Source organism: Rhinopithecus roxellana, chromosome 12 (genome assembly GCF_007565055.1).
Source record: "Rhinopithecus roxellana isolate Shanxi Qingling chromosome 12, ASM756505v1, whole genome shotgun sequence".
Lineage (NCBI taxonomy): Eukaryota > Metazoa > Chordata > Mammalia > Primates > Cercopithecidae > Rhinopithecus > Rhinopithecus roxellana.
In genome coordinates this window covers 3,181,219-3,248,631 of record NC_044560.1, presented here as the reverse complement: position 1 = coordinate 3,248,631, position 67,413 = coordinate 3,181,219, and the positions used below count along the sequence as shown (strand labels likewise).

Sequence of the window (67,413 nt, the reverse complement as noted above, 5' to 3'; positions counted from 1 at the left end):
CCACTCATGGAGGTTGTAGTCTAGTGAAGGAAATAGACAAAGAAGTAAGTCAACAGAAAATAAACTAAAAGAGAACTGTAAGGCAGAGAAACATACCATAGATAGGATGGTCAGGGTCTCCTTGAGGGGATGATGTTTAAGCTGAGATCAGAAGGATGAGGGAAGCAAAAAAAAAAAAAAAAAAAAAAGACACCAGCATAGAAAAAATGTATCCTAGAGGACACATATGTGTTTATCTCTTGCGGTGAGGACGGGGGGGGGGGGGGGGGGGGGGGGTGGTGCTCAGTGCGCTGCCCCCTGGCGAGATTCCTGCCTTGTTCTCAGAGCCCAGCAAAAAGCTATCACACCAATAAAAGCACCCATTAATCTTGAGACATCAAGTAGCAGCAAGGCCTTAGCTCCACCATCAACCTGAGTATGGGAGGGAAGGGTGGCAGGGCACCAAACCCGACTGTTAAAGCAACCTGTGATGTTAAAAAGTGGCCACCCAGGGGCTGAAAACCCCTAACTCTCCAATGGGAATTCATGTTACCATTCCTCAGTTGTTCCACAACAAGCAACCACTTCCCAGCAGCAGGGACATCTTTTGCTTCTCCACTGTGACAGCCATCCTCTGCTGCTGCTCCAGAGAATAGTGTCAGTCAAAGCATCTTGGTGCAGTGGTTCAAAGCTGGTCCATGCTGAGACAGCTCTGCAAAGGGGAAACGCCCTGATTGACAGCACCTGCCCATTCCCATGGTGTAAATACTCCCACTGTGGTCAATTTCACACCACCAACCTGAAGTCATCAAAGGCCAAGTTTGGAAGAGAGGCATACTGCTATAGCCCACTACAGCACACCGCAAGCAGCGGTGTGACCCCAGGCATGTCTCCTCCTCTGTGCAATGGGGGTTAAATGGGATAATGTAAGTAGTCATGGGGAAGGGCCTGATAAGAGTTGGGGTTGAAAAAGTAAGCGTTTCCTTCTCCCACTCAGGGAAAGCAGAGGAGTCCTGGGACAATGTTGGGAAATATCACTGTAGCATTAACGGACTGAATTATCTTGCTCAACCATCTGGGCCGATGTGGGATGGGGTGGGGACGGGGGTGGGGACAGGGGGTGGGAGAGGGGGCAGGACAAGGAATGTAGAGATCTATTCCCGCCCCCAGCCAGAGCTCAAAGCAGTCTTGCCTCCTGGGTGGGAGTAGAAAGATGGAAAAGGAGACACCACTTATGCTCCCAAGGACAGGACCGGGCTTGGCTGGTTCACCCCTGTATGCACAGCTCCCAGGCCTGTGCAGAGCAGGAAGCAGCAGACGTTCAATAAATGTTTCCCAGATGAATGAAGGAATGAATGAATCATGGAGCTCTCCCCAGATAGAGGGTGACTGCCTCCTCCCCTCTCTCAGTTTCCCCAGCGCGCCACCCCTGACAGGCAGCCTGAATCGTGGGCTGGGCTCTGGAATGGATTGCCAGGCAAGCTGCCCCCTGGGACCCTGGAAAGTCTCTCCGGGGCTGCGGACGGGCCTGCGGTGCTGTGTGAAAGCAGGTTAGAGACAGCCCCGTGATTCATGGCAGCAAATGCCTGGGAAATAAATACCACGCTGCCCTAGCCCTTCCCATCTTAGCCTCTAATATCCTTTCTGAGGGAAGAGACCTGATTATTCAGGGCCCGTGGTGACAGCTAACGAGTAAATCAGTGCCCTGGAGATTGCTCCCTGGGGGAAATTGGCTGTGGTTTCTGGTGATGGCCACTTCGCAGGGACTGTATGGCAGGAGGAGGAGGGGTCACACTGGTACAGGAGTAGGGGCAGGGGTGCGTATAGAGAGAGACTCCTTCCCCATCGTCCTGCTTCCCGTGAAGCTCACCTGATGGGGAGTGCCCCTCACTCCACCCCAGGGTAGCCATTACAGATAGGAATGTCCCTTGCTTCCACCCCAGCCCTGTGCTGTCAGGAGCCTTCCTGGGACAGTGCCAGCTCGCAGGTGAAACAGACAGAGGCACAATTCAAAGCGGGCATCGTATGGTCTTCCGGGCACAAGTCCTCCAGAGGCTGCCTCCCAGGCCCTAAATCCTGGACCCAAATCCACACCCGTAGGCTGGGGTGTATGGGAACCAAATTCACCAATAATAGTTTTCTGAGGTCATATCCCCATTCCCAGGTGAGCACCTAATTCTTTCGTTTGCCTGTTTGTCTTTAGACAGGGTCTCCCTCTGTCATCTACTGGAGTGCAGCAGCACGAACTCGGCTCACTGCCGCCTCAACTTCCTGGGCTCAAGTAATCCTCCCACCTCAGCCTCCCAAGTAGCTAGGACCACAGGCGTGTACCTCCATGCTCAGCTAATTTTTAAAAATTTTTTTGTAGAGATAGGGTTGAACTGTGTTGCCCAGGCTAGTCTCAAACTCCTGTGCTCAAGCGATCATCCCGCCTTGGTCTCCCAAAGTGCTAAGATTACAGGCATGAGCCACCATGCTTGGCCTCCTAATTCTTTTATGTGCCTGGCACATATTAGCCCCTCAATAAATAATTGCTGAATGAATAGATGAATAAATAAAGGCATGAAGAAATGGCTACAAACAGAACAGGCACAGACGTGCATTTTTCATCTGTTTCTCTGGCTCATTATGTTCCTAATCTTTCCAAGGATGCACCAGCACTTTTCATCACGGCAGCAATATAGTTCACTGGGTCACACTAATTTCTAGTCTCTTGCTTCAAGCAGTGCTTGGGCTTGGTTTTTTTTTACTTCCTCCAACTGTCAAGATGACACTACCCTGAAATCCTCTTCCTAGCTCCAGATGGTGGGCATCACATGGAAGCTGACCCCTGTGCCTGCTGACCTCCAAGACAGTAGAAAGTCTTTCTGCATCCCCAGCAGGCCCCACAGGACAGCCCTCATGGTCAGAATTCTAGAGGCTGGGGTGGGCAAGGGGACAATCTGGGGGCAGGGGGGCCTTCTTTGTTGCCTTAAAACCTCACAGAAGAGTGAAGCTCAGGGGACTGGTGCCTACAGGGCTTTGCACAGAAAGTAAACACGAACTTGGTAAGAGTTAAGGGCCCAGTTCTAAGCTCTCCCCAAGGTCAGCAGGATACAGCAGCACCAATCCTGCTGCCTGCCACTCTGGCAAGTCTTTCTCCTAATTATATCTGAATTATGCAAATCAATACCAATGTCGATATACGATTTCCTCTAACAAGTCGAGAACATGCAAGAAGTGAAGACCTGGGGAGATAGAAACCACCTAATTAGGAGCGAGTTTCTGTGGTTTTCTCTTGGCTGAGGGAATAAACGACTGCACGACAACCCCAGAGAAGACCAGGTCAAGGATGGAGCAGGAGAGAGGGTGGAAAGAACACAAAGATGGAGTGTGGGCAGGGGGCTGGGAGATTGGGGCCATGCTGAGAGCATGATGGGTGCAGCATCAGATGCAAAAATATGATCTTGGCAGCTTTCTTTCCACGAAGCAGTTAAAAATGCCCCAACACTGGAAGTTGGGGGCCCAGTAACGCTGAGTAGGCACAGACTGTTACCCAGGACATGTGCTTGGAGAGAGAGAAAGAGGAAGGAAGGAAGGAAGGAAGGAAGGAAGGAAGGAAGGAAGGAAGGAAGGAAGGAAGGAAGGAAGGAAGGAAGGGAGGGAGGGAGGGAGGGAGGGAGGGAGGGAGGCGAGGGGAGGGGGAAAGAGAGAGAGAAAGAAAGAAGAAAGGAAGAAAGAAAAAGAAAGAGAGAGAGAAAGAAGAAAGAAAGAAAAAGAAAGAAAAGAAAGAAAGAGGAAAGAAGGAATGGAGAGAAAGAAAGGAAGAAGGAAAGAAGAAAGAAGAAAGAAAGAAAGAGAAAAAGAGAAGAAAGAAAAAGAAAGAAAGAGGAAGGAAGGAATGGAGAGAGAAAGAAAGAGAAAAAGAAAGAAAGAAAGAAGAAAGGAAGGAAGAGAAAGAAAGAGGGAGGAAGGGGAAGGGAAGGGGAGAGGGAGGGGAGAGGAAGGGGAGGGAGGGAAGGAAGGAGGGAAGAAGGAAGGAAGAAAAGAAGGAAGGAAGGAAAGAAGGAAGGAAGGAAGGAAGGAAGGAAGGAAGGAAGGAAGGAAGGAAGGAAGGAAGGAAGGAAGGAAGGGAGGGAAAAGGAAATGTAGGCCGAGTGTAGTGGCTCACACTTGTAATCTCAGCACTTTGGGAGGCCGAGGTGGGAAGATCACCTTAGGTCAGGAGTTTAAGACCAGCCTGGGCAATATGGCGAAACCTTGTCAAAAATTTGCCGGGCATGGTGGTGCACGCCTGTAATCCCAGCTACTCAAGAGGCTGAGGCAGGAGAATCGCTTGAACCTGGGAAGCAGAGGTTGCAGTGAGCCAAGATCACTTCATTGCACTCCAGCCTGGGTGACAGAGGGAGACTCCATCTCAAAAAAAAAAAAAAAAAAAAAAAAACAAAGGAAGGGAGGGATGGAGGGAGGAAGAAGAAAAGAAGGAAGGAAGGAAGGAAGGAAGGAAGGAAGGAAGGAAGGAAGGAAGGAAGGAAGGAAAAGGAAGTTATAGTTCTCATATGCTGGGCGTTTGCTGTGTGCCTCTACTAAGCACTGCACCTCCACGATCTCATTTAATCCTCAACACTCTGAGTTAGGTATGATTAGGACCCCATTTTAGAGATGAAGACAGTGAGGTCAGGAGGCAAAACATTTGCTACTTACATAGGCTTTAAGTAGCAAAGCTGGGGCACCAACCACGATATCCAACTGTACCTCACTGCCCCATTAAGTGCAGTTGGGGGATTACAGACAGAGCACAGAGCCGGCAGGGAGTTGTCTACGGTGGAGGGGGAAGAGGGGATAAAGACCCCCGCTTTAAGCTCTGGGGGCCTTGGCAAAGGGATCCCCCATCTTGAAAGCCTCCAGTGCATGAAAGAAGCACCAGGGCCTGAGGTCCAGGAACAGGAAGTTCATCTGGGTGGGGGTTAGCTTAGCTCCCTTTGGATCACTTTGTTATGGCATCTCTTCCCCGGGATAGAACACACCTGACCAGCCCTTTATGTGTTAAATGAACAAATATTCTCCAAGCAGAGGGCCCTGAATGTGGCATTATAGCATAGTGGTTAAGAAGTTGTCCTCTGGAAACAGGCTGCCTCCATCCAAGTCCCAGCACCGTCACTGGTAGCCATTTGGCTTGTGACAAGTCACCCTCCATGCCTCAGTTTTTTCATCTCAAAAAATGGGACTAGGCTGGTTGTGGTGGCTCATGCTTGCAATCCCAACACTTTAGGGGGCTGAGGCAGGTGGATCACTTGAGGTCAGGAATTCAAGACCAGCCTGGCCAACACAGCAAAACCTTGTCTCTATTAAAAATACAAAAATTATAACCAGGCACGGTGGTGCATGCCTGTAATCCCAGCTACTCGGGAGGCTGAGGCAGGAGAATCTCTTGAACCCTGGAGGTGGAGGTTGCAGTAAGCCAAGATCTCACCATCGCTCTCCAGCCTAGGTGACAGAGTGAGACTCCACTTTTTCTTTCTTTTTGAGACAGAGTCTCACTCTGCTGCCCAGGCTGGAGTGCAGTGGAACTACCCCGGCTCACTGCAACCTCTGCCTCCTGAGTTCAAGTGATCCTCCAACCTCAGACTCCCGAGTAGCTGAGATTACAGGTGCATGTCACTAGGCCCAGCTAATTTTTGTATTTTTAGTAAGGATGAGGTTTCGCCATGTTGACTAGGCTGGTCTCGAACTCCTGACCTCAAGAGATCCACCCACCTTGGCTTTCCAAAGTGCTGGGATTACAGGCGTGAGTCACCATGCCTGGCCAAGACTCCATTTAAAAAAAGGGGGATAGGCCGGGCGCGGTGGCTTACGCCTGTAATCCCAGCACTTTGGGAGGCCGAGGCGGGCGGATCACAAGGTCAGGAGATTGAGACCACGGTGAAACCCCGTCTCTACTAAAAATACAAAAAATTAGCCGGGCACGGTGGCAGGTGCCTGTAGTCCCAGCTACTTGAGAGGCTGAGGCAGGAGAATGGCGTGAACCCAGGAGGCGGAGCTTGCAGTGAGCCGAGATCGCGTCACTGCACTCCAGCCTGGGTGACAGAGCGAGACTCCGTCTCAAAAAAATAAAATAAAATAAAATAAAAAATAAAAAAGGGGGAGGACTAATGTTAAGTCTCATGTACGGTTCATGAAAAAACTATTTTGATGGGACTAATGACAGTGTCTGGTACACAGTAGGTGCTCAATAAATGTTATCTATTTTCATTGTTCAGGGCAGAGCACTGGGTCTCAGAAGAACAAGTCACTATCATTGTCCTTAAGGGGCTCACAGCATACAGAGACTGGCAAATAGACAATCCCATGGTAAGTCAGCTATGAAGGTGAGCAAGGGGCCATGGGAGACAAGGAAACTTAACCTGGCCTGGATCAGTGCTTTGGGGAGGCGTAGGGTACTTACGGAAGGCTTCCTGGAAATGGTGACACAAGGGCTGAATCATGAATGATACATTGTGTTCACCGGGTGGGTAAGAAAAGCAATGGCTGTCCAGGCTGAGGGCTCAGCTTGTGCAAAGGCCTGGAGGCATTCAGGATGTCAGGAGCAGCCAGTGGCAGGCACCAAACCTGGAGAGGTAGGCAGGGCCTTGCCTTCCAAAGGCCTTGAGTGCCAGACTAAGAGGTTAGGATTTCATTCCAGAAGTGCCAGGGAGACCCTGAAGTGAGACAGGATAAGCGTCACCCTTTGGAATGGTTGCCCTGAAGCTGAGTGGAGGATGGCCCAGAGGCGTGGAGGGGGCGAGGCAGGAGGCAGAGTCCCAAAGCCCAAGCCCTTAGCTCCCAGCTCCCAGCCATACCCCGTCTGTGAGGGCAGTGGTGGGAGCCAGAGCTCGGCAGGACCAGAGAAGTTATTAATCGCTTCATGACCCTGCAGGCCATGGTCCATTTGCTGCTTTTCCCGGTCTGTTTTGAAAGTGTGAAATGAGCCCCAGTCTTCAAGGCGCCTATAATAACCATCCCGACTCTGACATTTAAATTACAGATGGCATTTTCAATTAAACAGGCACTCTCAGCAGGTTTAATTTAGCTATCAGTTCTGGTCTGTTCTTTAAGTGCTTAAAAAAAAGGCCAGTGGATTCTAGGTCTCCTTCCAGGAGGAGGGAGGAGGGAGGGTCTTTGAGATGTGACACCACCTCTCATCTTCTAGCTCCCATGGGGACTCACACAGCCTCCTGTAAACAGTCACACTCCACTGAATTCATCCTCATGCACACCCAGAAGCACTCACAAAACCACACTCAAATGCAAATCCAGCCTTCCAACCACAAATGCCAGCAGCTCTGGGGCCATGGTTGCCACAAGTGTTTGAAGGCTGTGCCTCTCCCATTTGATTAGAAAGACAGTAAGATGTCTGGAGCCAGATGAACTTGGACAGAAGTTCATGCTCTACTGCTAACTAGCTGTGTGACCTGCGCAGCCTATTCAGCCTTGCTGAGCCTCCGTTCTCTCTGCTGTAAAATAAGAATAAAGAGGAAGACAAGGTGGGCTAATGTATTAAAGTGTCCATCACCAGTGCTGGCTGATAGAAGTGCTAATAATCCTTGTGCCTCCCCTCTCTCCTTCCCTGAGGGCAGGGACTGGGTGGCCCCGGCCACATAAGGCGCTTTCATTCAGGATCCCCACTCCTCACTGCTCAGTTCTCTGGATCTCAGAGGCTGGCAGGGCGCTGTCCGCTGTGCTGAAGCGCCTCTCTCTCGGTCCGGGGTCCACACGGTTTCCCTTCCACCCTCTAGCCTGACTTGGCATGCTCTGAAAATTCTCCCCACCCTAAGGCAACTGCTGCAGGTGATCTGAATGGCACAGGACCATATCTTTCCCTAAAGTTCTGCTTCCCCACATCCCAAAGTGACTAAAACCCAGGGCTGGGGCGCAAAGTCACTCAAAGGAAAAGCATCACTGGTCCCCAACTGCCAGCCCCTGTGGACACAGGAAACCCCCCCCTTCAGCTAAGCAGAAGTGCAGCTGCTGGACTCTGGCAAGTTTTGTCTGCAGTGTCTGTTGTACCAGGTATATCCCTGCTCTTCTTTTGGGTTCTGGACAGGGTATGAATGGGCTGTCTTCTCTGGCCACAGTGTGCGCTGACTTCCAGTATTTGAGGGAGATGCTGGCTTTGGAGAAACCTCATGTGACTGCATAGTGTGTATTTGCATGGACTGCCTGTCCCTTCACCACCAGACCAACATTTTCTCAGGTGGAATCAGCACTGATGGGGGAGAAGGCAGGGATTATCACCTCGACGTTTTAGTCTGGCTCATCAAGGCCCAGCGAAAACTAGCAATCCACCCAGGGGGTCAGGTCAGGCCTAGAGCTCCCGTCTACCCTCAAAGCTAACTGGCTGGGTGAATGCTCTCCCAAAGACATTAGAAATTGAGGGATAGGGTCAGGCTGAAGCCCAGAATCTGGTGAAAACAGTATCTCCCAGTCTGTAAGTTTGCAGTGGCGAACGCCTATAGTCCCAGCTATTCAGGAGGCTGAGGCAGGAGAATCGCTTGAATCTGGGAGGCAGAAGTTGCAGTGAGCAGAGATAGCACCACTGCATTCCAGCCTGGGTGACAGAGGAAGACTCTGTATAAAAGAAAAAAAAAAAAAGGCAATTGCAATATCATGACATGACTTTGTATCTGGGGAATATAAAACAGATACACAGTGTTCTCACAGTAGGGGCTATAGAGATAACAAAGCTTGGCAAGATCATCTTGGCCATTGGGGATCTTTCCTATGTGAGGAGAGCAGGGGTAACACAGAGTGAGCAGTGCATCTGTGGGGTGAGCCAGTGAGCACTTCTCTTTCGGGGCACAGAGCCCCCCATTGCACCCTCCCCGGCCCCCCACTCCTCTCTCCCTGGCCAGACCTCCAGCCCCTCTAGAACCAGAACCTGGACCAGATGCAGCTGCCTCCCTCCCTGGAAACTCCCTTGGCCCCAGCTCATTAGTGCTGAAAAACCGGCCCAAATCCATGGGGAGGTTTTTCGGCTAAAATAGCTCCCTCTTGGGCTAGTCTTTTCTTCTCTTCTCCACATCATTAGTGAAATTGCAGCCTCTGCACCTCCCAGGATGTGTTGGGTGAGGAATGCCCCCCATTCCCTGGGGACTCCTGGCCAGGGAGAGGGCTGATGCCTGACACCTGGCCTGGAGATAGGGAGCAGAGGCAGTGGGAGGCCATGAGGGAGGCAAAGGAAGTCCAGGGAGGGCCCCTCACACCCTGCCCAGGAGGACGTGGCAGCCCCCTTAGTGGAAACAGAAGGAATCACTGTCAGCAGAGCCATGGCTGGCTGAGCAGTTGCCCTGTGGCAAGCACTATGATGAATTCTTCCATGTCAAGACCTGTGAGGGGTGGGGTTCTGTGTTAGGTTTTTGACCCAGCACCCTCTGCACTCTTCTGTCAGCCACATGGTTCTTACTGGGTGACTCCACCCCAAGCCTTGCCCACCAGGGCACCGGCCCTCTAGCCACAGCAGCTAGCTCAGAGGTGGGCCCATGAACCCATTGAACTTGATGCTGGAAGGACATAGGCCTGGGGAGCACCCGACCCCTTCTGGAGTGAGCCTCCCTGGGATGAAGCCACACAGAGCTGAGAGACAGAGAAAAGCCGAGTTCTGAATACACTGTTGGGGCCTCTGGATCCAGCTGTACCTGAAAGGACACTGCCAGAAATCCACACGGAGCTTCTCATTCATGTGAGCCAAAACCTTTGCTTTTGGATTAAAACACTTGGAATTGCATTTCTGCCCTTCGTATCTGACAGAGAAGTAAACACTACAAGGACTGTAGTTAACGCTGTTTTCTGAGTCAGGAAACAGAGGCCTAGAGAGATGAAGCTACTTGCCCCAGGTGATACAGCTATGGACATGAAGAACCAGTGCTCCAGAGAAGAAAGCTCCCAACTCCAACTTGCTCAACCTGGGGTTCCCTGGGAAGGCGGGGGACATTTTCAGCAGGACCCAGAGGACAGGGACAGAAAGGTAACAGGTTGCTATGGTTACCAGCTCACTGTGTGGCCTCAGACAAGCAACCTCACTTCTCTGAGCCTCAGGCTGGGAAAAAAACATCTCACCCCTGCAGAGTGCTGGGGGTCCCTGGGGCAGGAGGCATGGCTACCTCCTGCCCCTTGGACCCAGAGGACTGTAACTGGGTGGGGGGCTTCTTCAGTCCCAACTAACAGAAGCCCCAGGGGCTGTCAGACACACCCCACCAGCACACACACTCCACTTGGTTTTAAATGTCTCTCAAAGACCAAATTCAATTTGGTAGAACTCTGCCAGCTCTGCAGTGCAGAATTCATCAGATGAGGTGCCTGCTTTTCAGGGAATAATTCATTTTTCCTGTGTCGGAGAGGAAAGTAATTGATCCAAGGGGTTGATGCCTCCTCCCTCCTGCTCTCCCTCCCCGGGACGGTCTGATTCCAAATGCAGACCCGAGACTGTTAGGTCAAAGTCGAGGCAATAAATAGGAGCGGGGACTTCTGCCTGAATATATTGGATTATTCCACTTGGTGGTGACGAAAAATAAGATTTAATTCCCCGAGAAATGCCAACCAAGAAAATCATTTTCCCTGCCGGCTTCCCCCTTCCTTTTTTTTTTTCGTTTTCTTTTTTTCAAAGACATCTTTGTCTTTCTGCAGCTTTGAGGGCCTCTCTACACCCTACCCTACTGGAGACCTCCCCACACACTGCCCACAGCATCTGGGGGCCTGTTCTTCTGTCCCAGAACATATTCAGGACCCTTTGCTCCCATTCCTCTCAATCATGGGTCTCTGAGGACAGAGATTTCTATTCAAATCCAGATGCCACTACAGTGCTTAGCACATTGATAAATTATGACAATAAGCCCTGGGAAAAGGCCAGTAAGTACTGTAGCTCCCAGTGACAGCCCAGGAAGCTACAAGCTGGCTAGCGAAGTAATTCACCCTCCTACCATCACTTGGGTCAGGAATCCATGGACCACCTCCTCCAGGAACGCTTCTCTGATCAAGGTCTATGTTAGATGTCCCTCCTCTAAAATTCAGTAGGCTTCCCCTCACAGCCCTTTTACTATTATTAGACTATAGTTGCCAGACTTGTCCATTTTACTGAACAAACTTGTATGTAGCACCTTTTATGTGCACGCCTTGATCTAAGTGTCTTACCTATATTAATTCATTTGATTCTCATAACAATCCTATCAGGTAAGTAACAAAATCATCCCCATTTTACAGATGTGGAAACTGAGGCACTGACTAGTCACACACCCGGGGAGGGTCAGAACTGGGAACCCATATCCTTTTCTCTCTTTAGTCTGTGAGCTCTTGAGGACAAGAACCTCATTGGTTCACTGTTGTATCCTCAAAGCATAACAAGGTGCTGGCACACAGAAGGTGCCAGCTTAGGTTTAGAGTCAGAAGCATGGCCGGGCACAGGGACTCACGCCTGTAATCCCAACACTTTGGGAGGCCAAGGCAGGCGGATCACTTGAGGTCAGGAGTTCGAGACCAGCCTGACCAACATGGTGAAACCCCTTCTCTACTAAAAATACAAAAAACAGCCAGGTGTGGTCGTGCACGCCTGTAATCCCAGCTACTCGGAGTCTGAGGCAGGTGAATTGCCTGCATCTGGGAGGTGGAGGTTGCAGTGAGCCAAGATCATGTCACTGCACTCCAATCTGGGTGACAGAGCGAGACTTTGTCTCAAAAAAAAAAAAAAAAAAAAAGCGGCCAGGTGCGGTGGCTCAAGCCTGTAATCCCAGCACTTTGGGAGGCCGAGACGGGCGGATCACGAGGTCAGGAGATCGAGACCATCCTGGCTAACACGGTGAAACCCTGTCTCTACTAAAAAAAATACAAAAAACTAGCCGGGCGAGGTGGCGGTCGCCTGTAGTCCCAGCTACTCGGGAGGCTGAGGCAGGAGAATGGCGTAAACCCGGGAGGCGGAGCTTGCAGTGAGCTGAGATCCAGCCACTGCACTCCAACCTGGGAGACAGAGTGAGACTCCGTCTCAAAAAAAAAAAAAAAAAAAAAAAAAAGCTTAAGTGGTAAATCCTTTCACATATGAACCAAAGATCGATTCCTGAGGCTGAGCCTAAGTGTGTGATTTGTGGGACACAGAAGATTCCACCAGTTCCAACTGAACCCAGAAGCCCATCGCCTCCACCACGATTCCTGTCTGACAAACAGGACTAGAATCCCTCCGCAAGAATCACTTCACCCAGGAAAACCTGCAGGTGGTGGCAGGGGGGCAGGGAGAGGCAGCTGTGGAGGGGATTCCATCCATGCAAAGCCCTTGCTGTGTGACCTGGGGCGAGAATGCATGTCTCTGGGCCTCAGTTTCATCTCGACCTCTGAAATGGAAATAACAGCACATAAACGTGCTTGGATAAATAAATAAATAAAATAAAACCATACACAAGTGATGTTTTGAACACACCTATCACATGGTGAGTGCTCAGCATGTGTGAGACAGCATAGATTGTAAAACTGGACTTTGAGGATACTTTTGCCATGCTCGGAAAATAAAAAAAAAATAAAAAATAATTTTTGAAAAAACCTCATCAATCTGAGTAAATGAAGCAAACTCTTAGATCTGGATGGGAGGGTAGAGTTTTCTTCACAGCAGTAGTAAGATGGGTGAGTTGCCAAGAATTACCAAGAAGAATTTCGCAAATCACACACAATCCATTTACTTCTGGGAGTTATCAGGATGTGGGAGAGTCTGAAACAGAACTTACTGGACCAGAAATAGCATTGGATGAGCGTTTCATTCATCCGGCCAGCACGCACTGAATGCCTTCCATGTGCACGAAGCAACGTGCAGATGGGGAAAGGGCTCAAGCTTTGGGGGCCACTGTGACAGAAACCCTATCCCAGCGAAATCTGCAGCCTATAGCTTGGTGACCTCAACCAAGGGCCCCACTTCTCTGAGCCTAGGCTTCCTCTTCAATAAATTGTGATGACAAAAATAAAGCCTCCCTAGGAGGCTGCTGTAGGCAGTCAATGAGATAATGCAGCAGTAGATCAACGAATGTTGGTTTCCTCACCTTTCAGCAACGGCCCGCAGCAGTCAGGCTGTTCCATTCAGCTTTACCGTCTTGTTCCAAGAATCTAGCGTGTGCAGGGAACCAGAGGCACATTAGTGCCTGGGAGCATCAAACCAGGTTGGCAGGTGAGGATCGTAGGCTCCATTTGTGCGGTTGAGGACAAGGGGCAAAGCCAGGTGTTTCTATTTTATTTTATTTTATCTATTCTATTCTATTCTATTCTATTCTATTCTATTCTATTCTATCCTATTCTATTCTATTCTATTCTAGAAAATCTCACTGTCACCCAGGCTGGAGTGCAGTGGTGCGATCTCTGCTCACTGCAACCTCCATCTCCCAGGTTCAAGCGATTCTCACGCCTCAGCCTCCCAAGTAGCTGGGACTACAGGCGTGTGCCACCAGGCCCACCTAATTGTTTTGTATTTTTTGGTAGAGACGGGGTTTCACCATGTTGCCTAGGCTGGTCGGGAACTCCTGGCTTCAAGCCATCCACCCGCCTTGGCCTCCCAAAGTGCTAGGATTGCAGGCATGAGCCACCGTGCTCGGCCATGTTTCTGACTCTAAACCTAAGCTGTTAGCACTGGACAAATGGCCTCCCTGATTCCTAGGAGAGGAAGGGAGGAAAAAATGCAGAGTGGGGAGGAGGCCAGAGGCCCCTGAATGCAGCTTCATTCATCAAAGGTGACTGCAGAAAGGCAGGGGAAAGTCCCAGAGGGCCTAGGATGGACATGGTCAGGTGGTCAGGAACTTCCACAGAGCTCTCCTCCATGACTTAGAAACATCACCTCTGTGGGTGATTCCAAGCTCTTCACACCCTCCTCCTTGGCTTCAGCCCCCTCCTTCATCCAGGCAGTTCTCCCTAACATCTACCTGCAATATTTCCTGCTGCATGACCAGCAGACCCCAGTGGCCGCACTAGCGAATGGCCCCCAGCCCTGTTCCATCCTGTCTGCAGAGCTCCTAGCAAGCAGCTCCTGGCTTCGGGTGGTAATCCTACTGACGATTAATTGGCTGTTGTGGGAGAATGAATACCATCTCATCTTAATCTTCTTCATTATTCTCCTTGTTCAGCAGAGTCAACACAAGATTAGGTTTAATTTACAGTGGGGGCAAATAGCAAAGTCATTAAGCACCAGGAGCCCAGGAATGGATCTGCCTGGATGTTCTGTGTTCACTGCAGGCTTGGGACCTGAAGCAAGGCCCGGGGCTCTGCTGAGGTGGGGATGGACTTGGCGGGGGCTCTAGACTCTCAGACTCACTGGGGGCTAGATCCCAGGATACCACCGGCCCTCCCTAGTTGGGAGGGGCCCAGCTCTGGAGGGGATTCCAGCCATCCAAAGCCCTTGCTATGTGGCCTGGGGTGAGACCCAGGGGCCTCCCAGGCCTTGGAGGCCTAGCCTCCTAAATGTTTCTCATAGAGCCTCTGGGGTCAGAGCAGCTCCAAATCCCAGCCCCTGAGGACCCGGGCTCAGCCCCAAGCAATGGAAAGAGACCAGGATTTGGATTCAAATTCGACTTTTCCTCTGCAGAGAAATGGGCAGGACAGACCCAGCTTGGGGACAGCCTTGACAATGCTGACACCTAGTGGTACTTGGAGGAACTGGCCCTTCTCTCCCTCGTGTGCACAACTGAATACACTGTGTACACAAAAATCCAGATTTTTAAGGTAAAGAAATCAGAGGCCAGGCGCAGTGGTTCACGCCTGTAATCCCAACACTTTGGGAGGCCGAGGTGGGCGGATCACAAGGTCAAGAATTCGAGACCAGCCTGACCAACATGGTGAAACCCCATCTCTCCTAAAAATGCAAAAATTAGCTGGGCGTGGTGGCGGGCGCCTATAGTCCCAGCTACTCAGGAGGCTGAGGCAGGAGAATCATTTGAACCGGGGAGGCAGAGGCAATGAGCCGAGATCGCGCCACTGCACTCCAGCCTGGCAACAGAGCAAGACTCCGTCTCAAAAAAAGAAAAGAAAAAGAAATCAGAAAGGGGAAGAGGGACTTTTCCATTACAAAACTGTTAAACAGAAGTTTCCACTGAGAAATCTAAGAGGAAATTCATTTTACCGTCCCTGACCCCTTAACCAAAATGGCACCCAAACATCTAGCATCCCTCCTTCTGCCTGGGGTAATGGTACGCACAGACACTCCGGAGCCCAGTGTCCTCATCATCTCCAACCCTTTCTGCTCTTCCTCACCTGGAAGCCCCCAACTTCTGTCCTTGCTCTGTCCCCCAGCATGTGGCCCCTTCTGACTCTGTACCCTAGCAAAGTCGTTAAAACTTAAGCTGGTGAGGCGGGAGAATCGCTTGAACCTGGGAGGTTTCAGTGAACTGAGATTGCACCACTGCTCTCCAGCTTGGATGACAGAGCGAGACTCCATCTCAAAAAAAAAAAAAAAAAAAAAAAAAACACAACCCACAACTCCCCTTTCCCTCCTGCTGACTGAAAATGTTTGCTTGGCTCTGTGAAAATAATGTTAATCAAAAGTCTATATACACATATAAAATGTCAATTTAAAGAAAAAAAGACTCAAGCTGGAAAGCCAGCTTCAACTCCTTATTCATTGCATGACTGTGGCAAGCTACCGAGCATCCCTGAGTCTTAGCTCTTTTATCTATAACTTGGGAACATCTATATCTACCAGAGAGGGCCACTGTGCAGATTAAATGAGCCTGTGCACTTAGCACATGAACTGGCCCTCTAGGTCCTCAGCAAATGCCTGTCATTGCCATCATTGCTGCCATCAGCATCATCACCATCATCATCATCCTGATCATCCTGCTACTCTTGGGAAATTAGGTTTCATCAACAAGATTGTCAGCAGCTGATGTCTAAACCCCCATCCCTAGCTCCTGCTGAACAGAGCAAAGGTTTTTCCTTAACGGAAACGATATCATATCTGCTTCCTACAGCATTCATATCCTATAGGGCAGAGCACATAGTAGGTCCTCAGGAAACTCTCGGAGTCACCTACCTACATCTCCAAGCTCATGTCAGATCACCTCCTCACTTGCTCACTGCCCTAGCCATGCTGGCTGCCTTTCTGACCTGTGAATAAGCTCATTCCCACCTTGGAGCCTTTGGCTGCCTCTGCAATGCTTTCCCCAGAGCCCTATGGCTGGTTTCTCGTTATCACGTGATTCAAGTGTCATTTCCAGGCAGGTGCCGTGACTCATGCCTGCAATCCCAGCACTTTGGGAGGCAGAGGCGGGTGGATCACTTGAGGCCAGGAGTTAAAGACCAGCCTGACAGATCTTGTTTCTATTTAGGAAAAAAAAAATTAGCTGGGCATGGTGGTGTATGCCTATAATCCCAGTTACTCAGGAGGCCGAGACACAAGAATCGCTTGAATCCAGAAAGTGGAGGTTGCAGTAAGCTGAGATAGCACCACTGCACTCCAGGCTGGGTAACAGAGTAAGACTCTATCTCCAAAAAAAAATCACTTCCTCAGAGGAGTCCTCCCTGATCACCCCAACCAAAATAGCACTCCTTCCCTCCCTCTCTATACTGCAGAGGTCAAGTGTCTAAGTGGCTGAGTAGAATTCCAGTTCCAGCCTGGTGTAGTGGCTCATGCCTGTAATCTTAGTGCCGTGGGAGGCTGAGTCGGATGGATCACTTGAGGTTAGGAGTTTGAAACCAGTCTGGCCAACCTGGTGAAACTCCGTCTCTACTAAAAATACAAAAAAAAAAAAAAAAAGTTAGCGAGGCGTGGTGGCGGACAACTGTAATCCCAGCTACTCGGAAGGCTGAGGCAGGAGAATCACTTGAACCAAGGAGGCAGAGGTTGCAGTGAGCAGAGATCACACCTCTGCAATCCAGCCTGGGTGACAAAGCGAGACTCTGTATCAAAAAAAAAGAATTCCAGTTCCATCACTTCTTAGCAGTGTGGCCCGAGGCAAGTTGCTTAATCTCTCTGTGCTTCAATTTTCTTTTTTTCTTTTTCTTTTTTTTTTTTTTTTGAGACTGAGTTTGGCTCTTCTTGCCCAGGCTGGAGTCCAGTTGTGCAATCTCAGCTCACTGTAACCTCCGTCTCCTGGGTTCAAGCGATTCTCCTGCCTCAGCCTCCCAAGTAGCTGGGATTACAGGTGCGCACCATCACACTCAAATAATTTTTGTGTATTTTTAGTAGAGACGGGGTTTCACCATGTTGGTCAGGCTGGTCTCGAACTCTTGACCTCTGGTGATCCACCCGCCTCAGCCTCCCAAAGTGCTGGGATTCCAGGTGTGAACCACTGCGCCGGGCCCAATCTTCTCATCTGTAAAAATGGAAGTAATCACAGTTTCCACTTCGTGAGGTTATTATGACAAATTAATATATATAAAGCTTTTAGAGTAGTGCCTGGCTTATTGATGAAGTGCTATCTCATGTGGGTAATTATCTTGTTCACTCATTTAGTTGCTTGTGTTATGTTTCTCCATCTAGACTGTACATTCCAAGAGACCAGAGACTCTGTTTTGTCCCTACCTTACCTGTAGTAGGTCCATCTTCATAAATATCAAATGATTAGAAAGAACTGGCTGGGCATGGTGGCTCACGTCTGTAATCCCAGCACTTTGGGAGGCCAAGGCAGGAGGATTGCTTGAGGCCAGGAGTTTGAGACCTGCCTGACCAATATGGCAAGACCCCATCTCTACAAAAAATAAAAATTAGCCTGGTGTGGTGGCACATGCCTGCAATCCCAGCTACTCAGGAGGCTGAGGTGGAAGGATTGCTTGAGCCCAGAAAATTGAGGCTGCAGTGAGCCATGATCATACCACTGCACTCCAGCCTGTGTGATAGAGTGAGACCCTGTCTCTGAATTTTTTTTTTTTTTTTAAATAAAAAATAGGATCTTAGGAGACATGAAAGCCCTATCTGCTGTCTCTGGCTTCAACGGGCCCCACTGTCCCAGAGACAGCCCTGGGGTGCCCCCTGCTGGATGCCACACAGGTTTTTCCTTACAGGCAGCTGGTATCTGCCATCCTATATCGTTTACACGTGGGTCCAGCTCTGTCCTCCAGGGTAGGGGAGAAATGCTAACAGGAGTTAAGAGCACTCACTTAGGAGCCAGATGTGCCTGGACAGGAGCTTCTGCTTCTCCAGTTACTCTGTATCACTTGCCAGGAAACCGTAAAAGGGATGGTCATGCACTCTCCCCTGTCCCACCTCTGACTGGACTGTGGGGTGGTGTAATAGGAAGTGCCCTATGCCCAGTGAGCCTTCTGGCCCGCCTCACACAGCCCTTTGAAGGCTGAGAAGCAGTTGTCTTGTATTCCTAACCTAAGCACCACTGGTGTATCTGATGTCCCTCTACTGACAGGGAGAGTGAGTCTGAGGCCCCTCTGGTCTGCTCTGAGGGCCCATGCCCTGGGGAGAGACCACAGCAGGCTCAGGGCCTCTGGGCTTCCGGGCAGGGCTTCTGGCTCCTTCCTCAGGCTCTTGGCTGCAGGTGGCCTTCTGGTTTTGCACCTACTTCCCACCCCTCCCCCTGCCTTCCTGGCTACCCTGCTTCCCCTGTCCCTGGTCGGACCATTGTGAGCCCAGAGGCGTCTCCTGCCTCACTCCATGCCTGTTCCCGCCCTTGGCTTTGGTTTCTGGCCACAGACACTGCATCTCCTATAACTGCATCAGCAGCCCAGGGCCCCACACTCTCTATGGGCCTCTTTCCCGAATGTTCCATGGGTGCCTGAAACTCAGGGGCGCCCCCCTCCACCTACAGCACCTTCCACACCCCCCACATTCCAGTGCTGACCTCCAGTACTCACGGGCACCCCTACCTGACCTCCTGGCCCCTCACGCCCATGACCTCTCTCTATCTTCAGTTTCCTCCCATAGCCCACTGTGGGCTCCAGTCCTTTCTCCACTCACCCCATCCCCTATTAACCTGGCTCCCACCCCTAAGCATGGGAGTTCATGGGGTGAGCCTGTTCCTCCATAGCCCTTCATCAAGCTGGATCCCGAGGGCAAAGCATCAGTTCCTTTGTCTGATTGGCAGCTCCGGTGAACATGGACTGTGCCTTCCCCACCAGACTGAAATCCCCTAAACAGGACGGAGGGCGTCCTTGTGGAAGAGGCTATGCCTCTCCCTTGAAACTGAGAGTTTTCTGAAGTCAAGGTTTTGTCTCTCTTGTCAGACTAAGGATGTCCCCAGAGCAGGGGCTGCATCTCCACCACTGCACTAGAGGGCCCAGGACACTGGCTCCCCCTCCCCTGGGGTCCTACTCTTCATGTGGCCAGGCTTCTGATTCTTCCTGGGAACGAGTCTCTTATTCCCCGCTGTAACTTCAGGGCTTACAGGGGTTACCCCTGGCCTGGGGTTGGGGCTCTGGGAATTGTAAGTAAATGAATGAGTGAATGAATGAACAATTGCAGGCAGGCCCCAGCTTGACGCCTGCAATCCCACCAGACCAGAAGGTAGCATCAGGATTCAGAACCAAAGCAAAGCTGGAGGCTCTCAGTGATTTTATTGGTCTCCATTTCAGGAGAGAAGGGCAGAGGGTTCCAGGCTCTTCAAATGCCCGCCCCCAGGACCAGCAGCTGACAGTCTCTGGAAGGGGCTGGGTTGGCCGGAAGGAGCATGCCGGAGCACAGAGTCTGGCACAATGCCCTCCCCACCTCCCCTCCCCCAGGCCAATGGCTGGGCCAACCTCTGGGCCAGGCTTGGAAAAGGGCCAGTGAGACCAGATGCTAATGACTCTAGAGGGTGGGCATGAACTAAGAGAAACTCCAAACCAACCCTTTTTGTGATTCCCCATCCCCACCTCCCATCCCCTACCCCAGGCCCTCAACTCCATCCCTGGGCCCAAGAGAACTGGTACCCTAGACCTTAGCACAGTCCACACCCACCCCAGTTGCCAATCAGACAAAGGAACTGACACGTTGCCCTAGGGGCCCAGCTTGATGAAGGGCTGTGGAGGCTTGAGGAAGGTGAGGACTGCTATGGACTAAGTTAAGGCCTATCTACTCCCAGCCTCTACCCTTCCAAGCATCTGGGGGAGGGTAGAAGCAGGGCCACCCAGGGCTCTACCTACATGCTGCTATTGGTCACCCGGGCCCTGAGAACTGGTACACCCCCAACCCCACTCTGCCTTTAGTAAAGGATGGGGGATCGTAGCAAGGCCTAGGATAATCACTGGACCAAGAGAGGCCTGGAGGGCAGCCCCTCCAACATGCCCTTTTCTGGCCTCTGGGCAGCTTGGGTGTCAGTCAGGCGCCAGGCTCAGCTCACCCTTCCTTGGTCTCACAATCCCAGCTTTGTCCTGCCTGGCAGGGCCGGGCCCAGCTGGCTCCATACTGGCCCAAGGGCCGCTGGAAACCAGAGCAACTGGAGCCCTACCAAGTATTTTTCCAGGCTATGCCGGGGGCCCTCGGGAGACAGAAAAGGATGGGAAGGGAGCAGCGTTCATCCATTTGTTCATTCATTCGTTCCTTGGACAAATAATATTTATTGAGAGCCCACTTTGTGGCAGGCAGTGTGCTAGATGCAAGGGATTCAGCAGTGGGTCCAGTCCAAGCCCACGCCCTCACGGATCTACATTCTAGAAGCCGGCTACCTAAGCAAACCTATGCCAACAAAACTTCTCTCTCCCCGCTCAGGGGCTGGGCTCGGAGCAAGGGACGGGAGGAGGATGTGTGGCTTGGGGAAGGCAAGGACGCTACGGATTAAGTTAAGGCCTGTCTACCCCCGGCCTTTGCCCCTCCAGGCAGCTGGGGGTGGGTGGAGGCAGGGCCGCGCCGCTCAGGGTTCTACCCATACGCTGCTGTTGGTCACCCGAGCCCCGAACCAGCCCTTCCAGTAGACGGAGTCCTGGCCCCCGTGCTCGAAGCGGACGAAGCGGACGCCCGGCCCGTAGTCGGTGAAGGTGTGGGAGATCTGGGGGCGGAGGTAAGAAGAGTCAGCCTCAGAGGTCCTGAGGCCTCCCCTGCCGCCCCACCCCAGCACACCGACCGACCTGCAGCCCCCCCATTCGGTTTCTCGGCAGTATTCAGAGCTCTCTCCACCACCCAATGACTATCTCAGCCCTGCCCAGCCCAGGAGCGCCGCGGGCGGGGTCTCCCTGAGTCACGCCCCTCACGTCCGGGCCCCACCCCTCCGCCCTGGGTTCCCCCAGGCTCACCTCCATCCAGCCCCCGCCGTCACTGTCTTGGGGCACTGCGACCTGCCCGCTGCTGAACTCAGCCAGCACGTCCTCGTGCTCGGACAGTAGCTTCACGGTGAGCTCGTACAGGCAACCAGCGTCACTGCGGCCCGAGTACCTGCTCAGAGGGAGGGAGTGAGGTGGGGGGCGGGGGGTGGGGTGGGGGCATGGCCTCAGCCCTGCTGAACACGTCCTGGGGATGGGGATTTCCACAAAAGTCCTCCTGTGCGCCCAGCATCCCTGTCGGCCAGCACTGCCAGTGTTCCGAGTTTACAGATAAGGGAAACGAGGCCAGCAAGATAAAGTGACAGCCCAAGAGCGAAACACAAGGACTACATTCCAGGTTGGCCGGACCCCAGCTTGGGGCCAAAGCCAGTCCACAGAGTGGCCTTTGGTTTGGACCGCAGACTGATTTTGAAATATATACATTACATACATACAAACATATATATGTGCATATTTGCCAACAATTAAAACTCAGGAGGGGAGGTGGGTTTCCAGGTTCGCCTGAATACTCCGAAGCTATCAACCTTTGCAGACCCGTGGCCCACGTGGCCTCAACCCCTGCAGTGGGGAGGCAGCATCCCTGGGCGGGGGGAGGTTCCCAGCTGGCTCACCCCTCTGCCTTAACCCACTCCTCCCAGCCCCATGCCACCCCAGGGCCCTCTCACCAGTCCTTCACCACGATGGCCGGCTGAGTCGTGTCCAGCAGCTCCTCCCAGTAACCCTCAGCCTGCAGGTCAATGATCTGTGCTTTGCGACACCACCTGGGAGAACTGGAGTTAGGACAGAGCGGACGCTCCCCCTTCCCCCCTCCTCCACCCCCTTCTGCTTACTCGAAGGAGGAGGCGAAGTACTTCTTGACGCTCTCGTCATGGGTGAACTCCACCCCACTGTCTCCAGGCAGCTCCTCCACCCTCCAGCCGTCCCCACCATGCTCCACGTCACACCAGCCCTCCAAGTCCTCTGTAGGGACATGACAGCCCCACCCTGGTCACTCAGTCCCTGCTAAGGCTGTGGCAGGGCTGGCCCTTGCCACTCTGTGGAGGTGGGCAGGGCAAAGGTGGCACTTGGTGTCCGGGTGGGCAGATGATGAATGAGAGTGAACCAGTGGGCACTTTCTAAATCTGCCTCCCAGCAGGTATGTCCCCCATCCCGCCCTGCCCCAGCTGGCTGAGGGTGGGAGGAGCCGGGAGACCCCAGGATGCAGGTGGCCAGAGAGGTACAGTAATAGACAGCCTTGGGGCTACCCAGTGCTGGCACTGAGCCGGGCGCTTTCTTCCATTTCTCCCTCAAAGCCAGCCGGCGCCATTTCGGCCCATTTCGCAGCAGGGGAAGCTGAGCTCGCCCGGCGAGGGCTTCTCACCTTCCCCGCATGGGTTGCGCAGAAGGTTTCGGCGCCGCTTGCTCAAGAAGTAGAACTGCTGCCAGTGGTCGCGCTCCTCTTCCGCGCCGCCCTCGGGCACCAGCCCCTCCTGCTGGCACTTGAGCAGCCACAGCGGGGCGCCGTCCACCAGCTCCTTCCAGCGCAGGCACACCAGGCGGCAGGCCTGCACCAGCTCGGCGGCCGGGAGTGCGGCGAGAACGCGCAGCAGCAGCGGCTCGGGCAGCTCGTCCAGGTAGGCGGCGGCCACCGCCTCCTCCGCCTCCTCCTCTTGGTCCTCCGGCCGCTCCTCCTCTGCGCTCGCCTCCTCCGGCTGCTCCTCTGGGCTTGCCTCCTCGGGCTGCCCCACGCTTTCTGCAGGCAGGGGTGGGTGGGGGGTTGTGATTCCCCCACCCTGTACCCCTCCAGGCCCCAGGACTACAATGTGCCCATATCCTCCCCCACCCACCTTGGGACAATCCACAGCTGGGGTCGGAGATTCTGTGACTACAGACTGGTGCCCAAGGAAGAGGGCCACGGGGCCAGGGACCAATCCTGGATCAGCCCCTAAGTCCAAAGAGGTGCCTCAGAGGCCTGTTTCCTCTGCTGGACCAGTAAACCCCAGGCCTGGGCAGATGGCAGCAAGGATCATATTTTTTTATTATTAATGACATCCATCTATAGCACTGTACAATGCTTCACACAGGAACTTCTTTCATCCTCCCAACCACCCTCTGAGATCCCTGCTCCCCTCACCTCCTCAGGAAGCCTTCCAGGATTTCCCCCTATGACACCCTCTCACAGCCCTTCCTAGCTTTTGTCCTGTGGTGTGATCCTATGATAAACACCTGTCTCTGGACCATACGGAGTCTCATGAGGGCCAGAACATGGTCTGGAAAACACAGCTTCATGCCCTGTGCCTGGCATCTGGCACTTTTTCTGGTCTGTTGTCAGGAACTCATGTTTTGGGGGCACTCAGCAAATGTTGGCCACTGTCCAAAGCATTTCAACTTCATTTACTCTTTAAATCCTCATACCATTTCTTTGAGGTTGCTCTTATTGCTGTCCTTATTTCATTGATGAGGAAACTGAGGCACAAAGAGGTGAAACGGCCCAGGATCACACGGCTAATCAGTGGTTGGAGCCTGGATTTGAACCCAGACAGCCTGGCTCCAGAGCCATCTTAAACCACCACAGCCTCCACAAAATAATTCACTGAATTAGTAGGCAGTGTTAGGATTCTGACTTTTTGTTTTTTTTGAGACGGAATCTCACTCGCTCTGTCACTGCACTCCAGGCTGGAGTGCAGTGGCGTGATCTCGGCTCACTGCAACCTCTGCCTCCCGGGTAGCTGGAAGCTGAGAAGTGATTCTTCTGCCTCAGTCTCCCAAGTAGCTGGGATTAAACGCATGTGCCACCACGCCTGGCTAAATTTTGTATTTTTAGTAGAGATGGGGTTTCACCATGTTGGCCTGGCTGGTCTCAAACTCCTGACCTCAGGTGATCCACCCACCTAGGCCTCCCAAAGTGCTAGGATTAAAGGCATCAGCCGCCACGCCCGGCTGACTTTTATTTTTAAGGATAGGATCTCACTCTGTTGCCCAGGCTGGCCTCAACTCCTGTACTCAAGCAATCCTCCTGCCTCGGCCTCCTAAAGTGCTGGGATTACAATCATGCTCCACTGCACCAAGGCCAGGATTTTGACTTTGCAGGTGCAAATATTCAGGCTCAGGGATTAAGTGACTTGTTGAAGGACACACTGCCAGTATTTAGGGAAGGGGACATGGGACCTGGGGCCTTCAGGGGCTGGAGAACAGAGCCCAGAAACCCAGCTGTCCCCAGCTATTGTGTGATTTGGGGATGAGGAGGGACTTATTTAAATAAACCGTAACAAGCAAGGAGATGACATAGGGCCTTGGGGAAGGAAACTTGCTCTACCTCCTTTTCCCATCCTTGGCCCTCAGTTTTCTCATCTATAAATGGGAGTAATCATTGTGCCAGGCAATACAAACAGGACAGATGTCCAAATCCCCTGAGGAGGGGGGCAAGAGCATTCTGAATTGTAAGGAGGCAGGCAGATGTCACCGCAGCAGCCGGACTGTCTCTTGGATCCCAGTTGGCTTCAGCGGGGCCGTCACAGCCTTGAGTAAGTGGACACCGAGTGCCCCAGATGCCCGGATGAGGGAGAGCCAGTGAGGAGGAGACAGGGCCACTCTGGGTGATCAGGAAGACTACAGCTCTGCCAGGCGCGGTGGCTCACGCCTGTAATCCCAGCTCTCAGGGAGGCAGAGGCGGGAGGATAGCTTGAGCCCAGGAGTTCGAGACCTGCCTGGGTAATACAGCGAGACCCCGTTCTCCACAAAAAGGGGAAAAAAAAAAAAAAAGACAAAAAAAAAAAAAAAAGGAAGACTACAGCTCTCAGACCCACGATGGGGAGCTCCCATGGGCTAGGCCCTGGAGAGTCAAGGCGGTGGTGGTAACAGGCCAGGCACCGGGGAAGGGGACAGGTGGCAGGGCCCAGACCCAAGTCTCCAGGCCCACCAGCCCTTAACCTCCTCACATGCAGCTTCTCCTCCCTGCCCAACACACAGTCAGGCCCTTGAGAGCTTTCGCAGAGCCCAGAGCACACAGCGAGTCCTCAGTCAATCTTACTGAGTGAACCACATTGAACACAGCACTTCTCCTTCCTTATTAGCATCTTTTTGGCCACATCTTTATGATGTGGGGATTTACACCTGCCCCTTTGGCAAAGAGGAAACTGAGGCCAAAAGGGGCTTAACGGCTTCTCCCAGACCACATCGCAGAACAGCAGGAAGACAGGAAAATGCCAAGCCCTGAAGCCACATCGCCTGCCCAGGCAGATGCCCACAGCTCTCTGGGGAGCTGGGCCCAGTGTCCTCACCTCTCCAGCCCTCCCCTCCGGCCCTGGCCCCATCAGACACCTGATGCTCCCCGAAAGGTGCACCTCACCCAGTCCCCTCTTCTGGCCCCGGGGCCTGGCACTCAAGGCCCCAGATCCAATTACAGCTCCCTCCACCCTCTCTCTTACACACACAACTCCCCACATTGTTGCCGGCAGGAAAGTTATCTGGCCCCTGGAAGCTGCCTGCCTGCGAGGCTGATTCACTCAACTGGAGTGGGCCCCAGAGTTCAGGGAATAGCTGAGCCCTGGGAAAAGGCAGGAGCCAGTTCTGTAGCCCTACAGAGGGTGTGGCCAGAAGGCCGTGGATTGGGAGCAAGGGCTGCAGGAGCTGGGATTTTCAGGGCTGGAGGTGGGGGGAATGGGGGGTGGGGGGACAGGAGCTTTCATCAGTCTGTTTGCCACCGCATACCCCAAGCAATGCCCACCCCCAGCTGGACGTGATGAGAAAAGAGTGAGGGCTGTCTGCAGGAAGGTCTTGTTCCCATCCTGACTCAGCAGGCAACCCCTGCAGGCCCTGCAGGGAGTTGGACGGATGGGGGTGAGGGGTCTTGGGTGCCAGAGAGGATGACTGGGCAGCCTGGGAAGGCTCTGAACACCAGCCAAAGCTGCCCCCAACGCTCCCTCACCGCTGGCCTGGTCCCCACTGGGCATCTCACCACCCCGGGGAGGGGAGGGGCAGCCCCTCCAGACAAGGGAGCTCAGGAGGGTGAGGCCAGGCCAGGGACCCCAAGGAACCCACGGGGATCCAGGCGGCCCAAGGCCCGGAGCTGGAAGAGCTGATGAAAGAAAAGGCTCGCAGCCTCGGTCCCAGACGCATCCCAGGCGCTCGCCAGACAGACCCTCAGGAAGCTGGGAGGCGGGAATGTGGGGGTCCTCTCGTGCTACTTCCTGGCTAAGTGAGACCCAGGTCGCCTCTCAAGGCCTCCCGCCAGACTAAGATAGCAGAGAGATGTGCTCTTTGGAGACCGCCTCTAGGACTTCGCTGGCGTGAAAGTTTGCCGCGCCAGGTCTCCGGGCCCCCTCGCTCTCTGACTCCGCCCTGTGCAGCGCTCGCCCGCCAACCCCATCTCCCCTCCCCGCCGCAGCGAGCGGTCCAGGCGGCGGCTACCTGGGTCACCGTCTCCGTCCATCGCTGCGGAGGGCGGTCGCGAGAGAAGGAGCCGGAGCGCTGCGGGCTGCGCGAGTCCCGGGGCGGCGAGTACCGGCGCTGTCCGCGTCTGTGTCGGTCCCGGCGGCCGCGCCTCTTAAAGGCCCCCGACCCGACCCGCCCCGCCCCGCCCCGCCTCTGGCCCGGCGCCCGGCCGCCCCGCAGTCCCAGCAATCGGCTCGAGGCCCGGGGCTGCGGGTTCCTCAGCGGACCCAGGAGGCTGGGAAAGGTCAGGAGTTGTTTTCGTTTAATTGGGGAGGGGTCCGATTTGGGGCATCTCCCAGCTCGCTCCTGGGGGGCTGCTGGAAGGAGGCTGCGAGGGGAGGCAGGGAGAGGCTGGGTCAGGCCGAGGGTGCGGGGCGGGTGGCCCAAACGTAGTCGGGAGCTAGGAGGCGCCTTCCACCCCACCCCCAACAGCAGGTAATTTTCCTACGACGCGGCGGGGGGCGCGTCCCTGGCCCGTCGCTGCGCGGGGCGGGGCCCTGGGCGCGGGGGCGGGGCGCTGGGCGCGGGGGCGGGACCTGGAGGGCCGGGGCGGAGCCTCACTTCCCCTGCGAGCGCAGGTCCAGGCGGTGCAGCTTGGGCGGCCCAGCGGATCGTGCCGCTGCAGCCGAGCGCAGGTGACCGGCAGGAGGGGGCGCGGAGGGCGCCGGGGAGGGGGCGCGGCTGGGCGGGGGCTGCCGGGAAGGCTCCTGGGTTCCTGGTCGCGCCGCAGTTGCCGAGGGAGGCCCGGCACCGACCAGGCCCAGGCAGCCGGGCCTGAACGGGCTGCGCGGCGCGGCCGCGAACGGGGGCTGGGGTCGCCATCGATGTGCAGGGGTCGGAGCCCAGACTTTGGGGGACATTTTAAAGCACAGCGTGGGAAGGGGAGGCTGCAGGCGCGCTGGCAGACTTGGGGCTGGAGGAGCCCAGCCGCGGGGCTGGGGGTCGGGGTAGGGAGATATAGGAAGGGCCCTTCCCTGTCGCCCACCCTCTTGCCACTCCCAGCTAGGCAGGAGGTCATGTCCTCTGAGATCCTGAGAAGGTGGCTGCAGCCCTTTGGACCTCCGGGGGAGGCAGTGATAATTAGCCTCCTCCTCCCATCATGTTCCGAGGATGGGAGAAAGGATGGTGACAGCACTGGAGGCCTGGGGTGCTCTGCCGGGCTGCGCAGTATATCCCCATTAAAGACTGTCTGGCTTACTGAAAAAGGCTGGCCCTGGAATCAAAGAAGATCCCGGCTCCTTCCCCCTCTGCCCTTATTTTTGACCTTGGGCAGTGCCTTCCACGTTTGTTGTGAGAAGCCAGAGAAAAAAATCAGAGCTCACCTTTTATTAAAGTACCTGATGTACCCTAAGCTCCTTGGACCGCCCCAGTGACCCCTGGAGGTAAGGTACCCATTTACAGAGAAGGAAACTGAGGCTGGGAGAGGCACCATGACTCTCCCGAGATAAATGGCAGAGCAGGGATGAGGCCTGCAGCATAGCTTTTCAACAGCCACAGGAGGGTGTCCAGAAGCCACAAGCTATGGCTGTGGGGAACATCAACGAGCTGCCGGAGAACATCCTGCTGGAGCTGTTCACGCACGTGCCCGCCCGCCAGCTGCTGCTGAACTGCCGCCTGGTCTGCAGCCTCTGGCGGGACCTCATCGACCTGGTGACCCTCTGGAAGCGCAAGTGCCTGCGAGAGGGCTTCATCACCGAGGACTGGGACCAGCCCGTGGCCGACTGGAAGATCTTCTACTTCCTACGAAGCCTGCATAGGAACCTCCTGCACAACCCGTGTGCTGAAGGTGAGGTACAGGCCGGGTCTGGCATGCCTCCAGTACACACAGTTGTGACACCAGGAACATGTATTGAGCACTTAGTATGAACTGGGTGCTTTGGATGGTTTAACACCTTTACTCCTCTCACAGTAACCCAAAGAGGTAGCTACTGATAGTACACACATTTTTCAGATGGGCAAACTGAGGCCAAGAGTGGTGTTTCTTATTGTTACTCTACTCTTTATTTTTTTCTTTTTTTTTTTTGAGACAGAGTTTCACTCTGTCACCCAGGCTGGAATACAGTGGCGCAATCTTGGCTCACTGTAACCTCCACCTCCCAGGTTCAGCCTCCCAAATAGCTGGGATTACAGGCATGCGCCACCATACCTGGCTAATTTTTTTTTTTTTTTGGATGGGGTCTCGCTCTGTTTCCCAAGCTGGAGTGCAATGGTGTGATCCTGGCTCACTGCAGCCTCCACCTCCCGGGTTCAAGGGATTCTCCTGCCTCAGCCTCCCGAGTAGCTGGGACTACAGGTGGGATTACAGGTGCCTGCCACCATGCCCAGCTAATTTTTTGTATTTTTAATAGAGACATGGTTTCACCATGTTGGCCAGGCTTGTGTTAAACTCCTGGCCTCAAGTGATCCGCCTGCCTTGGCCTCCCAAAGTGCTGGGATTACATGCATGAGCCACCACTCCCGGCCTCTTATTCTACTCTTATTTCCCCAGTGACCTTTCCTAGGAAAGGGAATGTTGGCCAACTGAGACTAATTCTGCTTAAGACACAAGGCCAGGAAGTCAGAGCCATGTTTTGTTGGCCTAGTTTCTAGGCTCCAGGGTTGGGCCTACTGACATGGTCCCAGAGGGTGAAAGGGGTTTTGCTTGTGGAAGAATGGGAGATCTGGTCTTCTTCCCAGTATGTTACAACAACAGGTAAAGCAAGGTTTCTACTGACCCTTGATTGCTGTGTTGTTGGGTAGACACTGGGATGGCATGGGAACCTCGTTTTCCACAATTTGACCAAATTCTGGAGCAAAATAGTAATAAAACTCCTCCTCCAAGCTGTCCATGAGCCAAATCTGGCTGGGGCATTAAGAATTGTTTTTACGTTTTTATTTATCTTTTATTTATTTATTTTTTTTGAGACAGAGTTTCACTCTTATTGCCCAGGCTGGAGTGCAATGGCACGATCTCAGCTCACCGCAACCTCCGCCTCCCGGGTTCAAGTGATTCTCCTGCCTCAGCCTCTTGAGTAGCTGGGATTACAGGCATGCGCCACCACATCCAGCTAATTTTGTATTTTTAGTAGAAATGAGGTTTCTCCATGTTGGTCAGGCTGGTCTCAAACTCCCAACCTCAGGTGATCCACCCGCCTCGGCCTCCCAAAGTGCCGGGATTACAGGTGTGAGCCACTGTGCCTGGCCTGTTTTTACATTTTTAAAGGATTATTTAAAAAAAAAAAAAAAAAAAAAAGAGAGAGAGAGAGAGAAGAAACAACAACCAAAAAAAAATAGTTTGTGGCCCACAAGTTCTAAAATATTTTGGCACTTTGCCAAAAAAGCTTCCCAGCCCCTGTTCTTACTCCAGTTTACAGAGGAGACAACTGAGGCTCATAGAGGGAAAGAAACTGGCCTGAGGTCACACAGCTGAGTAGAGCTGGGACTAGACCCAGGTCTGTCTGGCCCACATCAGAGTGTTCTCCATCACAGAAGGCATCTGGGCCAGGAGCAGTGGCTCACACCTGTAATCCCAGCACTTTGGGAGGCCAAGGTGGGTGGATCATCTGAGGTTAGGAAATCAAGACCAGCCCGGCCAACATGGCGAAACCCTGCCTCTACAAAAAAATACAAAAATTAGCAGGTGTGGTGGCATGCAACTGTAATCCCAGCTACTCGGGAAGGTGAGGCAGGAGAATCACTGGAACCCAGGAGGCAGAGGTTATAGTGAGCCAAGATCGAGCCATTGCACTCCAGCCTGGGTGATGAGCGAAACTCTGTCTTAAAAAACAAAGAACAACAACAAAAGTTTTTATGTTTTTGAAGGGTTATAGGAAAAAAAACAACAACACAGAAAACACTATACAATAGAGATAGTATGTGGGCCACAAATCCTAAAATATTTTGGCACTTTGCCAAAAAAGCTTCTCAGGCCCTGTTCTTACTCCAGTTTACAGAGGTGACAACCAAGGGTCAGAGAGGAAAAGCAACTGGCCCAAGGTCACACCGAGTACTGGTAGAGCTGGGACCAGACCCAGGTCTGTCTGGCCCACATCAGAGCATTCTCCATCACAGAAGAGGTCTGGTCATTCACATCACCATGTGTCTCAGGGCCCCCAGGGAAGTCACCTCCCTGTGCCTGCAACACAGGAAGCACCTAATACGCAGTGGCCACTGTAATCTGCAGCGTCCCACAGCACAGGGCTTGAAGGCAGCCGCCAAGATGCGGGCAGAGGAGTTGGGAGGAAGGGGCACTTGGGAGAAGGTGGCCACTGAGGGGCTTCCCTTCAGTGTGAACTCTGCTTTTCCATCAGAGGGGTTCGAGTTCTGGAGCCTGGATGTGAATGGAGGCGATGAGTGGAAGGTGGAGGATCTCTCTCGAGACCAGAGGAAGGAATTCCCCAATGACCAGGTCAAGAAATACTTCGTGACTTCGTATTAGTAAGATCCGGGGACTTGGGGTAGGGGAAAGCCCAAATCAATTTACCCTGGGGTCCCTGCCACCCTGGAAAGGGGCAGTCCTAGCCCCTCACTGCCCTAGTGGTGAGCCCCAGCCCCTCCCACCCTTCTGCCTGCCCCCAGCACCTGCCTCAAGTCCCAGGTAGTGGACCTCAAGGCCGAAGGGTATTGGGAGGAGCTGATGGATACCACACGGCCGGACATCGAGGTCAAGGACTGGTGAGTGCCTGGGGCAAGGGTCTGGGGGGGGCATGCCAATCAGGCGCCCCACCCCTGCCCTGCCCCCAATCTCCGAGGCCCTGATGGGCCCTCCCTCTCCCTGCAGGTTCGCAGCCAGGCCAGATTGCGGGTCCAAGTACCAGCTGTGCGTTCAGCTCCTGTCGTCCGCGCACGCGCCTCTGGGGACCTTCCAGCCAGACCCGGCAACCATCCAGCAGAAGAGCGATGCCAAGTGGAGGGAGGTGCGTGGGCCTGGGAGGCAGGGGCAGAGGCAGATTGTCCAAGGCTGAGGCTGCGGTCAGATGGGGCCTAGGTTCAGATCCAAGCTCTGCACCTTCTCACCTGTGCTTCCAATGCTCTGAGCTTCACTCACTGCTTCTGTAAAATGGGTGTATAGTGGTTCCATCATAGAGCTCTGAAAGAAATCAGTGAAATGATGCTGGCAAGGCCAGGCCCAAAAAATATTCCAAAAGGTTGGCACGGCGCTTTGGCTCACACCTGTAATCCCAGCACTTTGGGAGGCCCAGACAGGCAGATCACCTGAGGTTGGGAGTTCGAGACTAGCCTGACCAACATGGAGAAACCCTATCTTTACCAAAAATACAAAATTACCCAGGCGTGGTGGCGCTTGCCAGCTACTCAGGAAGCTGAGGCAGAAGAATCGCTTGAATCCAGGAGACGGAGGTTGCAGCGAGCCGAGATCACACCATTGCACTCCAGCCTGGGCAACAACAGGGAAACTCCATCTTAAAAAAAAGAAAAAAAAGAAAAAAAGAAAAAACAATTCCAAAAGGTTGACTGTTTGACTGTTACTAATTACTAGTATTGATTATTACTGTTTTCTAGACTGGGGTCAGCAAATATTTGTTTTAATTTACTTACATATTTTTAGGGTCTCTGTCACCAGGCTAGCGCATTCATAGCTCACTGCAGACTCAAACTCTTAGGCTCAAGCCATCCTCCTGCCTTAGCCTCCTGAGCAGCTGGGAGTACAGGTGCGCACCACCACTAATTAAAAAAAATTTTTTTTCTTTTTTTTTTGTAGAGATAGAGTTTTGCTTTGTTGCCCAGGCTGGTCTTGCACTCCTGGCCTCAAGTCATCCTCCTGCCTCAGCCTCCCAAAGTGCTGGAACTACAGGCATGAGCCACTGTGCCCAGCCCTAGCAAATGTTTTCTTAAAATGGCAAACATGAATATTTTAGGCTTTGCAGGTCATACTGTCTCTGTCACAATTACTCAACTCTCTAACTCTGCTGCTGTTGTGTGAAAACAGCTCTAGACAATATGTAAACAAATGGACATGGCTATGTTCCAGTAAAACTTTATTTATAAAAACAGGCAGTGGGCCTGCGGGTCATCGTTTGCCAACCCCAGCCCTGTCCGATAAAACTTTCTGTAGTGATAGAAATGGTCTGTGTCTACACTATCCATAAGGTAGCCAGTAGCTACATGTGACCACTGAACAGTTAGTTAGTAAGAGCCAGTTTCTAGTACAGCTGAGTACCTGATTTTTTTTTTCATCTAATTTTAATTTTTTTTTTTTTTTTTTTTTTTTGAGATGGAGTCTCACTCTGTCACCCAGGCTGGAGTGCAGTGGTGCGATCTCAGCTCACTACAACCTCCACCTCCCAGGTTCAAGTGATTCTCCTGCCTCAGCCTCCTGAGTAGCTGGGATTACAGGCATGCGCCACCACACCCAGCTAATTTTGTATTTTTAGTAGAGACGGGGTTTCTCCATGTTGGTCAGGCTGGTCTCAAACTCCCGACCTCAGGTGATCCACCCACCTCGGCCTGCCAAAGTGCTGGGATTACAGGCGTGAGCCACCGCGAAGGGCAATTTTACTTAATTTTAACTTAAATAATACATGTGCCCTGTGATGAGCATATTGGACATCCTTTGGCAGCTTACAGTTTCTTTCCATTCCTTTGGGCTGAATGATAAACCTGTGGAGTGGACCAACAGGATTTTGCTCCATTTTATAGATGAGGAAACTGAGGCACAGAGAAAGGAAATGATCTGTCCCAAATCACAGAGCTCGAACTAGTACTCCACTGATTTCTAGACTGACACCAAGAACTCAGCCACTTCCTTGTTCCCCTGCCCTCCTGAGGCAGTGCCACACTCAGGGTCAGCTCCCACCCTTTTTTTTTTTAAGGCTCATTTTCTTTTATTTCTTTTGTTTTTTAGAGACAGGGTCTCACTCTGTTGTCCAGGCTGGAGTGCAGTGGCATGATCACAGCTCACTGCAGTCTTGAACTCCTACCTTAGCCTGTACTCCTGCCTCAGCCTGCCTGGAACTACAGGCACACATCGCTGTGCCTCGCTAATTTTTTTTTTTTTTTTTTTTTCTTGTAGAGATGGTATCTCACTATCTCTGGTTTGCAACCAAACTGGTCTCAAACTCCTGGGCTCAAACAACCCTCCCAGCTCGGCCTCCCAAAGTACTGGGATTCCCGGTGTGAACCGCCACACCCAGCCTGAGTCAGCTCCCTTGACCTTTCTCCCCCGCTCTACCTGCCCCGCCAGGTCTCCCACACATTCTCCAACTACCCGCCCGGCGTCCGCTACATCTGGTTTCAGCACGGCGGCGTGGACACTCATTACTGGGCCGGCTGGTACGGCCCGAGGGTCACCAACAGCAGCATCACCATCGGGCCCCCGCTGCCCTGACGCCCCCTGAGCCCCCATCTGCTGAACCCTGACTGGTAAACAACTGCTGTCAGAAAACGGCTGGGCTTGGGAAGGGGAGGTGGAGGCCAGGCATCCCCAGACCTCTGACCCTTGCCCCCAGCTGCCTCTTCTTTGTGGAGCCTCTCGGCGTGGGCAGCCCTCACATGCTGGGGTGGGGGCCAGCTCTCCCCAAAAGGTCTTGACCTGAACGATGGGTGAGGAAGCCTGCATGGGCCCTTTTCAGAGCACCTGAGAGGTGGGAGGTGCGGCGTGTTCCCCCGGGCCCCTCAGAAAGTCGAGCTTGGAGGCCAGCCTGGATCTGTCTCTCCCTTCCCCTCCTGGGACCATTCTACCTGTGTTCTTTGACCCTCAGAGCAGGGACAGGCAAGACATCTGGCAAGCTTGCAGCTGCCCTGATGGTGCAGGGAGGTGACCGTGTAACTCAGACCAGTCTGGGAAGTGGAGGGTGGGCTCATGGGCCATGCTCTGCCCCTGTCTGCTGCTCCCAGTCTCTTTACTCTGCCTGCCTGCTCAGAAGAGGTGGCTTTGGCCCAGAGGCTCAGGCCCGGTCTGAGATGGGCAGACCCAGGGTGGAGTGGGGTCCAGGTCAGGTGTGGACTGTCCTCACTATCAATAGAGCCCCAGAAGCTAGATGGGTGCCAGGTGGGGGTCAGGTTCCCAGAGGACTGAGGGAATCCTGCACAGGATGTCCCAGGGTAGGTGGGGAGCAGGATTGGGACCTGCTCTGACAGCTGGACACGTGAGCCCTGGATGAGTGTGGTAGGGTGTTTGAAGGATCCCCTGCCCACCTCCCAAATCCAGGCCAGACCCCCTCTGGCTTGGAGAGCACTCCAAGCCCCCACCTCACCCCTAGAACTGCCATTCCCAAGACCTCTGTCTCCCACCCAGCCACCCTTGGAACTTGCCTCTTGTCCTGCTGGAAGGACAGCAGTGTTCTCCCGACCTCGCCCTACTGCATGCAGTCAAATAAAAGGTGTGCCCAGCCTAACCTGTGCCCTGTGGTTTCTGGAAGGAAAGGCAGAGTTTAGGTGGTCCCGCCGGGACCTGCAGATGGTACAATGGTGTGGCTTCTGCCTAAGGTACAGAGGGGTTGGCATTTCAGGAACCAGACCATCACAGAAGCAGGTTCATGGGACAGACCCCTCAGTGAGCTGCAGGTATGTCACCTGGCAGCTGTCCAGTACTGCTGGCTTCCTCTGGAGGCCCAGCCACAGGCTGGGGTTGGGGTGTGTGGACATCTCTGGGCAGCCCTTGAGTCCACCTTGTGCCAGATCAGCAGTGCCACCCAGGCTCTGCCTCCTGGTGTTCTTCTTTGCCAAGAGCTTCACTGACATTAGATGAAGCCGAAGCATTTAGAATGGTGCCTGGCACACAGCTGGTGCTTGATATGGTTAAGCCTTGTGTCCCCACCCACATCTCATCTTGAATGGTAATCCTGGGTGTTTAGGGAAAGACCTGGTAGGAAGTGACTGGATGATGGGGGTGGTTTTCCCCATGCTGTTCTCATGATAGTGAGTGAATGCTCACGAGATCTGATGGTTTTACAAGTGACAGTTTCCCTGGCTCCCTCCTGCTGCCATGTGCTTCTGCTTTACCTTCCGCCATGATTGTAAGTTTCTTGAGGCCTCCCCAGCCATATGAAACTGTAAGTCAATTAAACCTCTTTCCTTTATAAATTCCAGTCTCGAGTATTTCTTTATAGCAGTGTGAACATGGACTAATACAGTGCTTAATAAATACTCCTTACATTTAGCTATCTCAATCAAGGGTGAGCTAGATAAGGGCTTTGGCCAGGGCAGGATCACCATCCACCAGCCCATGGCAAACTGCAAAAGGACGGCCTTCCATGGAAAAGATGTAGCCCTGATTGCAATTAATGTGGCCTGGGCCAGTCCCCTTGTGCAGTGCACAGCCTGCACAACCCTTGGTGGTTGCCTGAACAAGGTGCTTGCTAATTATTTGTTTACTGATGGAAGAAATTCATGAGCTTAATCCTGACAAAAACCTCTGAGGTTTTTTGTTTTTTTGAAACAAGGTCTGGCTCTGTTGCCCAGCCTGCAGTGCAGTGGTGCAGTCTTGGCTCACTGCAGCCTCCCAGGTTCAAGCGATTCTCCCATCTCAGTCTCCGGAGGAGCTGGGATTACAGACATGCGCCACCATGCCCTGCTAATTTTTGTATTTTTAGTAGAGACAGGTTTTTTGCCATGTTGGCTAGGCTGGTCTCGAACTCCTGACTTAAAGCAACCCTCCCCACCTTGGCCTCCCAAAGTGCTGGGATCACAGGCATTAGCCACCTCCCAGCCCCTCAGGTTTGTTACCTCTGAGTCTACGAAGCCTGCGGAGGTCACGCCCTAGGGAAAGAAGGAGCCTGCTGGGTGTCAGCTCCTCCCTCTAAGGAGGTAACCGAGGGTCAAGGGTGGAGCCCTGGGCCCCGTAAGGAAGGAAGTAACGCGGGGGTCCGGTGAGCTGCCGCGCGTTCGGGGACTTTTGCCTTGCGGAGGAGGCGGGTGCAGGTGTGGGTGCTGAGCCGCCCGCCGCCTGGAGGGGGAGACTGAGCCTCAGGACACGCAGGCCGCAGCGAGGGCCCGGGCCCCGGGGACCTCAGGTTAGTCTTCCCGCGGCGAAAGTGCGGGGCCGGGCCGGGAGGGACGGCAGCGGGGTCCGGGGCGGGGGTGGAGACCGAGCGCAGCGCGTGACGCGGCGGCGGAGCCGGGCGGGGCCCAGCGACGACGCCGCCGAGGCCGTAGGCTCGGGCCGACCCGGAGCTCCGCCGCTGCTTCCAGGTTGCGGCCCCGGGGGGACGGGCGGCGGGCGAGTGGGGAGCCGGGGTCTCCGGCGCCTGGGCGTTCACGGAGCCTGCGGGCGCTGGTCCGGGTGTCCAGGGCTGGGGGGCGCGGGCGGCTGGGTCCGGACTGGGGGCCTGGCCCCGGGGCCACCCGGGCGGAGGCTCTGCGGCCGCCTCCACCCCGGCCACATCCCGAGGCCATTGCCGGGTTCAGAGAACTGTCAGGGGACCTCCAGGCCCCCACGCACCCGCGAGATCCGGCGCCTGCCTTTCCCCAGCCACGGTTTCTGTTTCCGAGAAACCGGTGAAGTAAGAGTGCCCCGAGAGCTTGCTGGGAGGGTGGGTGCGGTGAAGGCCAGCACGAGACGCCGGGCCGGGCAGTTGGGGAACCCGATCGGTGTGAGAGGGCTTCCTAGGGCTGGCATGGACTTCCCCACCACAAAATGCCCCGTGTGGGGGCGGGGAAGGGGCGCAAGAAAATGCGGACTGGGCCAGAGACCTGACTTCGGTCACCACGGTGGGAAGCTGTTGGTGCCTAGACGCCTCTAGCTTGGAGCCCAGTGACTTTTATTTGGTCTAGAGTCTAGACAGTGACTTTAGAAGTTGCCAGCGTTTATTTATTTATTTAAGGCAGTCTTGCTCTGTCACCCAGGCCAGAGTGCAGTGGCATGGTCACAGCTCACTGCAGCCTCCACTTCCTGGGCTCAAGCGATCCTCCTGCCTCAGCCTCCTGAGTAGCAGGGAGTACAGGCATGGGCCACCAGGTCTAGCTAATTTCTTTTCTTCTTCTTTTTTTTTGAGACAGAGTCTCACTCTGTTACCCAGGCTGGAGTGCAGTGGCACGATCTCAGCTCACTGCAACCTCCACTTCCCGGGTTCAAGCAATTCTCCTGCCTCACCCTCCCGAGTAGCTGGAACTACAGGCACCCGACACCACACTCAACTAATTTTTGTATTTTTATAGAGACGGAGTTTCACCATATTGGCCAGGCTGGTCTTGAACTCCCGACCTTGTGATCCGCCCACCTCGGCCTACCAAAGTGCGGGAATTACAGGCATGAGTCCCTGTCCCCAACCTAATTTTTTTTTCTAGAGACAGAGTCTCACTATGTTGCCCAGACTACAGGCATTTTTAATTGACAGGTTTTACATTTTTTTTCGAATGCTTACATTTGCTTTTCATAACTTAGAAGACTTGGCCACATTGAGTTTTTTGGGTTTTTTTCCCCTATCAAAGCCTCTTTTTTTTTTTTTTTTTTGACAGTTTTGCTGTTGCCTAGGCTGGAGTGCCATGGAGGAATCATGGCTCACTCTGCTCCAGCGGGCTCCTTCTTTCCCTAGAGTGTGACCTCAGCAGGCCTCATGGACTGTAAGTTAGAAAACCTCTGAGGGCCGGGTTTGGTGGCTCACACCTGTGAGCTACTGCAGCCTTGACCTCCTGGGCTCAGGAGATCTTAACACCATAGCCTCCCAAGTAGCTAGGACCACAGGCACTCGCCACTATGCCTGGCGAATTTTTTCACTATTTATAGAGACAGGGTCTCCCTGTGTTGCCAAGGTTGCAAAGCCTTTTTTCTCTTTTTTTTTTTTTTTTTTTTTTGGAGGTGTGTCTTGCACTGTCACCCCGGCTGGAGTGCAATGGCGCGATCTCGGCTCACTACAACCTCTGCCTCCCGGGTTCACATGATTCTCCTGCCTCAGCCTCCCAAGTAGCTGGGATTACAGACACACACCACCAAACCCGGCTAATTTTTTGTATTTTTAGTAGAGACGAGGTTTCACTATGTTGGCCAGGCTGGTCTCAAACCTCTGCCCTCCTGATCCACCCACCTTGGCCTCCCAAAGTGCTGGGATTACAGGCTTGAGCCACTGCTCCCAGCTTGCAAAGCATTTTTCACGAGGCACAAGTACCTCACCTGTTTTCTCTGCCATGTAAAGTGTTCCTCCCTGGGCAGGAGCCAGCATACACCCACCCTCCGTTTTTCTGAGATGGGAGCTTTCAGAAGACTATGAACTGCTGCTTTGGCCAAGCCTCTATGGAAAATCAGAAGAGGCCACAGCAAAAGGCTGGGTGCAGTGGCTCACGCCTGTAATCCCAGCACTTTGGGAGGCCGAGGCGGGTGGATCACCTGAGGTCAGGAGTTCAAAACCAGCCTGGCCAACATGGTGAAACCCCGTCTCTACTAAAAATAAAAAATTAGTGGGGTGTGGTGGTGGACACCTGTAATCACAGTTACTTGGGAGGCTGAGGCTGGAGAATTGCTGGAACCCAGGAGGTGGAGACTGCAGTGAGCTGAGATCCCACCATTGCACTCCAGCCTGGGCAACAAGAGCGAAACTCTGTCTCGGGGGTGGGGGAGGAAAAAAAAAAAAGAGGCCAGGAAGGTTCTGTTTCCCTGCTTGTAGGTGGAGAACATTCTCTCCTCATGTGTAAGCAGATGAGGCCCACCTGAGTGACAGGGCAGAGCCCTGGCTGCCGGCCAATCCCCACCTACCTGGGGCAAGTAGCTGGGATCCCCTTAGGGGACTAATCAGGTGCCCCCAGGTAACAGATTCAGGCCAGGGCTGTGGCATTGCTTGAAGTTTTCCAGAACCCGTGTGCAGTGCAGAGGTACAGGGAGGACAGTGTTGAGGGCAGGTTTGTGCTGGCAGCAATGCTGACCAAAGCTCTGTGCTTCACTTGGTCCTCCTGGCCCTTCCAGGGTCGGGACAGTTACCCCCTCCTTTCCACAGCTTCCCAACTAGTCACTGCAGACCAGGATTCAAACCCAGGCAGTCTTCTCAGGCACCCTCCATCTGATTTTTTTTTCTGGCCATCTCCAAGTGGATTCTGGCCTGACACCCAAGGCAGCCCAGCCGGGTGCTGTGGGGGCTTCCCATGGGGTTGTTTTATCACATGACTTCCAGGCCAAAGTGAGCTTCTGGAGAGAGGCAGGTGGTTTCTCAGCGCTAGCCAACCACTGAATGAACATTCATGAGTCTGGGATGTAAAACTGATTTTATATTCTGGCCGGGTGCGGTGGCTCACACCTGTAATTCCAGCACTTTGGGAGGCCAAGGCGGGTGGATCACGGGGTCAGGAGATTGAGACCATCCTGGCTAACACGGTGAAACCCTGTCTCTACTAAAAATACAAAAAATTAGCTGGGCGTGGTGGCATGTGCCTATAGTCCCAGCTACTCAGGAGGCTGAGGCAGGAGAATCCCTTGAACCCAGAAGGCGGAGGTTGCAGTGAGCCGAGATCGCACCACTGCACTCCAGCCTGGGCGACAGAGCGAGACTGTCTCAAAAAAAGAAAAAAAAAGATTTTATATTCTAAGAGTGAATCCAGAGCATTAAAATCACAACAATCACCAAAACCCTCACAGAACTTTGCAGGTAAGTGTGGTCTCCACAAAATCCTACAGTCCACCCAAACCACTGGCTTTAAAATTAAGCAATTTTTTCTTAAATTGGGGAGGGGCCTTTTAAAATATGTGTCTCTAAAGACTTTCCTACTTGTATTGCACTCTTCTGAATGTGTGTCCCATGACTACTCTTTCCACTGAGGGGCTACTGTTTACTGGAAGGACCCTCAGCCTCCCAAATGCTCTTTTGTGGTTTTTTGTTTTTGTTTTTGAGCCAGGGTCTTGCTCAGTTGCCTGGGCAGGGGTGCAGTGGTGCAATCATAGCTCACTGTAGCCTTGAACTCCCAGGCTCAAGGGATCCTCTGCCTCAGCCTCCCATCTAGCTGGGACTCCACGCGTGTGCCACCACACCTGGCTAATGCAGGGTTGGAGAGGAGTCCCTGGCCTAGTTCCCTGGGGACCTGAGGGCCCACCTCCCTGGTCAGGCTCATAACCGCTGTCCCCCCCACAGGCCATGGATGCTGCCCACCCCAAGGCAGCCCTGGACAGCATTAACGAGCTGCCCGAGAACATCCTGCTGGAGCTGTTCACGCACGTGCCCGCCCGCCAGCTGCTGCTGAACTGCCGTCTGGTCTGCAGCCTCTGGCGGGATCTCATCGACCTCATGACCCTCTGGAAGCGTAAGTGCCTGCGAGAGGGCTTCATCACCGAGGACTGGGACCAGCCTGTGGCCGACTGGAAGATCTTCTACTTCCTTCGGAGCCTGCACAGGAACCTCCTGCGCAACCCATGCGCTGAAGGTGGAATGGGGGCAGGGTGGAGGCTGCCACCGGGCTTGTTCCTTCCCATTCTTGGGCCTTGGCACTTGCGATTCCCACGCTACCTGGATTGTTCTCTAATCCTAAACACCCACCTCACTCCCTTGGTTCCTTCTCATTCTTCAGGTCTCAGTTCAGAGACCTGCCCTGTGCTCCCAATCTAAAAACAGCACACTCCACCTCCAGCATAGCACCTCCATTTCATGCCCTGTAACATTTTTCACCAGGCGCGGGGGCTCATGCCTGTAATCCCAGCACTTTGGGAGGCTGAGATGGGCGGATCACCTGAGGTAAGGAGTTGGAGACCAGCCTGGTCAAAATGGCGAAGCCCTGTCTCTACTAAAAACACATGAAGTTGGGCATGCTGACCCACACCTGCAATCCCAGCTGCTCGGGAGGCTGAGGCAGAAGAATCACTTGAACCCGAGAGGCAGAGGTTGCAGTGAGCTGGGATGGCTCCACTGCACTCCAGCCTGGGCGACAAGAGTGAAACTTCGTCTCCAAAAGAAAAAGTTTTTTTTAGAATTTCCTTTTTTCTGCCACAAACTTCAAGTTCCAGTGGCCAAATGGACATTGTTTGCTACACTATAGCATCCACAGTGACACCTGCACATAGCAGGTGCCCAAGAAATGCTTGTTGAATGAACAAGCACACTGCAGACCCGCCTGTCCCCCAGAGTACAGCCCAAGCTGCCTCATGTTGACCAAGGGCCTCCTCTGTGCCAGGTATTCATGGGAGATCTTTACAAATGTACTTACCCATCCTCCTGTTAGCCCCATTATACAGACAAACAAAATGAAGATCCAGAGGGGCCAGTGATCACAGCTGAAGGTCCCCACTTAGCCTGTTACATTCTCTTGTATTTCCCAGGGATTTTTTTCCCTTTTCCCTTCCTTCATTTGGTACCTGCTATATACCAGGCACCACGCTTCACATACATATTTTTTTTAATTAGAGACAGGGTCTCACCATGTTGCCCAGACTGGTCTCGAACTCCTGGGCTCAAATGATCCGCCTGCCTCAGCCTCCCAAAGTGCTGGAATTACAGGCATGAGCCACCATCCACCCCGGACACACCATACTTCCTGTTGGGACTCCAGCAACTGATTTTGAGACCTGGTTTGTGTACTTAGAACCTCCTTGCTATCTCTGTACTCTCTTCATCCTCATTAGGATCCTGGGAGATTGGCCAGGTGCAGTGGCTCATACCTGTAATCCTAGCACTTTGGGAGGCTGAGATGGGCAATTACGTGAGGTCAGGTGTTCAAGACCAGGCTGGACAACATCATGAAACTCCATCTCTACAAAAATACAAAAAAATTAGCCAGGCATGGTGGCAGGCACCTGTAATCTCAGCTCCTCAGGAGGCTGAAGCAGGAGAACCGCTTGAACCCAGGAGGTGGAAGTTGAAGTGAGCCAAGATTGTGCCACTGCACTCCAGCCTGGGAAACAGAGTGAGACCCTCTCTCTGAAAAAATAATTTAAAAATAAAACAAATAGGCCAGGCACGGTGGCTCATGCTTGTAATTCCAGCACTTTGGGGGGCCAAGGCAGGCAGATCACTTGAGGTCAGGAGTTTGAGACCCGCCTGGCCAACATGGTAAAACCCTGTCTCTACAAAAAATACACAAATTAGCTGGGCATGGTCGTGGGCACCTGTCATCCCAACTACTTGGGAGGCTGAGGCAGGAGCACCACTTGAACCTGGGAAGCGGAGGTTGCAGTGAGCTGAGATCGTGCCACTGCACTCCAGCAGCCTGAGTGTCAGAGGGACACTGTCTCTGTCTCTCTCTCACACACACACACACACACACACACACACACACACAGACACACACAGGAACCTGGGAGATGCCAAGACAATTAGGGTGGACTCCATTGTATAGATGGGGAGCTTTGGGCCTGAGATGAGTGACTCCCCCAAAGATGCACAATTGCCCAGCTTCCAGGGTTTGGCCTCAAACTCCCTCCACCCCAAATCCGAGTCCCCATAGACAGTGCCCGACACTCAGTCCCTCTGCCTGCCCCAGATTTCATTCAGAAGTTGCCCAGCTAAGCTGCCCACTCGGCTTAACACCGCCTAACAGAGCTGGCCTTGCAGCCTGGCCTGCCGGGGGCCGGCAGTGTTCAGTCAAGCCTTGCTGAGATACCCCCAGGTTTGTACTCAGCATCAGCCCAGCTCCTGGATTTCTGTGTTACTCCTCTGGTTCTCTACTGGGGACCCCAGAGCACCTGAGAATAGTGGGCTTCTGGAGGGGGAGCAAGCTATTTGTAAAGTGCCCCAGTGATTGCCTGGGCAGCGCCAGTAGAGAAGCGCCATTGTTTTCTAAGGTCCTCTGAGTTCAGTGTGAAGAGGGTGATCACCCCCCTGAACCCACCAGGCCCACCTAATGGAGGTCCACCCATGAATGTTACCACAGCGCCCAGCCCAAAGGGTACCGGTTCCTCCACTTAGCACTCTTGCCCTGGGCCATCTGGGCCCTATGGGAATCTTGGTTCCCATGACCACCAACAAACCCACAAAACCCATCCTCTAGGGCCTCCAGTCTGGGTTATGTAGTTAACCAAGGGCCTCTCCCTCCTGGACATCTGGGGTGCCATCTGGGTCAAGTAAGCAGTCTGTGTTGGGATGAACACTTGTTAGCCTTTTTTAAAAAATTCTTTTACTTATTTATTAAAAAAAAAAAAAAAAAAAAAAAGGGTGTCACTATGTTCCCTAGGCTGGTCTTGAACTCCTGGATTCAAGCGATCCACCTGCCTCAGCCTCCCAAAGTGCTGGGATTACAGGCCAAGCCACTGTGCCTGGCCTCACATTAGTCTTTGAGGACTGTACTCTCACAGGCCCCTCGTAATTTAATTTTTTGAGAACTGATACTTGGGTATTTCCCAGAGTTCCACCGCAACGTGGAAATGAGGAAGGGGTTGGTTTAGAATTTCTGGTAACACGCATTTTCTCCAGCTGTGTGTTAGGAGTGAGGCCAGTTTGGAATTGTGTGGGAGGGACAGAGTCAGGTCAGAGCTGATATGGTGAGGACAGGTGGGAATGTGTTGGAGGGGTGCTTTGTAGGGGTGCTCCAGGGCTGGTGGGGTACCTTGGCTACACAATGCCCTTGAGAAGGAACAAGCTTGTTAACCCTTTGGTGTCCACAGCCCCAGAAACCTGAGCATGAACAAGTCCTGCCTCCAAAGAAGGTCACTAACGCCAACCACCCTCCTTCCCGCCCTCCCGGGACCAGGTGGGGAGGGCTGTATTTTAGATTTACACAGGGGGTCTCACCTCGGCTTCTGTTCTTCCTAGAGGATATGTTTGCATGGCAAATCGATTTCAATGGTGGGGACCGCTGGAAGGTGGAGAGCCTCCCTGGAGCCCACGGGACAGATTTTCCTGACCCCAAGGTCAAGAAGTATTTTGTCACATCCTACGAGTAAGGCAAACTGAACCTACCAGGCTTGCATGGAGGGGATAGAGGGTTAGGACACCTTTGCCAAGTCTCGGGCAGTCTTCTAAGGGAAGGCCTCTCTGTGAAGCTCGAGGGAGGTGGCCCCAAAATTTGCCCAGAGTCACTGCTTCCTGGAGTCACTCAGTGCTGTGTTCATGGACAGTGGGGGTGGGGATCACTGAAGCAGGCCAGGAGTCCATTGGGTGGTTAAGATAAACCAGGGCTATCTACAGGCATCCATCCCTAAGCTAGGAACTTGAGTTTACAAGAGTGCCCTGCCTGGTGCCCTGGAACACTGAACTGGGCCTTTGGATTGGAATCAGATGCCACCCAGGCACAAGTGGGTCAAACTCCCTCCTACACTGGAGGAGAAACCAGTCAGCCCCAGCCAGTGCCTGTCCTGCAGCGGCCAAAGGATACCCTAAGTCCCCAAACCACCTCCCTGGGCTCACAGGGGCTGCCAAGGCTTGGGTGGGGCGGGGGGGAGCCATGCATAGCACACCCAGGTACACAAGCCCCCAACTCTGCTCCCCAGAATGTGTCTCAAGTCCCAGCTGGTGGACCTTGTAGCTGAGGGCTACTGGGAGGAGCTACTGGACACATTCCGGCCGGACATCGTGGTTAAGGACTGGTGAGTAGGGTCCATGGCCTGTGTCCCCCACTCTACATGCTCCTCTTACTGCTGTGCCGGGTGAGACAAGCCATAGCAAGTGCCCACTGTGCCCAGCAGTGTCCTAGAGCCAGGTAGCCCCGGCCTCTGCCCCCGCTCTGTGCCCAGACCCTGCGGCACCTCCTGGCCTCCCCACCACCCTGTGACAGAGTCAGCAGGACACAGCAGCCCCAGTGTGCAGATGAGGAGGCTGAGGCCCCCAGGTGGGTTGTCATGGACAGGCACTTTTTTTTTTTTTTGAGAGAGTCTCACTCTCACCCAGGCTGGAGTGCAGTGGTGCGATCTTGGCTCACTGCAACCTCCACCTCCCGCGTTCAAGCGATTCTCCTGCCTCAGCGTCCTGAGTAGCTGGGACTACAGTTGCCCACCACCACGCCCGGCTATTTTTTTAATCATTTTAATACAGACAGAGTTTCACCATGCTGGTCAGGCTGGTTTCAAACTCCTGACCTCAAGTGATCCACCCACCTTGGCCTCCCAAAGTGCTGGGATTACAGGTGTGAGCCACTGTGCCCGGTCAACACTGACAGGTACTTGGGCAACAGAGGACCTCAGCCCTCTCTGGACTGGGTGGAAACCCCCAGGTCCCCTGACCTACCTGCCTCCCCAGCTCCTCTTCCTGTTCATCCCATGACTCTTGTTTGAGCTCCTACTCTGTGCACCGAAGTGTGCCGGGCTCTGGCTTGGCCGATGGGAGAAGCAGGACCCCAGTTCTAGGCAGGCCCCAGGGCCGCCACTCTGAGGATAAATGGGTGAGGATGGAGGAGTATGCAGAGCTGCAGAGGGGAGAGGTGGCTGGGCTGGGCTGATCTGAGCAGAAGGTGAGCTCTGTGCCAGCTCCATTACACAGGCAACCCCCTTGACTCTCCCACTGAATCCACAGCCTGGTCCATTGTAAGTACAGGTGACATGGCTTGGACAGGCCAGGCCTCTCTGGAGGGGTCTTTTGCTTTTTGAGGTCACATCTTTAGTAGGATGCCCGAAAGGGTCCCTTTTCTCAGATGGGGTAACTGAGGCCAGCATGGACCAACTACTTACCCCCGGGCCACAGTGGGGCACAGGGAGTGCTGAAGCCAGCTGGGCCTTGCAGGCAGAGCAGTGCTGGCTGATGGGAAATGAAGCTCCAAGCTCCAATGTGTAGGTCCCACCTGCCCCCACCGCTGGGGCCAGCCCTCGGTGGCTTGGACACAGGGCTCTCAACCCCTCCACCAGGTTTGCTGCCAGAGCTGACTGTGGCTGCACCTACCAACTCAAGGTGCAGCTGACCTCGGCTGACTACTTCGTGTTGGCCTCCTTTGAGCCCCCACCTGTGACCATCCAACAGTGGAACAATGCCGCATGGACAGAGGTGAGGCCTCACCCACTTGCTCTCTCTACCCACTCCTCCCAGGGCCAGGATGGCAGGAAGCAAGGGGCAGCCTCAGGGCCCAAGGTGCCCCTGCTCTCTGGCCTGGAGCTGTTGCCTTCCCGCCTGGGCAGCTCTCTTAGAGGACCTGGCTCCTGCCTTCCCCTCCCCAGTCCTGGTGGTCACTTCCTCTCCCCTCCTCCTGGCAGGTCTCCTACACCTTCTCAGACTACCCCCGGGGTGTCCGCTACATCCTCTTTCAGCACGGGGGCAGGGACACCCAGTACTGGGCAGGCTGGTATGGGCCCCGAGTCACCAACAGCAGCATTGTCGTCAGCCACAAGAGGACCAGGAACCAGGCCTCCTCCGAGGTTCAGCCTGGGCAGAAGCATGGACAGGAGGAGGCTGCTCAATCGCCCTACCAAGCTGTTCTCCAGATTTTCTGACAGCTGTCCATACTGTATCCGGGTCAGCCAGAGGTTCCTCCATGCAGGAGCTGAGCATAGGGTGGGCAGTGAAGTCCCTGTACCAGCAACTCCTGCCCCGGTTCAACCCTACCAGCTTGTGGAAACTTACTGTCACATAGCTCTGACGTTTTGTTGTAATAAATGTTTTCAGGCTGGGCACGGTGGCTCACGCCTGTAATCCCAGCACTTTGGGAGGCCAAGGCGGGCGGATCATGAGGTCAGGAGATCGAGACCATCCTGGCCAACGTGGTGAAATCCCGTCTCTACTAAAAATACAAAAAATTAGCTGGGCGTGGTGGCGGGCGCCTGTAGTCCCAGCTACTCAGGAGGCTGAGGCAGGAGAATGGTGTGAACCCGGGAGGTAGAGCTTGCAGTGAGCCGAGATTGCGCCACTGCACTCCAGCCTGGGTGACAGAGCGAGACTCTGTCTCAAATAATAAAAAATAAATAAATAAATAAATATAAAAAAATGAAAAATAAATGTTTTCAGTAAAACCAGCCTGGGGTTGGTTTTAGGAGTGGGGAGAGGGGGTCCCTGGCATTTTGGTGGAGAAGCAGCACCCCCCCCCACCAGGTTACCCTGGCCATACCTGTCCCTCCCACTCTGGTTAATGATGGCATCAGCTCATCCCAGCCCTTGGGGCCCCTTTATTGAAACAACTCACAGCACAGTATTTGAGACAGACAGTGTTGGCCGGCGGAACCCCAGGAGGCTAAGAAGTCGAGGTTGCGGCATCCTTCACTGCCCTCCTGGGGGAGGCATCCTCCAAGCAGACCTGAGCGGCCCCAGGCTGGGGTGGGCGATCCACACACAGAGGCAATAAGAGCACTTGGAATCAGGGCAGCCATGCAGCACTGCCCTAGGCGGGGATCCCCCAAAGTCTGACAGTTCGGGCATCAGTGAGGTGGCAGATGCCCCCTCAGCTGCCTTTGTGAGCACGCTCTTCCACGTAAAGCTGCATCTGACGGACACAAGCAAACAGCCATAGTCAGCGAGACAGCCAGGGCATCCCTGCTGGAGGACACAGAGGCACCTGGTGGGCAGATCTCCGCCAAGGGTGGGGCCTCGTGGCCATAGCCGAGGTGGAGAAGAGTAGAGATGGGAGGAGCCCTCCACCAGGCACTCCCTCGTTCTCTCCCCCAAGCCCTCTCTTACTAGAGGCCTTACTAGAGGCCTCAGTGCCGGGCCTCACTTCCTAAGCAGCCCCTAAATAAAGCTTCCCAGGTCCCCACGAAGCTCACCTTTAAAATGTCCGACGTCATGGTTTTTAGTGGTATCAGACGGGGATCATGCATGTGGACATCCTGCTCATCTGCCAGGATCCACGGGAAATCCTAGGGAGGGGACAAAGGTTAGGGGGGTGACGGAGCTGAGCCCTTGCCTGCCCTCACTTTGCTGTCCCTCCCACTCCAGACCAGGGGCCTCCAACCTGAGCCTCAGAATTACTAGGAAGCTGTTGGCGATGCAGACCCCAGGCCCCCCGATCCCCCCCAGAGGCCAAGTCCATAGAACCCAAGTGACAAGCCCCAGGCACCAATGCTGAACCTGGTGGGCTAGGACCCCTCCCTGGAGAGCCCCCACTTCAGAAGAGCCCGGATGAGCTGGGGGCCCCAGCAGGGGGCTCCACCTGAGCTCCTCACTGCCCCAAGTGCCCAGATGGAGCAGTGGCCAGGCCTGAGGACCTGCTGGGTACCAGGCACTGCTGCACCAATATAATGGATGGCTGGCCACAGGCAACGCCCCTGCCTGCCTGAAACTGCCACATCACGTTTCTAGAGCCTGCATCCAGACCTAGACCCATCTCATCTCACCTTGATGACCTGGATCTTCTCCATGTTGCGAGTGGCGGCTTCTCTTGTGTGCACTAGGACTGTGAAGGTACAGCCTGGAGAGGCAAGAGGTTGGTGGAGGCTCCCCCGCCGCCCTGGTGCCTGCCACTGGGCCCAGCCTCTTCCCACTTCCCTTGCTGGCTCGGCAGCACTCCCAGAGCAGATGGCAAAGCAAGTGCTAAGAAAAGCCCCAGTCAATAGGGAGATGGAAGCCAGGTGGAATCAATCAGGGAAGCTTCCTAGAGGAGGTGGACTCTCAGGGTTAGGAAGAGATGAGTCTCAGAGCAGCCAAACATGGACTTGGGAACACAGACCAACCCGAGACAACCGTGGAAACGCCAAGGGAAGAGAGGGTGGGGAGTGGACGCACCTGGGGGGTTGTGGTCCAGGACGGCATCGCACACGCTGATCTTCAGGATGAAGGCTCGGAGCAGCTGCTCCACGTGAGACAACAGGGAGTCTGAGCTGAGAGGAAAGGAGGTCTTCCCATCACACTGGCGCCCTCCCCTCCACCACAGGCATCAAGCCTGGATGCAGACCTGGGGTACAGAACCGCCTCCAGTGCCTCTGAGAGTGCTGCACGCCTAGGACGCAGCTCCCTATCTGGTCCACACAATTCAAACCAGCAAGGGAGTTTACAAGAAATGCCCAGCCCCACCCCAGACAAAGTCAGAATTTGGCGGGGGGTAGGGGAGATAGGGGCGATCTGAGGAGGCCTCCCTAGATGGTTTTAATGTGCAGCCAGGCCCAAGAACCAGGACACCAAGCCAGGAGGGGAAAGGGCTTGCCTAAGGCCACGCAGCCTGTGGGGACAGGTTGGTCATAGATTCCAGTGCCCTGACCTCACCATCGGAAGCATGCAGTTGACCAACTAACACATGTGCCAAAGGTCAACTTCGAGTTGACTGGACACTTGCCTGAGAAGTCAGAAAATTGGTTCTGTGTCCTGGGCTCTGCCCCTACCCAGGTGACCCTGGGTAGCTCATGTCATTTCTCTGGACCCATCTCAGCTGCTCACAGGCTGTCCCCTTGTCAGGCAGGTGCATCTTGCCCTTTCTCCTCCCAAGCCTTTTCCAAGGTATTCAAGGGCCGCCTTAAAGGGGTGGGTGTGTTGCCAGAGACAGACCTGATGCCAGCTAGTGGGCGAGGGGCAGGGGGCAGCCCACCTGATGGACAGCAGTGGAGGCTGGGTGATCTCAAAGACGAATTTCTCCACTGGGCGGTGCTCTTTATCCAAAATCACCACCACCACTTTTTCCACATCATTCTGCAAGGAGAGGAACCCCCACTGCAGAGCCAGGCACCCCACCCGTACTCCACCACCCCGCCTCCACCCCCTTGCCCAAGGAAGGAGGGGAAGCGGCCCACTCACAGCCCTGCTCAGCTGCTAGGCTGGGCGTCCCCAAGAGCCCAGATAGCGCAGGTTTGAGAAGCTGGCACCCTCCGGTATGAGCGGTGCAGGCTGAGAGAATAACCAGGCCCCATAGGGAAGGTCCCAGGAAGTCTGAGATCAGGACTAGATGGGGAAGAAACCCTGAGGGGCTCAGCTCAGACAGAACATTTAGCGTGGAGAACAGGGAACGGATGTGAGAAGAACCCAGAACCCACCAGGGCAGTCCCTACTCAGAGCCAGCTTCAACCCAGGTTTCCAGGCCCAAGGCACCCTGCACATGGCCCACATGCCTTGGAGCCTGCCCCTGGGTTGGGATGGTCTCCAGAGTGCAGGGAACAGGCTTCTGGGTATTGGAGCCATGAAGACGCCACAGAGTCCTAGCATCACCCCATCCCAGAGTTGGACTGTGAGCATAGAGGGACAGGGGTGAGCATGGGGTGAGGTGGCTGGGGAACCCAGTGCACCCTCACCTTCTCCAAGAGTGGCTTGACGCAGTGCAGCGTGTCCTGGATATACTGATTCAGCTCCGGGTGGCAGGACATCTGCACACAACACCATGCGGCTGGTGAGGCCCAAAGCACAGGTGGGGAAACCACCCAATACGACCAGGAGCCCAAGGCCCCGTCTGCCTTCGGTCAGAGGCCCAGCAGCTCTCCAGGGCCCCCTACCCAGAAGACCCCACTTTCCCTCAAGAGGCTAACAACTGTGAATTTATCCACGGAGAAAGAAGTCAGAAGGTAAGAACTCAGGCTGGGCGCAGTGGCTCACTCCTGTAATCCTGGCACTTTGAGAGGATAAGGTGAGTGGATCGCCTGAGGTCAGCAGTTTCAGACCAGTCTGGCCAAAATGGCAAAACCCCGTCTCTACTAAAAATACAAAAATTGGCCAGGTGAGGTGGCATCTGTAATCCCAGCTATTCAAGAGGCTGAGGCAGGAGAATCACTTGAACCTGGGAGGCGGAGGTTGCAGTAAGCTGAGATCAAGCCACTGCACTCCAGCCTGGGCAACAAAGCAAGACTCCATCTCAAAGGAAAAAAAAGATAAGAACTCAATCCCAACATGAGCATTTAATATACCATTAGGAGTTCTTAATGTGGGGTCCACGGACTCCTCCAGAGTCTGAAAAGTCCCTAAAGTTGTATCTTTGTGCACTTGGGCATTTTTCCAGAAAAAGGATCCAGAAAAACGTAATCAGATTTCAAAAGTTAAGAACTAAGGAACTGTGTGGCCTCAGGCAAATTCCTTAACTTCTCTGAGCTTCAATCACTTCATCATAAACAAAAAGTGAGTGAATGTCAATTTTTTTTTTCCTTTTCCCTCTAAAGGTGACCTTCAACAACTTACTATGGGTTTGTTGTTGTTTGGATACTCTGGGTTTATTGTTGTTTGTTTGGATAAAGCCATCAAATATCTCCAGTGGAAAATGCAATTAATACATGTAACATACAGAACATCATAGCTTAGCCATGCCTACCTAAACACACTCAAAATACTTACATTAGCCCACAGTTGAGCAACATTATCTAACACAAAACCTATTTCATAATAAAGTGCTCACGCCTGTAATCCCAGCACTTTGGGAGGCCAAGGCGGACGGATCACCAGAGGTCAGGAGTTCGATACCAGCCTGGCCAACATGGCGAAACCTTGTCTCTACTAAAAATATAAAAATTAGCCAGGTGTGGTGGCACACGCCTGTAATCCCCAGCTACTCGGGAGGCTGAGGCAGGAGAATCGCTTGAACCTGGGAAGTGGAAGTTGCAGTGAGCCAAGATCATGTAACTGCACTCCAGGCAGGGCGACAGAGCAAGACTCAGTCTCAAAAAATAAAATAAAATAAAAAATAAAGTGCTGGCTTGGCCTGAAGTGGAAGAGGTTTTTTTTTTTGAGACGGAGTTTCGCTCTTGTCACCCAGGCTGGAGTGCAGTGGCACAATCTCGGCTCACTGCAACCTCCGCCTCCCAGGTTCAAGTGATTCTCCTGCCTCAGCCTCCTGAGTATCTGGGATTACAGGCGTCAGCCACCACGCCCAGCCAATTTTTGTATTTTTAGTAGAGACGGGGTTTCACCATGTTTGTTAGGCTGATCTCGAACTCCTGACCTCAAGTGATCCGCCCGCCTCGGCCTCCCAAAGTGCCAGGATTACAGGCGTGAGCCACCGCACCCGACCGAAGAGTTTTTAAAAGTCCACCCTGGCCGGGCGCTGTGGCTCAAGCCTGTAATCCCAGCACTTTGGGAGGCCGAGACGGGCGGATCACGAGGTCAGGAGATCGAGACCATCCTGGTGAACACGGTGAAACCCCGTCTCTACTAAAAAAAATACAAAAAATTAGCCGGGCGAGGTGGTGGGCGCCTGTAGTCCCAGCTACTCGGGAGGCTGAGGCAGGAGAATGGCAAAAACCCGGGAGGCGGAGCTTGCAGTGAGCCGAGATCGCGCCATTGCACTCCAGCCTGGGCGACAGAGCGAGACTCTGTCTCAAAAAAAAAAAAAAAAAAAAGTCCACCCTGTACCCACTCTGTGGTTCTGGGACGTGCCTCACCTGGACCGGCACGTTGTACTTCTTGCGTTTCTGGAAGATGCCCACGGGGTAGACCTCGCGCACGTAGAGGATGAGATGCACAGCCACCTCCAGGAACTCACAGAGCACATCGGCCACCACTGCAGGGGGCACAAGCCGGTGGTGCGCTTGGGGAAGCCCGCCAGCCCAGACGCCTCAGCCCCCGACCCCGCAGGTCCAGCCTCCCTACCTTGGCCAAAGTTGAGGTCTTGTCGTGTGAGCGTGGTCATCCTTCCCGCTACCTGAGTGGTGGGGCAAGGGCAGAGGGTGGTTCCAGACACCCAGGAGCCCAGAACCCGCTCGCCTCCACCGTCTCTTCCCTCCTCACAGTCCGTGGGAACTGGGGCAAGACCTCCCGCTTCGCATAGGCTCACAGCAGCTGGGAAGAACCCCCAACCCAACGCTGGCGTCCGTGCTTGGGGGCATCAGCCTCTATCCACTGGCCGCCCGCGCCCCCTCGCCCTGCTGTCTAAGGGGTGGAAAGACCACAGCGATGCCCCTGAAAAGGGCAGGGCCGCGGACGCAGAGGGAAACAGCTGGATGCGCAGCGCCAGCAGTGCAAAGCGGGACACGCGGAAAGCGAAGCTGGGTTGGAATAAGACTCCGCCCCCTGCCCGGCCGGATCCCTCCCGGCGGGAATCCGCCCCCTCTCCCTCCCCTAGTACCGGCTCTGGGCTCGGTTCCCGCCCGAGATCGGGCCCGGCCCCGCCGCGGGGAGCCACCGACCGGACCGATCCCGCCTCCCGCTCAACCCTGGGCCTCGGCGCCGCTGCGTGACGTTCACGGCGCTCAGGCGGGTCCTAGCGCCCGCCCCTCCAAGGCCACGCCCATTCCCGCGCAGTCCAAACCCGGCCTCGCACAGGGCGGTTCCGCCTGCGGGGACTGGGCTCCGGGGGGCGGGGGCCGGGTCTCGGCGTTGGGGAGGGGCTGAGACTCGCCGCTCCACCTCCCTTCGACTTCAGGTGGGCACGAAGAAAACACAACGTTGATCTCCACGTTCCACCTGATTGCTACATATCTTCCCCCAAGGGCGTTTCTCTCGCTTTAGCACGCGCCGGAAGAGGGCGGGTAGGGGTTGCTGAGGAGGGCAAAAGGGGAGGGCGCAGCTGGGGACTAAGGGCAGCCACATCTGAGCTAACCCGAGTCACCATCCCTGCAGCTGCACACCCAAAAGCGGCTCCTCTGGCTCGGGGGCGGGAACAGCGGAGGACAGGGTTGCACCGGTTGTCAAGACCCGGGTGAAATTTTAAAAATAAAAAAAAGAGGGCGTGCACCGGCGCCGCCCCCGCCCCGCCCCCACCGGGTACCTAAATAACAGCCTGGCCTGACGGCCCAACAGGATGAACCCTCCCCGCCCTACGCTTCAGAACAATAGCTGACCTTTATGGAGCTCCAGCCGAGTGCTGGGCACTGGGCTACGTGTGTCCCTGGATTATCTAAGTCCCCGGAGTAACTCCATGAGGCAGTTACTGTGACTGTTCCCTTTATACAGATGAGTGAAGCGAGGTGCAGAAGGGTGAATAACCTGCCCGAGTCTCCCACTGGGTGGGCGATGGCCGAGGTGCCTCCTGCCACTACCTTTTACTGCTCCGAAGTCCCCCACGGACGTGGACTCCGTCTGGAAGGCCTGAAAGGGCCCTCAGAGATGATATTATTAAAATAATAAAAAATGACTAGCATCGAGCGCTTCTTATGTGTCAAACACTGATTCCTTTAATTCCCTCCTTAACCCTAGCAGCTAAATCTCCACTTTACAGCCCCACTTTACAGATGGTTAAACAGGCCCAGAAACATTCTCTAATTCGCCAAAATCACATATTGGGAATACAAACCTAGCTCTGATGCCTCTTCTGACACCAGGGCTTCCACTTATTTACAGCCTCCTTATTTTACAACTGAGAAAACTAAGATCTGAGAAGCAGCTACGGAGTTAGTGGGCAACAAGTCAGGACCAGAAGCCAAGAGGACTTTGTCTGTGACCTCCACGGAGGTAAGAGCTTGTTAATCCCATCCGTCTGTTTGGACACAGATCTAGTCAGGCTTGTTTATCATTTACAGCTCATTATCCCTCCCCCGACCCCCTGATGCCTTCAAACCTGCATTTCCAGACTTCTAATGGGGAGAGAAAAAGTAACTTGTAGGTAACCCATTAAGCTAGGAATGTCAGCAAAACATTTCTTCAAATGCAGTCCTAGGAAATCTGCATCAGAATCCCCCAGGAGCCCATTAATCACAGCTGCCCTGCTGCCCAGAGCAACCTGATCCAGGTGGGGTGCACAGCAGGGCACTGGCCCTTTAACAAGCTCCCCAGGGGCCCGGATGCCCAGCAAAGTATGGGAATCACCACAGAGGTTTGGACTGTTGCCAGAGAATATCTGCATTTTGTAAAAATGTGATGCATTTTGTAAAACTGTGATGTAAAATCATCCGTCCAAAGGGATGGTGCATTTGGCAGCACATTCTGGGCACAGCAACCCTTCTCAAGACGTGGGGATCCTGCCCACATCATGCCATTTCCACACAGAGCTGGCCAAGCAGCTCACTGGCTTACAGTGTCCCGTGGTTCCCTGAGATTGACTCATTGCAGAACTTGGGAAAAACAAGGGTCTTTCCTTTCCCTCTCTGGAGGCTGCTTAAGCAGCTTTTGTATCGGTGACAGGCAGTGGCGGTCATAGGGGGCAACTCCTTGCAAAGGAGCCCTTCAGACTGGGGCCTTGGGTGGGGAAACTGAGGGCCAGGTGACTCCTGTGGGATGGCCTTCAGGACCCAGTGTGAGGGGCACTGGGGCTCAAGTCAGGCCCTCCATCCATGGACTCCCAGCCCCAGCCCTCTGCCCTGAGAAGACACAATACAAGCCACCCATAGAATTCCTGACACACAGAGCTAAGAACGTGAGAAAAACCTTGGAGGACATAAACTCAACCCTCATTTTTCCTTGGGGAAACTGAGGTCCCAACAGCTTTTGACACTGGGTTACCCACCTTGTCAACTAGAAATCTGTGGATAAAAATATCTGGGTTTGCAAATATCGTATGTTCTCACTTGTAAGTGGGAGTTAACCTATGGGGATGCAAAGGCATAGGAATGATACATTGAACTTTGGGGACTCTGGGGGAAGGGTGGGGAGGTGAGGGACAAAAGACTACGTATTGGGTACAGTGTACACTGCTCAGGTGACGGGTGCACCAAAATCTCAGCAGTCACCACTAAAGAACTTATTCATGTAACCAAAAATTATTGCAATTTTAAAAAAATGTCAGCTGAACGTAGTGGGTGGCTCACGCCTGTAATCCCCACACTTTGGGAGGCTGAGGCGGGCAGATCACCTGAGGTCAGGAGTTCGAGATCAACCTGACCAACATGGAGAAACCCTGTGTCTACTAAAAATACAAAAAATAAAAAATAAAAATAGCCAGGCGTGGTGGCACATGCCTGTAATCCCAGCTACTCGGGAAGTTGAGGCAGGAGAATCGCTTGAACCCGGGAGGCGGAGGTTGTGGTGAGCCGAGATCCAAGATCGCACCATTGCACTCCAGCCTGGGCAACAAGAGCAAAAACTCCATCTCAAAAAAAAAAAAAAAGTCTGGGTTGGGGCCTTGGGTTCAGATCCAATCACAAACAGAAGGAAGGTGGGCTAGGAAACAGATGGGTAGAGATTCAAACCGATCTGACCCCAAACCCCCAAAAGGCTTCAGTCTCATTAGTGAAATGAACAGGCCAGACAGATGTTCCCTAAACCTCTGAAGGCCTCAGGTTCCATGGGGGTGGGAGCAGGGGCAGGGGGCCGAGTCAGAACGGGCCCATCTGGGGAGCTCTGCCAACACTCTATCCATGGGCTCCTCAGCATCTGGTTTTGCATATCTTAATCGCATCAGCATGATGGATGGTCACGGGATCCAGATTACATTATGGGGTTAATTTATTACATTTTTGAACACCCGTCTGCTGGGAAACTGTTGTTCAAAGTTACTTGCATATTTTTCACCATAATGACAATATGTAGGAAGGCAGCTGGGAAGGAAGGATGGGTGTTTAGAGGGAGGGAGAGCTTATTTGCCAACTAGAGCAGGTCCCTGAGGATCTGCAATGGGGATGGAGGGAAAATCACTCCCAAGAGACATTGAAGTGGAAACTGAGAAGGTGAACTGTGAGCACCAGCCCAGCAAAGAGAAAGACCTGCACGGGCAGAAGAGGACTGCTGGGGTTTATGGAAAACAAACACACAGTGAGTGAACCAGGCAATGAGGTTTCCAGCCTCCAGAGGTGATTCCAAGACCCCTCCCATCTCCACCAGGCTGATGGCAGAATGAAGGTTCCCAGGACACCAATCACATGGGTATGAGGGACATACAGTGAGCCACACATAGCCTGGTGACAATCTCCTGATATCCTGATGCTCAGGGGCCCATCCAGTTGCAATGACTCTGGGCAGGGACCCAGCCTCATTCATTATTTCAATACAGTGCCTAGCCAAATTCAGGTTCTCTCTCTCTCTGTCTTTTTTTTTTTTTTGTCTTTTCCAGAGACAGGGTTTCTCCTTGTCACCCAGGCTAAAGTGCAGTGGGGCAATCATAGCTCACGGCAGCCTGAAACTCCTGGGCTCAAGAGATCCTCCTACCTCAGCCTCCTGGGTAGCTAGGATTACAGGTGTGCATCACCACACCTGGCTGATTTTTAAAATTTTTTGCAGAGGCAGGGTCTTACCATGTTGCCTAGGCTGGTCTCGAACTCTGGGGCTCAAGTGATCCTCCTGCCTCAGCCTCCCAAATGCTGAGATTACAGGCTTGAGCCACCATGCCCAGCCCAAATTCAGGTTCTCAGCGAATGTGTGTCAAATGAGTGGATGAAAAAATAAGTGACAGAGGAATGAAATGATGGTGGACAGTGGCTCATTACCACTTGCCTGACTTGAATCTCAACTGAGTCTGGATGAGGAGCAAAAGACATCGACTTCAGTGCCTGGGCTATGGGCACTATGCAGAGAAAAGTTATTTTCAAAAACAAAAGCAAGGGCTGTGGCATGTTCCCTATGGTGTCCCCAGCACCCACTCGTCCTGCTCATGTGTCCAGCCTGCTGCTTCTCTCCCCAATGCTGTCCCTTAACCAGCTGTGAGGCTCTTCTTTCTCTGAACCTCAGTTTGCTCATCTGTAAAATGGGCTAATGGTAGTTCCAATTTCATAGGATTGAGCAAAGAGCAAATGCTTATGTCCATGTTCATATTTATAAAAAATACAAAGTGCATAATGCCAGGCACTGTGGCTGGCGTTGTGGCTCACTCCTATGATCCCAGGTTTTTGGGAGGCCAAGGCAGACGGACCACTTGAGCTCAGGAGTTCGAGACAAGCCTGGGCAACATGGCAAAAACTCCACAAAAAATAGAAAAATTAGCTGAGCATGGTGGCATGCACCTGTAGTCCCAGCTACTTAGCTGGGCTGAGGTGGGAGGATCACTTGAGCCCGGGAAATCAAGGTTGCAGTGAGCCATGTTTGTACCACTGCACTCCAACCTGGGTGATAAAGTGAGACCCTGTCTTGAAAAATAAACAAACAAAGTGCACAATGCCTGGCACATAAATGCTCAATTAATGGCTGTTATGACAATGATATTAAGGTCTATATACACTATTTAAGCCCCCAGAACAAACACTCTGGACAAGCTGTCATGCTTTTCAAAACCCCATCCAAACTATCCTTAGCAGCCTCCCCATAGCTCCAGTTCCATTTCCCAAGGCAGCAGGCAACTCCCAAGCTGCCCTAGGGAGGACACGTATCATCACGAACAAGATGCCTAAAGAAAAGGGCTTCCGGCCGACAGCTCTTCTCCGCTCTCATCTGCCTTCTGGTGTGAGGCCTGACCTGGACAGCTGTCCCAGATCTCGGGGTTCACTGCTGACCTGAGATGGCTTTCAACACTGCAGCCAGAGCAAAGCCCTCACCCACCATTCCCTCTGTGGAATTCTATTGATTCCCAGTGTTGCTGACCCCTCAGTGGTCAGGGGGACCTTGCTGGTCATCTGCTCTTTTTTCATAGAGACAGGGTCTCGCTGTGTTACCCAGGCTGGTCTTGAACACTTGGTCTCCAGAATTCCTGCCTCAGCCTCCCAAAGCTCGGATTACTGGCATGAGCCATCGTGCCTAGCCTGGTCATATGTTCTTAAACTTTGGGCTTCTATCCAGAGACACAAAATGTCTCTTTCTTTTTTTTTTTTTTTTTTTTTGAGACTGAGTCTCACTCTTGTCACCCAGGCTGGAGTGCAATGGCGTGATCTTGGCTCACTGCAACCTCCGCCTCCTTGGTGCAAGCGATTCTCCTGCCTCGGCCTCCCGAGTAGCTGGGACTACAGGCATGTGCCACCATGCCTAGCTAATTTTTTTGTACTTTTAGTACAGACAGGGTTTTGCCATGTTGGCCAGGCTGGCCTCGAACTCCTGACCCCAAGTAATGTGCCCACCTTGGCCTCCCTGAGTGCTGGGATTACAGGCTTGAGCTACTGCACCTGGCCCAGAGACACTAAATGTCTTACACAACATCAGGAGTGTCCAGATATATTCTGAAGCCATCCTGGGCCACAAGATAAGAACTTTTGATCCAGCTCAACTGCCACTTTAAAAAAAAAAAAAAAACCTTCTCTACGGAGATATAATTAACAAACTATAAGCTGAGCGCAGTGGCTCATGCCTGTAATCCCAGCACTTTGGGAGGCCGAGGCGGGCGGATCATGAGGTCAGGAGATCGAGACCATCCTGGCTAACACAGTGAAACCCCATCTCTACTAAAAATACAAAAAATTCTGGCCGGGCGCAGTGGCTCAAGCCTGTAATCCCAGCACTTTGGGAGGCCGAGACGGGCAGATCACGAGGTCAGGAGATCGAGACCATCCTATAACACGATGAAACCCCGTCTCTACTAAAAATACAAAAAATTAGCCGGGCGTGGTGGTGGGCACCTGTAGCCCCAGCTACTCAGGAGGCTGAGGCAGGAGAATGGCGTAAACCTGGGAGGCGGAGCTTGCAGTGAGCTGAGATCCGGCCACTGCACTCCAGCCTGGGCGACAGAGAGAGACTCCGTCTCAAAAAAAAAAAAAAAAAATACAAAAAATTAGCTGGATGTGGTGGCGGGTGCCTGTAGTCCTAGCTACTCAGGAATCTGAGGCAGGAGAATGAGGCAGGTGTGAACCGGGGAGGCAGAGCTTGCAGTGAGCCGAGATTGCACCACTGCACTCTAGCCTGGGGGACAGAGCGAGACTCCATCTCAGAAACAAACAAACAAACAAATCATGAAGTTCACCTTTTCACTGAGTGCAGTTCAGTGGTTTTTAGTATAGTCACAATGTTGTACATCGCTACTTTGTCATTCAGAACGTTTTCATCACTCCCGATGTCTTGAGAAGGGTTGTTTTTTTTTTTTTTTTTTTTTGAGACGGAGTCTCGCTGTGTGGCCCAGGCTGGAGTGCAGTGGCGCGATCCCGGCTCACTGCAAGCTCCGCCTCCCGGGTTCCCGCCATTCTCCTGCCTCAGCCTCCCAAGCAGCTGGGACTACAAGCGCTCGCCGCCACGCCCGGCTAATTTTTTGCATTTTTAGTAGAGACGGGGTTTCACCGTGTTAGCCAGGATGGTCTCGATCTCCTGACCTTGTGATCCGCCCGTCTCGGCCTCCCAAAGTGCTGGGATTACAGGCGTGAGCCACCGCGCCCGGCCGAGAAGGGTTGTTAATGCCCAAAGTGTGCTACCGGGTACACCAATTCCGAAACCACTAATCTACTTTCTGTTCCATGGACTGTTCAATTTTTTTATTTTTAATTTTATTTTTTGGAGACAGGGTCTCACTCTGTCACCTAGGCTGGAGTGCAGTGACGTAATAGCAGCTCACTGAAGCCTCAACCTCCTGGGCTCAAGCTGATCCTCCCACCTCAGCCTCCCCAATAGCTGAGGCTATAGGTGTGCACCATCACACCCAGCTAATTTTTATTTAATGTATTTATTTTTTGAGACAGAGTCTCTCTCTGCAAATCAGCAAACCTGCTAAAAACCTAAGTCGGATCATGTCTCTGCTCTGCTCTTGGTCCCTCTAAACAACCCAAGTCCTCCCCGTGGCCTTTGCAGGCTCACATTGTCAGAGGTGTCTGAACCAGAGTAACCTCATCTTGAGTAGGGGCTGGGTAAAATGAGGTTAATACTTACTGGGCCATATTCCCAGATGACTAAGGCATTCTAAGTCACAGTATGAGACAGGAGATCTGCACAAGGTACAGGTCATAAAGACCTTGCTGATAAAACAGTTTGCAGTAAGGAAGCCAGTCAAAACCCACGAAAACCAAGATGGCCACAAGAGTGACCTCTGGTCATCCTCACTGCTCCACTCCCACCAGCACCATGACAGTTTACAAATGCCATGACAACATCACGACATTACCCTATATGGTCTAAAAAGGGGAAGCAAAGGCCGGGCACAGTGGCTCACCCCTGTAACCTAGCACTTTGGGAGGCTGAGGCAGGCAGATTGCCTGAGGTCAGGAGTTTGAGACCAGCCTGGGCAACATGGCGAAACCCTGTCTCTACTAAAAATACAAAAAATTAGCTGGGCATTGTGGTGTGTGCCTGTAACCCCAGCTAATTGGGAGGCTGAGGCATGAGAATCGCTTGAACCTAGGAGGCAGAGGTTGCAGTGAACCGAGATCATGCCACTATAGCAGCCTGGGCAACAAAGTGAGACTCTGTCTCAAAAAAAAAAGGTGGGGGGGGGGGGGCTGGGTACTGTGGCTCCCGCCTGTAATCCCAGCACTTTGGGAGGCTAAGGCAGGTGGATCACCTGAGGTCAGGAGTTCAAGACCAGCCTGGCCAATATGGTGAAACCCCATCTCTACTAAAAATACAAAGTTAGCTGGGTGTGGTGGTGCGCACCTGTAATCCCAGCTACTCGAGAGGCTGAGGCAGAATTGCTTGAACCCGGGAGGTGGAGGTTGCAGTGAGCCAAGATCGTGCCACCACACTCCAGTCTGGGTGACAGAGCAAGACTCTGTCTCAAAAAGAAAAATAAAGAGGGGAGGAGGCATGAATAATCCATCCTTTGTTTAGCATATCATCAAGAAATAACCATAAAAATGGGCAACCAGCAGCCCTCAGTGCTGTCCTGTCTATGGAGTAGCCATTCTTTTTATTCTTCTACTTTCTTAATAAACTTTTTACTCTGTGGACTTGCCCTAAATTCTTTCTTGTGCGAGATCCAAGAACCCTCTCCTGAGGTCTGGGTCGGGACTCCTTTCCTGTCACAACATGGTCCTATCCCAGCTCCCTGTCTGATGTCACCTCGCTCTGTTCCAGCCTGACTCTTCTCCCCCAAACACACCAAGCACAGTCCTGCCCCAGGACCTTTGCACTGGCTCTTCTGCTTTCAACAGTCTTCTCCCCACAACCACGTGGCTCATTACCTTCTTTTCTTTGCCAAAAGAACTGCCCCACCAAAGAGGCCTTTCCTAACAACTTTATGTAAAACATCTCTTCCCTTCATGCTTTGTCTGTAATGTGCTTTCCTTTTCTTCATAGCACTAATCACCACCTGACATCATTTATTTATTTATTTATTTATTTATTTATTTATTTATTTATTTATTTTTTGAGACGGAGTCTCGCTCTATCGCCCGGGCTGGAGTGCAGTGGCGCGATCTCGGCTCACTGCAAGCTCCGCCTCCCGGGTTTACGCCATTCTCCTGCCTCAGCCTCCCCAGTAGCTGGGACTACAGGCGCCCGCCATCTCGCCCGGCTAGTTTTTTGTATTTTTTAGTAGAGACGGGGTTTCACCGTGTAGACCAGGATGGTCTCGATCTCCTGACCTCGTGATCTGCCCGTCTCGGCCTCCCAAAGTGCTGGGATTACAGGCTTGAGCCACCGCGCCCGGCCAATTATTTTTATTTATTCACTTATCTTCTGTCTCCTTCACTAGAATCTGAGTTCCATGGGGGCAGGGATTCTTGTCCATGTTATTTACTACCGTACCTCTGATGCTAGCCCATAGTAGGTGTTCAGCCGGTATTTATGGGATGGGTGACTCAAACTTTTCGGTGAATAAACAGTCCAGTGTTCTCATCAATCCATCCTGGTGCCCACCAGGCTAGCAATATCATAGTAACAATGGTAGCTAATTTTTCAGGAGCATTTCCTATGGACTACCCTTTGAAACATTATCTCCTTACACAGGGCACTGCCTTCAATCCTGGAATCCTGAGATTTAGGTACAACCATGAGCTCAGAGGTTAGGCGACTCGCCCGAGACCACAAGGGACGGCATCAGAAGAGGAACACAGACATTTAGCCTGACGGCAGAACTGTGTTCTAAAACCTCAAAATCATAATTTGCCACACGCTGGAGAAAGAAAACAGTCGAAATGGAAGCCACCTGGCTAGCTCAGGGCCCCAGGTGGGAGCGCTGCTTCCCACGTATGGGAGTCCGACCCTATCGCTCTTTGATCTTTGCAGCGTCCGTGGCCCCACCGACCCCGTCGTGAGTTATGGGAGCCACGGGACCCATAACCCAGCATTCCCGAACTCCCAGGGTCGTCAGGACACGGCGCCCCGCGCGGTGATGGATGAGCCGGCCCCAGCGCTGGTTTTGTCCGGGTTGGGCCGGTCTGAGAAGCTTCAGGCCGGCTTTGGACGGGGCGTGGCGACAGCCGGGCCGCGTGTGTGTGTGTGTGTGTGTGTGTGTGTGTGTGTGTGTGTGTTGGGGCCGTTGTCTTTCTTCCTTCCCTATCGGGAAAGGGGGCACGGGTGCGCCGTCGGCGCCCCAGGTGAGCTGGCAGCACTTTGAACACCCTTTGTACCCCCACATCCAGGAGCGACCTCTCAGAGAACCCCGCCCGCCCACTCTGCGCACTTTCTGCGGCTACAAAGGCCCCGCCGTTCCCCGTCCCGCCTCCCCAGCCCTGGGCATTTCTTCCGTCCCTTTTGACAGTCTAGGCGGAATAATCCTTTTGCAGACCCGGGCCCCTGCCCGGCCAGACGCGGCCGCAGCTGAGCGCGCAGCCTAGCTCCATTGTTGGGGTCCACCGAGGACCCCCCGCCGCGGCACTTTGTCGCCCGCCCCCAGGGGGGCCGCTCCAGATGCGCCACCGCTGCCGGAGCCCCTCCCGTCCCACGCGCCCTGGGCCGCGCCGAGGCGGCTCTTACGCACCGGGAGGAGTGGGCCCGCCTCGCCTGGTGCCCGCACGGCTGCTGGGCTGCGCCCGCCTTTGTCTGCCTCCTTTGTCTGCCCCGCGCCCTCGCGGCGGCGGCGCCTAGGCCTCTGGGGAGGTGGCCCAGAACGCGAAGCGCAGCTGGCGAGGGCGCGCTGGCCGGGAGCGCGCGGGGCCCGGCCCCGGGGCTGCCCCTCGGCTGGGGGCAGTCGAACCCGCCACCCGCCGCCCCTCCTCTGTCCCCTCCCCGCGCTCCCGCCCCCTTCCCTCCTGCCCGCCCACTCCCCCTTCCTTCCAGCCCCTCTCAGCCTGGGCACATCCTCCGGCTGCCCGCGCACCTCTCCACGCCGTCCCGGTTCCGCCGCTTGCCCTCGGCTGCGCTCGGCTCCAGCGGCCGCTCGGCCCCGAGCCACTCCGCCCCCTCCCCGCCGGCCTGACAGGTAAGGCACGGCCTCGGCCCGCCCCTGGCCCCGCCCCTCCCGCCGCACCTGGTTGCGAGCCCTGACAAAGGTGGGCTACCTGGCGCGCCCAGGGGCGGGGTGCGCGGGGTCCCGAGGCTGGAGGTGAGGATGCTGCCTCCTTCCCAGCCCTCGGACCCGTCCATCCGCCAGTCCTTCCGCCGCCTCCGCTCCTTGCCTCGTCTCCCCACGGCCCCTGGCTCTGCTCCAGGGTTCCCCATCCGTCCACCTGCCGCTGGATGCCCACTTTTCCACGCTCTGACACTCGGTCTCGCGCGCGCCCTCGCCGCCCTCTGGGGTCCCGGCTCGCGCCCACTCTTCTCGGCACTAACCTTCTCTCTCCGGGACCCAGTCTCCCTTTGTCTCTCCGTCTCTGCGTCTCCGGGTGGTCTCTCAGGCTGGGGGCCCCAGTCCGCCACCGCTGGAAGAAGCCTTCGAAGACTCCCTGAGCCCCAGGCAGAGCTGGCCGGTGTACCCTCCCACCCCTTTCGAGGCCGCCCAGGAGGCTGGGGTGTGTGGCCGGGGGACGCTGAGTGCGCCCGGAACCAGCACCGCCGGTGGCCCCGCGCCCTCCCATCTGTGCCCAGGACGGTACTCAGCCTGGCTCCCCCGACGGCGCTGGTCTTTCGCCTGTGGCCTCCCGCTCTGCCCCTCCCGCTCCCCACCGCCGGCTTTTGGCTTTTCTCCGTCTGCTGGCCAAGGGTCTCAGCCGCCTTCGGGGCCGGGGCATGAGATGAGAGAGGGCTGGGGTTTCCCGCCAAGTCTTGTTTGCTTTCCTCAGCTGGGTGCTCCCTGGGCCATCCTTTCGGCCCGATGTGCTCCCTCCACGCTGCCCACCTCCCAGCCCAGTGACACACGGTGTCTGGAACCGGTTCACTACAATGCGCCTGGGGTCAGGGACACGGGGGCTCTGGGAGTGATCTTGGACAAAGGAATGCACCTCTCTGAGCCTGTGTTCCTATCACAAAACAGGGATGGTGCTAGTCGCTACCTATAGGGATGTAAGTGGAAATAGTGGGGTTCCGCTTGGTGCTGGTTCACGCACCCTGTGGAGGAAGGGAGGGGAGGAGAGAGGAGGAGGGGAGGGAAAGGGAGGGGAGTCTACAGACCTGGGGTGGGGTGGGGACAGGGGGCTCCACAGAAATGGATCTCAAAGTCAAGGCTTAGAGACAATTCAGAGTAATTCCCCAACCACAGCCTCTTCCCCCAAAACACTTCCTATCACCGTCACCTCCTCGTGCCCATACAGGCGTCCACACCCTTGCAAGCACTTTTCTCTTTCTCTCTCTCCTCCTCTTTGCTTGTCCTAAAATCAGCTAAAACAATCAGGGTCCACGGGTCACTTTTTTTCAAAATGAGATCAGTGTGGCTGTGCTGATGTTCCCAACAGCTGGTCACCCATCAGCAGGCGTCCTGTGACTCACCCACAATTCTGAACCTAGGTCTTGGCCTGATGTCTTTTATAGGGGCACCAGCTCACAGGCCGCTTCCTTTCCTCTGAAGGGATTGTCTTGCTGGCTCCTGGACCTGCTGTATGCTTGACCAAGCCCCCTGACCACTGTCTAGGTTGTCATAACAGGTGACACACCACTCCAGGAGTCTGGCAGTGACATGGCCTGAGTGTCTTAATGAGGGCAACTTCAGAAGAGAGAAACCTCTCAGCTGGCGGGTTCCAGGCTCCCCTGGCTGAGTTCTTGTTTCAGCCACAGCCAGGGCTGGCAACTGGAGCCTTTCTCTTTAGAGGCAAGAACAGCGGATATCCCTGCGACATCCCCCATCCAGGCTTCTGCTGGAAATCCTACCTGGCAGACAGGCCCTACTTTGGTGAACCTAGCCCATCACACCATCTCTGCCCCCTGCCTTCTGCAGCAAAGCCAGCTCAGAGGCTCAGGAACCTTGCTCAGCTCCTCCCTGCCCCCTCCGCTGCCTTCCTCCCCACTATTCAATTCATCCCCCTCCCCAATCCATACTCCTCAGTGGCTCCCTGTGGCCACTCAGTTAACTACAGAGACCACAGCCCAGCCTAGCCCTGTTCTGCCTGCCTCCCGGCATTGCCCCCTCTGCGTCCCAGGTTGCAGCCACGATGGAGAGCTGACCATCTCCACGGCCTGCCCTCCTCTGAACTTTTGCTAGGGCTCTTTCTGCCCTGCGCTATGTTTGATCTCAGCCCTTCCGTCTTTGCTGACCAAGGAGGTCTGATGTCCCCTCCTGTGGGAAGCCCCTCTGCACCCCCTTGCCTCCCTGTCTCTTGTGAACTGCACGGCATGATCCCTATCTGGGAGGGGTCTGCTCCTCCCTGGGTGGGGGCTGGGTCTCCTTCTGCTTGTGGTCCCAGTGCCTGGCACACAGTAGGGGCTCTGTGCACACCTGTTACATTGAATGTGATTCCTGGTCAAAGGCACGGGAATGAACTGAAGACTGCAAGCCCCAGTGTCTTGCTGAGTTCTGCTGGGTCCCGCTGGCGGGGCCAGGGCAGAGCTGGCCCTCTGGCTAGGAAGGTTGGAGGGGGAGCAAGCTGCCCGGAAACCCCTCTGATACTGAGGCCCTGCATCACTCTGGAAAATGAAGGTGGTCTCTGTGCCTGATTATAGGGGTCGAAACTGAGACCAGAGAGGGAAGTGGCTCACCCCAGCCATGCAGATGGGTGTGAAGCCCAGCTGATCACTTAGCAGCTACGGGACCTGGAGGGAGTTCCTTCACATGTGTCGGCCAGGAATGGGATGAAGCAGGGACTTGCATCCTGGCCTCCCTGATGACACAGTCTGGGAAGACCAGGAACTTCCCTCAGAGGCGTGGGCATGTTCCTGGGTGGCAGGTCATAGGAGCACCCCTGTTCTGGCCCAATGGGTTGGAGCTGCCTCTCTCTTGCTTGACTGGCCCTCTTTGCTCGCCCTACTCCAGCCTTCCTTCTCAGGGGTGAGCCGCTGTGGCCAATGGTCCCCAAGAAGAAGAAGGCTGTGGGAGGATGGCTGAATCTTTGCCAGTAGAGGCTCTGCCAGCTCCCAGCTTGGCAATGCCCCATGCCCCAAACCAAGACTTCCCTTGATGGGATGGAGTTGAAGGGATGGTTATGAGGGATGAGGCTCCTGCTAGAACCCACAGCAACTGGAAGGAGCTCATTGCAGGACTTAATGATTTTCGGGTGTACCAGGCTCTGGGTCAGGCCCCAGCTCATGCCACCTACCCTGGGACTCAAAGCAGCTGCACTGGTGTTGGTTACTGAATGGCAGCATGAAGAGCAGTCTC

General features: G+C 54.1%; 4 protein-coding genes across 18 annotated transcripts; 2 read left to right on the top strand and 2 right to left on the bottom strand.

Annotated features, from left to right (window-relative positions):
* Positions 1-20,390: 20,390 nt before the first annotated feature.
* Positions 20,391-27,033, bottom strand: FBXO2 (F-box protein 2). Its single transcript, XM_030942867.1, has 6 exons — positions 26,518-27,033; positions 22,490-22,861; positions 21,960-22,089; positions 21,795-21,890; positions 21,103-21,241; positions 20,391-20,858 (listed from the first exon to the last, which is right to left on the bottom strand). The coding sequence occupies exons 1-6, from the start codon at positions 26,537-26,539 to the stop codon at positions 20,724-20,726; spliced, it is 894 nt and encodes a 297-aa protein (XP_030798727.1). The 5' UTR covers positions 26,540-27,033; the 3' UTR covers positions 20,391-20,723.
* Positions 26,579-34,874, top strand: FBXO44 (F-box protein 44). 11 transcript variants are annotated; one of them, XM_030942869.1, is made up of 7 exons: positions 26,624-26,785; positions 27,548-27,923; positions 28,033-28,327; positions 30,831-30,957; positions 31,099-31,194; positions 31,301-31,436; positions 33,722-34,874. In XM_030942869.1, the coding sequence occupies exons 3-7, from the start codon at positions 28,063-28,065 to the stop codon at positions 33,863-33,865; spliced, it is 768 nt and encodes a 255-aa protein (XP_030798729.1). In that variant the 5' UTR covers positions 26,624-26,785; positions 27,548-27,923; positions 28,033-28,062; the 3' UTR covers positions 33,866-34,874. The 11 variants fall into 11 exon arrangements, with proteins under 11 accessions (XP_030798732.1, XP_030798729.1, XP_030798733.1 ...); XM_010353510.2 differs by lacking the exons at positions 26,624-26,785; positions 27,548-27,923 and adding an exon at positions 27,089-27,176 and having other exon boundaries at positions 33,722-33,900; positions 33,987-34,874; XM_030942870.1 differs by lacking the exon at positions 26,624-26,785 and adding an exon at positions 27,110-27,176 and having other exon boundaries at positions 27,894-27,923.
* Positions 34,875-36,317: 1,443 nt separating this feature from the next.
* On the top strand, positions 36,318-47,248 carry FBXO6 (F-box protein 6). Of its 4 annotated transcripts, none has more exons than XM_010353506.2 (6): positions 36,318-36,491; positions 40,530-40,818; positions 44,136-44,262; positions 44,813-44,908; positions 46,160-46,295; positions 46,502-47,248. In XM_010353506.2, the coding sequence occupies exons 2-6, from the start codon at positions 40,533-40,535 to the stop codon at positions 46,736-46,738; spliced, it is 882 nt and encodes a 293-aa protein (XP_010351808.1). In that variant the 5' UTR covers positions 36,318-36,491; positions 40,530-40,532; the 3' UTR covers positions 46,739-47,248. The 4 variants fall into 4 exon arrangements, with proteins under 4 accessions (XP_010351808.1, XP_030798728.1, XP_010351809.1 ...); XM_030942868.1 differs by having other exon boundaries at positions 40,530-40,698; positions 46,502-46,942; XM_010353507.2 differs by lacking the exon at positions 36,318-36,491 and adding an exon at positions 36,584-36,669 and having other exon boundaries at positions 46,502-46,942.
* Positions 47,249-47,384: 136 nt separating this feature from the next.
* MAD2L2 (mitotic arrest deficient 2 like 2) lies at positions 47,385-53,581 on the bottom strand. 2 transcript variants are annotated; one of them, XM_010353505.2, is made up of 9 exons: positions 53,206-53,581; positions 52,731-52,919; positions 52,523-52,641; positions 50,453-50,524; positions 49,756-49,856; positions 48,960-49,054; positions 48,572-48,645; positions 48,002-48,094; positions 47,385-47,721 (listed from the first exon to the last, which is right to left on the bottom strand). In XM_010353505.2, the coding sequence occupies exons 2-9, from the start codon at positions 52,768-52,770 to the stop codon at positions 47,680-47,682; spliced, it is 636 nt and encodes a 211-aa protein (XP_010351807.1). In that variant the 5' UTR covers positions 52,771-52,919; positions 53,206-53,581; the 3' UTR covers positions 47,385-47,679. The 2 variants fall into 2 exon arrangements, with proteins under 2 accessions (XP_010351807.1, XP_010351806.1); XM_010353504.2 differs by having other exon boundaries at positions 52,731-52,782.
* Between the last annotated feature and the right edge of the window lie 13,832 nt (positions 53,582-67,413).

What these genes read in the sequence shown, in the direction of transcription:
- FBXO2 (XM_030942867.1), bottom strand. Translation starts at nt 26,539, where the DNA reads ATGGACGGAGACGGTGACCCAG. An exon ending in GCGCAACCCATGCGGGGAAG is followed by an intron (nt 22,090 to 22,489) that starts GTGAGAAGCCCT and finishes ATGTCCCTACAG; the next exon opens with AGGACTTGGAGGGCTGGTGT. An exon ending in TACTTCGCCTCCTCCTTCGA is followed by an intron (nt 21,891 to 21,959) that starts GTAAGCAGAAGG and finishes CAGTTCTCCCAG; the next exon opens with GTGGTGTCGCAAAGCACAGA.
- FBXO44 (XM_030942869.1), top strand. Translation starts at nt 28,063, where the DNA reads ATGGCTGTGGGGAACATCAACGAGCTGCCGGAGAACATCCTGCTGGAG. An exon ending in GCACAACCCGTGTGCTGAAG is followed by an intron (nt 28,328 to 30,830) that starts GTGAGGTACAGG and finishes CTTTTCCATCAG; the next exon opens with AGGGGTTCGAGTTCTGGAGC. An exon ending in TACTTCGTGACTTCGTATTA is followed by an intron (nt 30,958 to 31,098) that starts GTAAGATCCGGG and finishes GCCTGCCCCCAG; the next exon opens with CACCTGCCTCAAGTCCCAGG.
- FBXO6 (XM_010353506.2), top strand. Translation starts at nt 40,533, where the DNA reads ATGGATGCTGCCCACCCCAAGGCAGCCCTGGACAGCATTAACGAGCTG. An exon ending in GCGCAACCCATGCGCTGAAG is followed by an intron (nt 40,819 to 44,135) that starts GTGGAATGGGGG and finishes TGTTCTTCCTAG; the next exon opens with AGGATATGTTTGCATGGCAA. An exon ending in GACATCGTGGTTAAGGACTG is followed by an intron (nt 44,909 to 46,159) that starts GTGAGTAGGGTC and finishes CCCCTCCACCAG; the next exon opens with GTTTGCTGCCAGAGCTGACT.
- MAD2L2 (XM_010353505.2), bottom strand. Translation starts at nt 52,770, where the DNA reads ATGACCACGCTCACACGACAAGACCTCAACTTTGGCCAAG. An exon ending in TCAAGCCACTCTTGGAGAAG is followed by an intron (nt 49,857 to 50,452) that starts GTGAGGGTGCAC and finishes CTCTCCTTGCAG; the next exon opens with AATGATGTGGAAAAAGTGGT. An exon ending in TGACGTCGGACATTTTAAAG is followed by an intron (nt 47,722 to 48,001) that starts GTGAGCTTCGTG and finishes TGTGTCCGTCAG; the next exon opens with ATGCAGCTTTACGTGGAAGA.